The 66,966-nt window shown below is 43.2% G+C and overlaps 2 protein-coding genes and 1 pseudogene across 2 annotated transcripts; 1 reads left to right on the top strand and 2 right to left on the bottom strand.

The window, feature by feature from the left end:
* Positions 1-8,491: 8,491 nt before the first annotated feature.
* LOC122207585 (zinc finger protein 418-like) lies at positions 8,492-27,993 on the bottom strand. Its single transcript, XM_042917616.1, has 3 exons — positions 27,847-27,993; positions 24,853-24,979; positions 8,492-11,922 (listed from the first exon to the last, which is right to left on the bottom strand). The coding sequence occupies exons 1-3, from the start codon at positions 27,877-27,879 to the stop codon at positions 9,119-9,121; spliced, it is 2,964 nt and encodes a 987-aa protein (XP_042773550.1). The 5' UTR covers positions 27,880-27,993; the 3' UTR covers positions 8,492-9,118.
* Positions 27,994-38,041: 10,048 nt separating this feature from the next.
* Positions 38,042-66,323, bottom strand: LOC122207586 (zinc finger protein 256-like). Its single transcript, XM_042917617.1, is given in 4 exon segments — positions 38,042-40,843; positions 40,845-43,069; positions 49,040-49,166; positions 66,093-66,323. Coding segments are annotated over 4 exon segments (2,538 nt in total). The 5' UTR covers positions 66,126-66,323; the 3' UTR covers positions 38,042-40,690.
* Positions 45,532-46,959, top strand: LOC122208763 (annotated as a pseudogene).
* Positions 66,324-66,966: the final 643 nt, after the last annotated feature.

The following is a 66,966-nucleotide window of genomic DNA, read 5'->3' as shown; positions in this document are numbered from 1 at the left end:
GGGACTTCCGGTCTCCTCCCAGTGGTGGCTGCTTTGCTGCTCTAGGGTGTGTTCCGATTCTCCTGCGCCAGGATGGGACCAAGGTGATGGAAGAGAAATGGGCGCGTGGCAGAGAGGCGGGTTCGCAACTCGGCGACGCCGCCCGGGCTGCCCACTCCGGGGCCGGGACAGGGACTGCCGGCCCGGGTGTCTGCTCCGCTCACAGAGTCCGATGGAGGCAGCCGCGCGCAGGGACCCGGCTGAGGTAAACGCGTGGCCCCCGGGCCCTCCCCCTCCCCCCAGACCCTCCAGGCCCGAGCGCGGGGCGCCTGCTCGCGTCCTTGCGGCCCAGGTTCCGGTGTCCGGGCCGGGGAGGCGCTCTTGGGCGGGGGCTCCGTGTATGAGCGCCGGCGTGACGGAGTGCGGGAGCGGGTTACGGGGGGGCCGTCGCGTGAGGAATCGGGGGTGTAGGACCCACCCTCTGCCCTTGGGGAACAGAGGGTGTGCAGCGCAGTCACTGCTGTAGTGGCGGGCTGAGGTGTGGTACCTACGTCCTGAGGGCGCTGAGACCAGTGAAAGATCGTGAACAGGAAGACACAAGTCCAGCCTTCCAAAGCCGCTCAGAGACCCCACTGGCATGTTCTCAGGGTTGTGGTTCCCTGTTAGTCTAAATTCCATTTCCCCAGTCCTTGAGTTTGGAGATCATGGAGAAACCCAAAGCCCAGGGACTGAAATCCATGTCAGGTTTTATATATATATTACCATTTCTTGCAACCAGTGCAAACAGGTGTGGAGCGTACTATGGGAGATGTACCAAGATGTGTAAGTTCTCAGGTAAAACTGAGCTGGGGATGGTCAGGAAACCACTAGCCTTTCTTTTGTGTGCGAACAAAGAGCAGGAGTGCAGAAGTCACAACTGGTATGGCTACCTGAGAAGCTGTGTGTCTGTCTACTCTGGAAGTGGTAAGAGATATGGATCAGAGGATGGGTGGTAAGATATGTTTGGAATATTTAATGCTCTAAGGCTGAGGGCATATTTATGAATTATACTTAGAACAAATGACATTTCTATAGCCGAGAATCCTTTTAAAATCATATGAAATATTAACATGGAAATTCAATAAAGTAAAAAATCAATGGTAATCCTGTAGGAAGCTTTCTCCCATCTAAACATTTAGAGAAAATATCTTAATGAAATATAAATAAAAAATTGAAAAATAAATACTAAGAAATGTGACAAAAGAATTGAAAGAAATTGGGGCGTCTGGGTGGCTCAGTCGGTTGAGCATCCTACAACGGCTCAGGTCATCTCATGGTTCATGACTTAGAGCCCCCTCATTGGGCTCTGTGTTGACAGCTCAGAGCCTGGAGCCTGCTTTGGATTCAGTGTCTCCCTCTCTCTCTGCCCCTCCCTGCCTCACGCTCTATCACTCTCTCCCAAAAATAAACACTAAAAGCTTTTTTTAAAAAAATTGAAAGAAACCTAAAAACTTATGGGAATTGTGAAAAGCAGACCTAAATAAAAATAGATATAAGCCATTTTTGATATAGGAAGATTAGATATTATAAATAAAATTACTAAAAGACAATTCAAACAAAAATGCTAATATTCCTGAGATTATTAAGTAAAATTGGGAGCCCAGAAATAAACCCACACTTATCTGATTAATCTATGACAAAGGAGGCAAGAACGTAGTATGGGGAAAAGACAGTCTCTTCAATCAATGGTATTGAAAATGGACACCTACATGCAAAAGAATGAACCTGAACCACGTTCTTTCACCATACAGAAACATAAACTCAAAATGGATTAAAGACCTAAACAGAGAACAAATCAGGAGACTATAGATGCTGGAGAGGATGTGGAGAAATGGGAACCCTCTTGCACTGTTGGTGGGAATGCAAATTGGTGCAGCCGCTCTGGAAAGCAATGTGGAGGTTCCTCAGAAAATTAAAAATAGACCTACCCTATGACCCAGCAATAGCACTGCTAGGAATTTACCCAAGGGATACAGAAGTACTGATGCATAGGGGCACTTGTACCCCAATGTTTATAGCAGCACTCTCAACAATAGCCAAATTATGGAAAGAGCCTAAATGTCCATCAACTGATGAATGGATAAAGAAATTGTGGTTTATATACACAATGGAATACTATGTGGCAATGAGAAAGAATGAAATATGGCCTTTTGTAGCAACGTGGATGGAACTGGAGAGTGTGATGCTAAGTGAAATCAGCCATACAGAGAAAGACAGATACCATATGGTTTCACTCTTATGTGGATCCTGAGAAACTTAACAGAATCCCATGGGGGAGGGGAAGGAAAAAAAAAAAAAGAGGTTAGAGTGGGAGACAGCCAAAGCATAAGAGACTGTTAAAAACTGAGAACAAACTGAGGGTTGATGGGGGGTGGGAGGGAGGAAAGGGTGGGTGATGGGTATTGAGGAGGGCACCTTTTGGGATGAACACTGCGTGTTGTATGGAAACCAATTTGACAATAAACTTCATATATTGAAAAAAAAAAAAAAAAAAAAAAAAGACCTAAACAGAAGACCTGAAATCATGAAACTACTAAAGGAAAACAGGCAGTAATCTCGTGTACATTGACCTCAGCAATACTTTTCTGAATATGTCTCTGTAGATGAGGAAAACAAAAGCAAAAATAAATAGGACTAAAACTAAAAACCTTTTGCATAGCAAAGGAAACCATCAACAAAAATGCAAAGTCAAGCTACTGAATCAGAAAAGACATTTGCTAATGATATATCCAATAAGGAGTTAATATCCAAAATTTGTAAAGAACTCACATAGCTCAACACCAAAAAGCTCCAAATCAATTAAAAATTTCCAGAAGACCTGAATGGAAAGTTTTCCAAGAAGACATACAGATGGCATGGGGCACCTGGATGGCTCAGTTGGTTAGGCATCTGACTACGGCTCGGGTCATGATCTCACAGTTCGTGTATTCGAGCCTCGCGTTGGGCTCTGTGCTGACAGTGCAGAGCCTAGAGCCTGTTTTGGATTCTGTGTCTCCTCTCTTTCTGCCTTCCCTCCCTTGCTCACACTCTCTCTCTCAAAAATAAATAAACATTAAAAAATTTAAAAAGTAGACATACAGATGACAAACAGACACATGAAAAGATGTTCAATATCACTCATCATCGGGGAAATGCAAATCAAAACCACAATGAGACATCACCTCACACCAGTCAGAATGGCTAGTATCAAAAAGACAAGAAGCAAGTGTTGGTGAAGATATGGAGAAAAGGGAACGCTCCTGCAGTTAATGGGAATGTAAGTCGGTGAAGCTACTCTGGAAAGCAATATGGAGGTTCCTTGAAAATCTGAAAATAGAACGATACAATCCAATAGTTCCACTTCTGGATATTTACCTGAAGAAAACAAAAGCACTAATTCAAAAAGATCTGTGCATCCCTGCATTTACTGCAGCATCATTTACAATAGACAAGATATGGAAGTAACTAAAGTGTCCATTGATAGATGAATGGATAAAGATGTGGTATATATACACAATGGACTATTACTCAGCCATAAAAAAAAATGGAATCTTGCCATTCACGACAGTGTGTATGGATGTAGAGGGCATTATGCCAAGTGAAATAAGTCAAAGAAGGACAACTACCATATGATTTCACTTATGTGTGGGATCTAAAAAACAATACAACAAAGGAGAGAAACTGAATCATGGAAAACTAGTGGTTGCCAGGGAGGAAGGAGAAGAGGGATTTGCAAAATAGTTGAGGGGGATTGATTAGTACAAACTTCTCATTGTAAAATAAGGAAGTCAGAGACATGAAAATACAGCATGGGGAATACAGTCAATAATATTGTAATGACTTCGAATGGTGACAGATGATAACTACACTTATGGTGAGCGTTTCATGATGTATGTGTCAAATCACTATGTTGTACCTCTAATATATTACATGTCAACTATACCTCAATTAAAAAAAAATTTTTTTAATGTATTTTAATGGGTAGTAAATGGGGATACCTGGGTGGCTCAGTTGGCTAAGCGTCTGACTCTTGATTTCAGCTCAGGTCATGATCTCACCTCATGGTTGGTAGCTTCAAGCCCTATGTCAGGCTTCGGGCTGACAGCACAGAACCTGCTTGGGGTGCCCTTCCCCTGCTTTCTCTCTCTCTCAAAATACATAAATAGTAAATGTAACTTTATTGAGAAACCTTACATTTATATCTAGAAACTTATTCTAGAAGGAAAACCAGAATGGGTTAGTGGTACACAGTATACAGCCTGGGAACACCTCTGAACTCTACATACTGGTAAACGTTTAGAGACATACACGTATTAAATTTGATTATCAATTTGTAGAGAAAATAATGAAATAAATATTAAGATGGATTTTGCAAATGAGAAGGAAAAAATATCAGTTTATATCTCAGTTCAAATAGAAAATTAACCTAACCTAACCTAACCTAACCGCCAATCCTAACATGAAAACAAAAAGCCTAAGATTATTTAAAAAATTTTTAAACAAAACTGCACTTGAAATGTTCAAGTCATGGGATGCCTGGGTGGCCAGTCGGTTAAGTGTCTGACTTAAGCTCAGTTCATGGTCTCACCATTGGTGAGTTCAAGTCCCACGTCAGGCCCTGTGCTGACAGCTCAGAGGCTGGAGCCTGCTTTGGATTCTGTATCTCCCTCTGTCTCGGCCCCTCCCCTGCTCACACTCTGTCTCTCTCTCTAAAATAAATAAACATTTAAAAAATTGTTTTAAATGTCCAAGTCGTTACAAAACAAGATCTCAATTTAAAGCCACAAAATATGCTTTTCACTTTTTAAAAATAAAAATATATGCAAAATACAAAAATACAACTAAAAAATTAATCACAAAAATAACACAGAATGTAAAACAGAACTGATATTTTCAGTATTCACACAAGCCATAAAATATTAGGCAAAAATTTAAAACAATTTTTTGTGGAAACTATCCAATATATGGAGATACACACACACACACACACACACACACACACACACACCTACACAAAAATTTCATTTTGATTTCATTTTGATTTAAAAACTTCCCTTTAACCCATTCAGAGCTAAAGTAGACTGAAAATTTTAAATGTTTCAAAAACATCCTAATTGTAGAAAACTTATAGAATACTTAATACTTTATCACTTACACTTTTACCAGCCACATTTCACTGAATTTTTAAAAAATGTATTTGGAAGCTTTTCAGTGCACTCAAATGAATATTCATTAAAATAAGAATGCTTTTTGTTTTTCCAACTATCATCTGTTGTTTACATCATATTAAACAATATAAATTTTAAATAAAACCTGCATTGAATTTTTAGGAAAGAAAAAAAGTGATCCTTAACGAACCCAGAAGGTAACTATGAAAAGAATCTCTGGTGTGGAATAACACACCTTTATAATAGTACTCATCATTTTGCATTTAAGCATCATGAATTTGTTTTAAGAGGGTGTGAGGAGAATTAATTCAGCAGTTAGGGCAAGTAGAGGTCCAGAAGAAGAGCTCTCCCAGTATATATGAAAATGAATCAAAATATTTCTGTGATAATCCACCAATTGACAAGCATGCTCTTGGCTTCAGTTATAAAGTGATTCAGAAGAGAAAATAAACTAGGTCATATATAGATGGATTAGTCAAAGTTCTACAGTAAACATTGATTTATGGGGCACTCTATAGAACAAACAAAACTAGGGTATTACTAATGCAATATAAATGCCAATAAATCAGAGTTAAGCACAGTGAGAGAACTGTGAAAAGGAAAGTTATGGAAATATTCATATTAAAAACTTGATATAAAACATCATATACAAGCTCAAAGTCCTATGGGATTCCAGCATGATTAAGTGCTCAGGGTTTTGTTACGTTTATTGATGCTCCCAGGAGCTCAAGTAAACCCCATCATCGCTTCTATGTCATAGTCAGCAAACAGGCTCAGGGGGCCCTAGCTAGTTGCTCAGATATTCCTAGCTGGGGAATCCACACCAAGACCTTGGTATTGTGCAGACCCTCCTCCCTACAGGTGGGTTTTGGGGACTGATTTGGATCAGGGGCTTCTGGGCTTCTGAGACACCCCATTTCTTTCCAGCACACACGTGGGAGCATAGGCATCTGGTGGTAACTGGGACAGCTACAGGTGCCTGGCTCTAGGATGCCCCCTACAGATGGAGCTATACAGGAATGGACACAGCTCTTCACATCTTCCAAAGGACCAGGGGTGGGGCAGCTCCTAATCCCCATTATACATAAAAGAAAACTGAGGCCCCCAATGGGCGCATTTGCCTGTGGGTCTTTATTATGGCCAGGAATCCAAGAATTAAACATAGGCAGCTTGGACCAGGACCTGGGGAGTGTGATCAATGACCTCTACATCACCACCACTCCACCCTCCACCCCGCCAGGTTTTGGGACTCAAAGTAAAGTCTAACCCAGCCCATCCTGATGTAATGTTATCGCCCACCTGCTCCAGCCCACCAACCAATGGTCACCGATGGTGATAAAGCAGGAAAATGGGTAAACCACTACAAAGAAAGGCTTTATTGTATTCCTCAATGACTGGACTTAAGAATGTGATGGAGAATATGTTAATGCAGAAAAAATTTAAAAGGGTACAGCATAAGTGTCCATCCCATTGTGAATTGTGCACACACACACTTGTTTCACTGTCCTGTTTCTTAAAGGAAATAGTCAAAGCTCAAAGAATAGGAAAAAGATATGTGCAGACATGTTACCAAAGATGTAGATAGCAAATGAACGTTGGAAAAAATGCCCATTGTGAATCCTTACAGAAATGCAATTTAAGCAGAAAGTGAGAGAACACTAAAAACTTATTAAAAGGACTAAAATTAAAATGATTGTCCAAACAGAGGAAATGGAACTCTGAGACACTGCTGGGAAGATGCACAATGTAGAATCAAAAGTAAAACATTTACCTACCCTGTGACCCAGACATTACACTCTAAGTTACTGACAGAAGATCAAGGAAACATACATTCACATAGAGAGCACTAATGTTTATACTAGCCTTATCTTCAGTAGTCAAAATCTAGAAAAAAAGAAAATCCTCGTACACTGATAAATGGATAAACTGGTATATCCAAAAATATTACTCGGCAAAAACGAATAAAACCCACTACTCACATAGCATCATTGAGGAGTCTCAAAGTAATTGTGACACATAAATTCCAAACATAAACTCAATCTGTCTATTGTAGGAGAAACAAATGGTTACCTACAGAGGTGGGAGATGCAAGGATTATAAAACGACCTAAGTAAACATACTGTGACAGATATGGTTATTATCAAGACTATGATGATGGCTTTAGAGGTTCAGAACTATGTCAAAACTTATAAAATTATACTTTAAATATATGCAGGTTAGTACATGTAGGCTGTATCTTGAATAAAGCTCAAGATAGATTGTCCCACTCTTTTTGGAAAACAGGTTTGGCAACCTGTTTGGCACACTGACTCCACCAATCTTCCCCACGCCTATGGGGGTATCACCTCAGTGGCAGCAAATGTGGAGAACAGTGAAGAATATTTCCATACAAGTCAACAGGAATGCTCCACATCCCAGGAATATAGATCCTCCTTTATCTTTTTTTTCTTTTCCTGTCTGTGTGATAACGGCTTTGAGGCAAACATCACAGAATCCACAAAACCTTTTGATTTTAATTTTTATTTTTTTCTCTGACAATTACTTTAGCTACATAAGATAAATGTGCCCGGAGGTCCTGAGATTTGTGTACACACTGATCCTGCAAAGTCATGGTCACAGAAACTTTCCTGGACACATTTTTAGAAGAGGCACGTTCCATCAAGTTGGCTGCAGTTTCCTCCACTCCCTATTAAGCCAGTGTTTTTTATGAATTATGGTTTCCCCAGATGCCTGTGGTCTTACAACCAGTGACCCTGGCCCAATGGATTGTGGACATCAGGGCACATGGCTGTTTGCAGAGCTGTGGAAGAAAACACCTCATCAGTACTGACATCCCCTGTGATAGCTCCTCTGAGTAAGTGAAAAATTCATGCTGCTTTCAAAAGCCTCTGAGGGTCTCACACTTGTCCCCTGCTTGGGGTCATCACTGAGACTCCTAAAACACAAAGCATCCAGACCTCAAATGAAAACGAAAAAGCCCTGCAGTTTTTCAGAGGTTGTGGGGCAGTGATACAGATTTGGTCAAGGCTGGCAAGCTACTTTCTGCCATCATCCTCTCCCTCCTCAGGCATGGACAATTTGAGACTCCTAAAAAGTTCACCCTCTGATGGCTGTTGAGCCCAAATCTGTTTATAAACTACCCCACAGAGTAAGCAGAACATTCAAGATTAAAAAGGATTTAAAAAGTAAGGCCCTGAGGGGCACGTGGGTGGCTCAGTTGGTTCAGCGTCTGACTTTGGCTCAGCTCATGATCTTATGGTTTGTGGATTTGAGCCCCACATAGGGCTCTGTGCTGACAGCTCAGAGCCTGGAACCTGCTCCAGATTCTCTCTCTCTTGGCCCTCTCCCACTCGTGTGTGCTCTCTCTAAAAAATAAACATTAAAAAAAAAAGGGCCTTGATTATTGTTTAAGCCAAAGCAATGTGCAGCAGACCACTCTCAAGTTTGTGACTTGGAAACTGGAAAAACATCTCACAAGTATCACAGGAGACCATCATGTCCCTGAAAAAGGTAGTTATTCTCTGTAAGCTGCCAGCCAAACTCATATTCTCTGGGTCATCAATGATTCAGGTTCAGGCCGAAGGTAGTCAAGGAGATGGGGAAGCTGACCCCTAAGGGCTCAGGTTACTCTTAATTTGCTCCAATTCATGAGAACAAAGGTCAGCCTCCCTGAACACACTGGTGGTGAACTAATGCACACCTTGGGGACCTGCCAGGCGGTAGAGGAGAACAGGCTTTGGGCACAAGATCTAGCTGTGACCTAAATCTGGAAAGAGCCCTGAACAGTATGGAAAGTGCAACATATTTACACAAGCTTAGGGTGTCACTGAAACTTACAAGGGATCTCCCACTGAGCATGTTTAGATGTCTGAGATTCAGTCCAGATAGAGGACTCCTCAAAGCTCCCTCCAGAGTTATTACAGTGGATAGGAAATTGAACATTCTCCGCACACCTAAGGCCTTTCTCTAGTGTGAACTCTCTGATGTTGAGAGAGTGTAGATTTTCGTGTAAAAAATTTCCCACATTCACTGCACTCATAAGGCCTTTCTCCAGTGTGACCTCTCCGGTGTTGACTGAATTGGGAACTGTCCCTGAAGGATTTTCCACATTCGCTGCACTCATAAGGCCTTTCTCCAGTGTGAACTCTCTGATGATAACGTAGCTTGGAGCTAGAGATAAAAGATTTCCCACATTCACTACACCCATAAGGCCTGTCTCCTGCATGAACTCTCTGATGATAACGAAGAGTGGAACTGGAAGTAAAAGACTTCCCACATTCACTGCATTCGTAAGGCCTTTTCCCTGCATGAACTCTCTGATGGTAAGAGAGGGTAGCGCTACTGGTAAAAGACTTCCCACACTCACTGCACACATAAGGTCTTTCTCCTGTGTGAACTCTCTGGTGTCGAATCAGTATGGAGCTGTTGGTAAAAGATTTCCCACATTCACTGCACTGATAAGGCTTTTCTCCTCTATGAACTCTATGATGATAACCAAGGCCAGAGATAGATGTAAAGGATTTCCCACAAGCACTACACTCATAAGACCGTTCACTATTATGAATTCTCTGGTGTATTGACAGGGAAGATTTTTGGCTAAAAGTCTTCCCACATTCACTGCACTCATAAGGCCTTTCTCCCGTGTGAGTTCTCCGGTGTTTATTGAATTGTGATCTATCCTTAAAGGATTTCCCACATTCGCTGCACTCATAAGGTCTTTCTCCACTGTGCACTCTGTGATGATAACGAAGGCTGGCACTAAAGGTAAAAGATTTCCCACATTCACTGCACTTGTAAGGCCTCTCTCCCGTGTGAACTCTCTGATGGTAACGGAGGGTAGAACTGGAGGTAAAAGATTTCCCACATTCACTGCACTCATATGGCCTTTTACCTTCATGAACTCTTTGATGGTAACAAAGTGTGGAGCTACAGGTAAAAGATTTCCCACATTCATTGCACACATACGGTTTTTCTCCTGTGTGAACTCTCTGGTGTTGAATCAGGGTCCACCTATTATTAAAAGATTTCCCACATTCACTACACTTGTAAGGCCTTTCTCCTGTGTGAACTCTCTGATGTAAAATAAGGTTATTTCTTCGGATAAAGGATTTCCCACACTCACTACACTCGTAAGGCCTTTCTCCAGAATGAACTCTATGATGATAATGGAGGTCAGATCTAGAAATAAAAGATTTCCCACATTCGTTACACTCATAAGGCCTTTCTCCAGTGTGAACTCTCTGGTGATAACGGAGGGCAGAGCTAGTAGTAAAAGATCTCCCACATTCACTGCACTCATAAGGCCTCTCTCCAAGGTGACCTCGATGATGATACTGGAGGGTGGAGCTACAGGTAAAAGATTTCCCACATTTATTGCACACATACGGCTTTTCTCCTGTGTGAATTCTCCGGTGTCGAATGAGCGTCCACCTATTGTTAAAAGATTTCCCACATTCACTACACTCATAAGGTCTTTCTCCAGTGTGAACTCTGTGGTGATAACGCAGGCTGGAACTAAAGGTAAAAGATTTCCCACATTCACTACACTCATAAGGTCTTTCACCTGAGTGAACTCTTAGGTGTATAATGAGGTTATTTCTTCGGGTAAAGGACTTGCCACATTCACTGCACTCATAAGGCCTCTCCCCAGTGTGAACCCTGTGATGATAACGGAGAGCAGTACGAGTGATAAAGGATTTCCCACATTCACTGCATTCATAAGGCCTTTCTCCAGAATGAACTCTCTGATGATAACGGAGGTCAGACCTAGAGATAAAAGACTTCCCACATTCACTGCACTCATAGGGCCTTTCCCCTGTGTGAGATCTCTGATGATAACTTAGGGCAGAGATAGAGGTAAAAGATTTTGCACAGTCACCACACTTATAAGGCCTTTCTCCAGTTTGAACTCTACATGGAATCAACACTGAGCTCTGACTAAAAGATTTTGCACATTCACCACACATATAACTGTTTTCTCCACCGTGCCATCGCTGGGGATGAATGAGAACGGATTTGTGGCTTAAGGATTTCCCACATTTGCTGCACTTGTATTGCCTGGATCCGGAGTGAGTCTTTCCATGTTGACTGAGGGTTGAGCTTTGCCGAAGGGATTTTCCACATTCATCAAACTCGTGATGCCTTTTTCCAGTATGCAATCTCTGGTGGATAACAAATGAAGATTTGTACCTGAATGTTTTCCCACATTCACTGCACACAAAACACTGGTCCTGAGAAAGCGTGTGTTTGGGACCGAAGGCTTTCTTGCATTCTCCCCAGGTGTAATGACTTTTTCTGCTCTGTATAGTTGCCCTGCACTGGCTGACTGTGTTTGGCTTTTCTCCAGTATGAATGGCCCCTTGTTGCAGATGCCCCGAGCCAGGCAGGAAGTCTTTCTCAATCTCTCCACAGGTAAAGGGCTTTCCTGAATCATGGAATCCACAGCTCTTCACAAAAGAGGTCCTGTCCACACTGCTTCTGAATGGTTTCTCTCCCGTGTGCTGCTCTGGCTGCTGCTGAAAGTTTACGCCGAAATAAAATCGTTTTGTGCATGCCCCACACCTCAACAGTTTCTGGCTGCTTGGCTTTCCCTGGTGCTCACCCAGGCGGAAAACATCTCTCAAGACCGGACCGCACATGTCACAAGGGTGGGTCTTCCGGGAAGACAGAGCTGCCTTGGGCGTGCTGGCCTGTGACACACCTACAGAAACGCTCTGTTCAAGGGGTGCCTCCGCATCCTCTGCTCCACAGCAGCAACCTGAACGCAAAGAAACTCTCATGAAATACATGGTGACTACAGTGAGGGGTAAGCCCGTCACTCATATGCACCTGTCTCGTGTAGGCACAAGTTTATGGGATGCTTTTCCAGACACAGGAGTTGGAATTCAGTTGTGCATTACTGGGATCCTAAGGTCACAGACTGGTGGATAACCCACCAGGGAAGGAAACAAAGACGGCATATGAGACAAGGAAGAGAGATGAGGACTACAACTCGTTTCTGTGCCAACGGTTTTTGGCAGGACCTTTGCCACTGCTGATGAGATGCTGAGTAGAAGCATGCATCCAAGCCCACTAAAATCCAGCTGCAACAGATTAGCTGCTGTTCCATGTCATTGTAAGGACACGTGAATATCTCATGGCTAATGCTAGAGCACACAGAAAGAACACTGAGAGAAGTGGGTGAGATGAGGAGTCAGAGAGGTGATGATCATCACTGCACTAAAGTCATAGTAGAAACGATGAGAAGAACCAAGAAATTGGCAAAGTGTCAAACCAGAGAAGAAAAAGGTAGTAATGAAGTGCGGCCAGTGGAAATGACATGAAAAGTGGGGGTGAATAAAGACAGGTTTCTGGTGTAATCTGAGCACATCCCTGATGGCACATTCTCTCCAGCCATTCACCAGGACCAGCCCATCCCTTCTCCCGCTGAGTCCACCTTGCCACATCTGGAGTCATGTCCATCCTGTAAGCCCTGTAAGTCCATCTTCTCTGTAAGCCCTGAGCAACTACATGGGACATGGATGATACAAGTCCTAAGGGAAAAACAGGACAAATGAATAGCCAGCCCTGTCCCAGGGCTGTCCACACAAGAGGCCTAGAAAAAAGAGCAAGGTAGATGATGTCAGCATGACAGCAGAGGAAACCAGCCTTTGACCTTAGCAGGCTTAGGAGTCCAATTAAGAGGGGCGGCTGGCTATCAACAATATCCAAATTATGGAAAGAACCCAATGTCCTTCGACTAATGAAAGATGATGTGGCATGTGTACGTATGTACATACGTGTGTACACACACACACACAGAGGAATATTACTCAGTGATCAAAAGGAATGCAATCTTGCCATTTGCAATAATGTGGTTGGAACTAGAGTATATTATGCTAAGTGAAATAAGTCAGAGAAAGACAAATATTCTGTGATTTCATTCATATGTGGAATTTAAGAAACAAAACAGATGAACATAGGGGAAGGGAAGGAAAAATAAATAAGATAAAAACAGAGAGGGAGACAACCATAAGAGACTCTTAAATACAAAGAACAAACTGAGGGTTGCTGGAGGAGAGGTGGGCGAAGGGTGGACTAAATGGGTGATGGGCATTAAGGAGGATGCTTGCTGGGATGAGCACTGAGTGTTATATGTAAGTGATAAATCACTAAATTCTACCCTTGAAACCATTATTACACTACATGTTAACAACCTTGGACTTAAATGAAATTTTTAAAACATTTTTAACAAGAGGGGCACCTGGGTGGCTCAGTTGGTTAAGCATCCGACTCCTGATTTCAGCTCAGGTCATGATCTCACAGTTCATGGGACTGAGCCCCACGTTGGGCTCTGCACTGACAGCGTGGAGCCTGCAGGGGATTCTCTCTCTACCTCTCTCTCTGCCCTTCCCCTTCTTGCTTTCTCTAACACATTAAAAAAATATTAAAAAAGAGTCCAATTAAGACACAACAGCAACACAAGGGAGCACACTAAAAGGATCGATGGGGACACTGGCTTAGTGAAGACACCTGGAGAGACAGAAAATAAGGGTGGGCACTATATGTGTCAGCCAAAGGGGTGATGCCACTGCATTCTGCAGTGGCCTACTCTACAGGGGACCCCAGCAGCCACTGCTGCGAACCTCAACAAGTCCCACTACAGCTGTGGACTATCACAGGTTACACAGCAGAAGTGTCCAGGTGTTTGTAGACATGGACCCCAGATGTCTGCTGTGCAGAAGACCCTGGCAGCTTCTGCACTAACATGACCGACCATGGGGACCTGCCAGGGAATAATAACTGAGCTGCCCCCTCTGCCAAAAAAGGAGCTACTGCTCCACCCCGGGGAGCAGAGCTGGCACTCACATCAAACCCACACACACCCTGGACCCAAGAGATGCAACTGCTCCGTGGTTGCCCATATTCCATAACCTGACTCCATGGCTGTCACCTGAGTGCCCAAGCCTCAAGTACCAAAGCCATGGCCACTGTGGGCTAGCCAGCTCCTCAAAACCCAGAGACACTGTCTAAATGTACCATGCTCCTGTCACAGGTTCCATCAATGCTCAGTGTCCAGCCGCATCTCACATAGCACACTCAACACTGCTGCAGACTATTTGGCATCTGGGACCCTAGAACTGCTAATGCTCTGTGTCAGTTCACACCCTAGAAACCAGACCTGTACCTGCTCCGCAGGTGCCTGCACATCAGACACCAATGCTACCACCACCACGAAGACACCCAAGAGCTGGACTGGGCATCAAGATGGTAACCCCATGGCCAAAATACTTCCTGTGGGAGAAAGTGTTTCTCTACTACTGTGGACACACAGAGCCTTAGCTATTGAGGACTCCTGCAGTCTTTGCTAACATTGATCTCAGATGACAGAGCTGCAGACACTAAGCCTCTTGGCCATCTTGTAGTGGGAACTGCCACACACAGGTAAAGATCTTCCCCACTAAAACCTTTCTGTAAAGTCTAGAAGTGACTACTCCATGAAATGTACAGACATCAATGCAAGGCTACAAGAAACACAAAAAAATCAAGGAAACAGAACACCCCCAAAGGAACACAGTAATTTATCCATCACCCTAACAAAATGCAGATCTATGAACTGTCAAAGAATTCAAAATAATTGTCTTAAGGGAGTTCACTGAGCTACAAGAAAATACAATTTAATGAAATAAGGAAAACAATTACAAAAGATTTTCAACAGACAGATACAAAAATATAAAAAAGAACCAAATTACGGCATACTATATTGTACACCTGAAACAAATATAACACTGTATGTTAACTATACTGGAATTTAAATTTAATAATAAAAAAAGTTATGGTGAAGAACACAATGAATGAAACAAACAAAAAAACACAAAAGAGAATCAGCAGCCAACCTGATCAATCAAAAGAATGAATCTGAAAAGAAAAAAAAAATCTGAAACTGAAGATACTTTTGAAATTATTCAAATTAGAAAAAAGACAACAAAAAAAAATGAATAAGGAAAGTCTGTGTGGATTATACGTCATAAAACAATATTTGCATTATGGTGGTCCTGAAGGAGAAGACAGACAGACAGACAGACAGAAAGGGACAGAAATCTGATTTAAACAGTCACAGATTATAAAATAATGGATGAAAACTTCCCAGATCTGGGGACAGACATGAACATACAGGTATATGATGCTCATAAGTCCCCAAAAAGATTCAAACCAAAGAGGACTTTACCAAGACACATTACAGGGGCACCTGGTTGGCTCAGTCAGAAAAGCATGAGACTCTTGATCTTGGGGTCATGAGTTCAAGACACATGTTGGATACAGAGATTACTTAAAAATAAAATCTTTAAAAAAAAAAAAAAGAAAAAAGAAAAAAAGACGACACATTACAGTGACCCTTAAGAACAACATGGGTTCAAACTGTGCGGATTAATTTACAAGCAGACTTTTTCCAGTAAATACAGTAAAATACTATAAATGTATTTACTCTTCCTTATGATTTTAGCACATTCTTTTCTCTAGCTTACTTTATTGTAAGAATACAGTAGATGTATAATGTACAAAATATGAGTTAATTTATGTTATTAGTAAGGCTTTGGTGAAGAGTAGGCTAACAGTAACCAAGTTCTGGGAGAAGTCAAAAATTATACATGGATTTTTGGCTGCATGGGGGTTAGTGCCCCTAACCCCTGTGTTGTTCAAAGGTCAAATATATGGGGCACCTGGGTGGCTTCGGTTAAGAAGGCTCAGGTCATGATCTCACAGTTTGTGAGTTCAAGTCCCGTATCAGGTGAGCTGGAGCCCTGCTTCAGGTGAGCATGAACCCCAGGTGAGCCCCAATTCTCTCTCCCTCTCTCTCTCTATGCCCCTCGTAGGATTCTCTCTTTCTCTCTGCCCCTTGCTCACTTGTGCCTTCTCGCTCTCAAAAAAAAAAAAAAAAAAAAAGTCAACTATCGAAATATAATGACAGAGAATTTGAAAGCTGTGGGAAGAGAACTTACACAAGGGAACCCCCCCAACCTCCATTAGGGTATGAGTAGTGTTCTTAGCTGTAACACTGAATACTAGGAGAGTGGCATGGTGTGTTCTATAAATGCTGAAACAAAGAAACTGCAAACCAAAAATACTTTACTAGCAAAGTTGTCATTCAGAAATAAAGAAGAACTGGTTTCCCAGACAAACAGAAGCTAAGGGAGTTCATCACCACTTGATGTACCCTACAGAAGATGCTACAACAGTTCTTCAAGCTGAAATGAAAGTATGCTAATTAGTAACATGAAAATAGAGAATACACTGGCAAATGCAATTATATAGTCATAGTCAAAATACAGGAGTCCCTCATCCATTTCACTTTCCATGGTTTCACTTACCCATGGTCAACCATGGTCCAAAAGCAAATGGGGGCACCTAGGTAGTGCAGTCAGTTAAGCGTCTCTTCATCTCGGCTCAGGTCATGATCTCACAGTTTGTGAGTTTAAGCCCTGCATTGGATTCTGTGCTGACAGTACGGAGCCTGCTTGGGATTCTGTCTCTCCCTCTATCTGCCCCTCCCCATTTATGCTCTCTATCTCTCAAAATAAATAAACTTAAAAAAAAAGTTGCAAAAGTAAATGATCCTCCTTCATTATAACAGTTCAGAGGGTCTCTAGTAGCCTAATGCTATGTCACAATGCCTATATCATTCACCTCACTTTATCTCATCATTCTTGATGAGGCATTCTTTTTTTCGTTAAGTTTATTTATTGAGAGAGAGAGAGAGAGAGAGAGCACGCACACATGTGAGTGGGGGGAGGGACAGAAAGAGAATCCCAATCAGGTTCTGTGCTGTCAGTGTGGATCTCAATGTGGGGCACAAACCCACAAACCATGAGATCACAACGTGAATCAAGAGTCAGACGCTCAGACTTGAGCCACCCAGCTGCCCCGAGATTATTTATGTAAGCCTCATGGTAACCACAAAGCAAAAACCTATAGGAGACACAAAAGAGAAAGGAATGGAAGCATAAGACCACGGGAAATCATCAGATCACCAAGGAAGACAGCAAAAGATGAAGAAGAAAGATACTACAAGACTCTGAGACGATAATTAACATGGCAACAGTAGGTCCTAATAGAATTCTCAATCAAAAGACAGAGTGGCTGAACTCAAAACAAAACATGACCCAACTATATGCTGCCAACACTAGAGTAACTTCAGCCTTAAGGACACACAGAAGCTGAAAGTGAAGGAATTGAGAAAGATAGTCCACACAAATAGAAACCAAAACAGAATAGGGGTAGCTATACTTATAGGAGATACAACAGACTTTAAGTTAACAACTGTCAAGAGACAAAGAAGGTTTTACATAATGATAAAGGAATGAAATCCTAAAGAGAATGCACGAATTTTATGTATATATGCATCACACATCAAAGCATCTAAATTAAGTATTAAGCAAATTCGACTAGATCTGAAGACAGAAAAGACAGCAATCAGATTTTAATTATCAATATCCCCCTTTCAACAATAGGCAGATATCCAGACAAAAAATACTAATAAGGATATATCTGAATTGAACATTCTCGTCCAAATGGATGGAAAAGACATATATAGAACATTCCATTTCACTATAGCAGCATACACACTCTCAAGTGACACAGAATATTCTCTAAGATAAATCACATGTCAAACAAGTCTTAACAAATTTCAGAAGACTGAAATTCTGTCAAGTACCTTTTCCTAACAATGGATGAAACTAGAAATCAGTAACATGAGGAAACTTAACAATTCAAATATGTGGACATTAAACAACACATGCCTATCCAATCAATTGGCCAAAGGATAAATCAAAAGCAAAATTAAAAAGTATCTTGAGAAAAACAAAAGTGGAAACAAAATCTATGGAATGTGAGGGGTGCCTGGGTGGCTCAGTCAGTTGAGTGTCCAACTTCGGTTCAGGTCACGATCTCACAGTTCATGAGTTCAAACTCCGCATTGGGCCTGATGCTGTTAGCACAGAGCCTGCTTCTGAACGTCTGTCCCCCTCTGTCTCTGCCCCTACCCCCGCTCACGCTAAGATAAAAATAAACATTGGGGCGCCTGGGTGGCGCAGTCGGTTAAGCGTCCGACTTCAGCCAGGTCACGATCTCGCGGTCCGTGAGTTCGAGCCCCGCGTCAGGCTCTGGGCTGATGGCTCGGAGCCTGGAGCCTGTTTCCGATTCTGTGTCTCCCTCTCTCTCTGCCCCTCCCCCGTTCATGCTCTGTCTCTCTCTGTCCCAAAAATAAATAAAATAAATAAATAAATAAATAAATAAATAAATAAATAAATAAACATTTAAAAGTATCTATATGGAGGGCACCTGGGTGGCTCAGTTGAAGTGTCTTCCTTCGGCGCAGGTCATGATCTCGGGTCATGATCTCGCAGCTTGTGAGTTCAAGCCCCACATTGGGCTCTCTGCTGTCAGCATAGAGCCTGCTTCAGGTGCTCTGTCCCCCTCTGCTACTGCCCCACTCACACTCTCTCTCTTAAAAATAAACAAACATTAATACATACGTACATACATACATACATAAAAATATCTATATAGAATGTGAAAAGTCAGTTCTAAGAAAAAAGTTTAGAGCAATAAATGCTGGCTCTTAAAAAAAGAAAAGAAAAGAAAAGAAAAGATCTCCAAGAAACAACCTAACTTTACACCTTAAGAAACTAGAAAAATAACAAACTAAGACCAAAGTTAGAGAAACAAAGGAAAACACAAAGATCAGACCAAAAATAAAATAGAAACTAGAAAAATAAAAAGATAAACAATACTAAAAGCTGGTTTTCTGAGCAGAAACTTGAAAAACCTTTAGCTGGACTTAGAACAAAGGCAAGACTCAAATAAATTAATGCAGAAATATAAGAGGAGAAATTGCAAGCGAGAGCACAGAAACACAAAGGATCATAAAGCACTACTATGAACTATATACACCAACATATTAGATAACATAGAATAAAGTCCTACAAACATACAACCTACCAACACTGAATTGTAAGACAGAAAATCCAAATGACAAGGAAATTGATTCAGAAATCAAATATCTCCCAACAAAGAAAAGGTCATGACCACAAGATTTCTATCAACATCTTTTTTTTTAATATGAAATTTATTGTCAAATTGGTTTCCATACAACACCCAGTGCTCATCCCAACAGGTGCCCTCCTCAATACCCATCACCCACCCTCCCCTCCCTCCCACCCCCCCATCAACCCTCAGTTAGTTCTCAGTTTTTATTTAAGAGTCTCTTATGTTTTGGCTCCCTCCCTCTCTAACCTTTTTTTTTTCCTTCCCCTCCCACATGGTCTTCTGTTAAGTTTCTCAGGATCCACGTAAGAGTGAAAACATAAGGCATCTGTCTTTCTCTGTATGACTTATTTCACTTAGCATAACACTCCAGTTCCATTCACGTTGCTACAAAAGGCCATATTTCATTCTTTCTCATTGCCATGTAGTTCCATTGTGTATATAGACCACAATTTCTTTATCCATTCATCAGTTGATGGACATTTAGGCTTTTTCCATAATTTGGCTATTGTTGAAAGTGCTGCTATAAACATTGGGGTACAAGTGCCCCTATGCATCAGCACTCCTGTATCCCTTGGGTCAATTCCTAGCAGTGCTATTGCTGGGTCATTGGGTAGATCTATTTTTAATTTTTTGAGGAACCTCCACACTGTTTTCCAGAGTGGCTGTACCAGTTTGCATTCCCACCAACAGTGCAAGAGGGTTCCCGTTTCTCCACATCCTCGTCACCATCTATAGTCTCCTGATTTGTTCATTGTAGCCACTCTGACTGGCATGAGGTGGTACCTGAGTGAAGGATTAAACTCTCAAGTTCTTCCAAAAATTTGAAGAGGAAGGGATCATTTTCAAATTCATTTTAGAAGACTAGAATTAGGACACCAAAGCACCTTACAAGAAAACAAAATTACAGGCCAACATCTCTAATGAACATAGATGTAAAAAAGCTCAACAAAATCCTAGCAAACCAAATTCAACAGTATATGAAAAGAATCATAAACTGTGACCAAGTGATATTTATCCCTGGGATACAAGGGTGGTTCCTCATAAGTAAATTGGTAAATGTGTTCTATCTTACAAAAGAGTGAAGGCCAAAACTCATATGATCACATGAACAGATATTAAAAAAAAAAAAAAAAAAAAAAAAAAAAAAAGCATTTCACAAAATTCAGAATCCTTTTATGATAAAACTCCCCAAAATTAGGTAAAGAAGACATACACCACAATACACAAAGGTCACATATAAGCCCACAGCTAAAAGCACATTCTACAGTGAAAAGGTAAAAACTTTTACTCTATGGTCAGGAATGAGACAAGGATGTCCACTCTCATAACTGCTATTCAAAATTGTACTGAAGTCCTACCTGGAACAATCAGAGATGAAAAAGAAAGGCATCCAAATCAGAAAAGAAGTAAAACTGTTTGTAGATGACATAGATCTTATATAAAGCAAACCACAAAAAATCCACCAAAAAACTGTCAAAATGAATAAATAAACTCAGTAAATTTACAGGATAAGAAATCTACATACAAAAATCAGATATGCCCATTACTAACAATGAAATATCTCAAAAGAAATTAAGAAACCAATTCCATTTACAATAGCATTTAAGAAATAAAATACTTAGGAATACATTTAGCCAAGCAGATGAAAGATATGTACAATGAAAACTGTAAGACATTAATGAGAGAAATTGAAGACACAAATAAATGGAAAGATATCCCATGTTTGTGGACTGAAAGAATCACTATTAAAATATTTCTACTACATAAAGCAACCTAAAATTCACTACACTCTACCAAAATTCCAGTGGCATTTTTTACCAGAAACAGAACCAAAATCCTAAAATTCGAACCACAAATGACGTCAAATAGAGAAATCTTGATCACAAAGATCAAAGTTAGAGGAATCACATTTGTAATTTCAAACTATACCAGAAAACAATAGTAATCAAAATATTATGGTACTGGAATTAAACAAAACAAAACAAAACAAAACATGCAGGGGCCCCTGGGTGGCTCAGTTGGTTAAGCATCTTACTCTTGATTTTAGCTCAGGTCATGATCTCATGGTTCATAAGATCGAGCCCCGAGTCGGGCTCTGTGCTGACAGTGCAGAACCTGCTTGGGATTCTCTCTCCTTCTCTCTGCCTCTCCTCCACATGCTTGCTCTTTCTCTCTCTCTCAAAATAAAATAAACAAGCATTTATAAAAGTGCTACTCCAGGGGTACCTGGGTGGCTCAGTCGGTTAAGCATCCTACTTCGGTTCAGGTCACGATCTCGAGGTTCGTGAGCTCGAGCCCCACATCCAGCTCTATGCTGACAGCTCAGAGCCTGAAGCCTCCTTCAGAGTCTGTGTCTCCCTCTCTCTCTGCCCCTCCCCCACTCACATTATCTCTCTCTCTCTCTCTCAAAAATAAATAAATAAATATATATATATTTTTTAATTAGGATAGGGCGCCTGGGTGGCTCAGTTGGTTAAGCGTCCAACCTCGGCTCAGGTCATGATCTCACGGTCCATAAGTTCAAGCCCAGCGTTGGGCTCTGTGCTGACAGCTCAGAGCCTGGAGCCTATTTCAGATTCTCTGTCTCCCTCTCTCTCTGACCCTCCCCCGTTCATGCTCTGTCTCTCTCTGTCTCAAAAATAAATAAATGTTACATTTTTAATTAGGATAAATTATTTAAAAAAAAAAATGCTACTCCAGCGAACACACAAATGATAAGAACACAGGACAGCCTTACTACGGATACAGAGAAAGTTTTAGTGCTCTGGACAGAAGCTCAAAGCAGTCACAACATTCCCTTAAGACAAAGCCTAATCCAGAGCAAGGCCCTAACTCTCTCCCTTCTATGAAGGCCAGGGGAGGTGAGGAAGCTGCTGAACACAAGTTTGAAGTTAGCAGAGGTTGGCTCGTGACACTGAAGGAAAGAAGCCGTCTCCTAACCGCAAAGGACCAGGTGGGGCAGCAGGTGCCGACGCAGAAGCTGCAGCAAGTGCTCCGGTAGCCCTAGCGGAGATCGGAGATCGTTCGTGAAGGTGGCGACACTGAACCACGGATTTTCCAAATGCAGACCGAGCAGCCTTCGACTGCAAGATGGCCATCTAGCACTTTCATAGCTGGAAAAGTCAAGCTTGGTAGGGCCAAGGGTCACGTATCATTCTGAAAAGCCCAGGGCCCTTAGGAATTCTACCCTGCCCGTGTTATAAATAGAACAGCAAAGTCTGGATGTCAGCACATCTGTTTATAATATGGCTTACTGAATATTTTAAGCCCACTGTTGATACATAGTGCTTTCTTTTAAAATATCACTGCTTAGTGACAAAGCACCTGTGAGCTCTGATGGAGATGTACAATGAGCTAATGTCTCATGCCTGCTAACACAACATCCATTCTGTAGCCTATGGATCAAGGAATAATTGTGATATTCAAGCATTATTTTTAAGAAATACCATCCTGTAAAACCAGACAGAGCTGCCACAGTGATTTTTCTGATGGATCTGGGCAAAGTAAATAGAAACCTTCTGGAAAGGATTCACCATGACTTTGAAGGGTTCAAGACTTCCTTGGAGAAAGTAACTGCAGATGTGGTGGGAATGACAAGAGAACTGGAGGTGGGGCTAGAAGATATGACTGAATTGCTACAAGCTCATGATAAAACTTGAATGGAATGGATGAGGAGTTGCTTTATATGGATGAACAAAGAAAGTAGTTTACTGAGATGGAATCCAAAATTTAGAAAATATAAAAACACTGTATTTAACTATCCTGGAATTAAAATTTTTAAAAATTCAAAACATGGCCACCTGGGTGGCTCAGGTGAGCATCCGACTCTTGATTTCAGCTCATGTCATGATCTCACAGTTCATGGACTCTGCACTGATAGAGCAGAGCCTGCCTGGGATTCTTTCTCTCCCTCTCTCTCTCTCTCTGCCTTCCCCCACACATGCATTCATTCTCTCTCAAAATAAAATAAAATAAAATAAATTCAAACAGGGGCACCTGGGTGGCTCAGTCGGTTTAGCATCTGACTACAGCTCAGGTCATGATCTCACGGTTCGTGGGTTTGAGCCCCATGTCATGCTCTGTGCTGACAGCTCAGAGCCTGAAGCTTGCTTCTGATTCTGTGTCTCCCTCTCTCTCTCTGCCCCTCTCCTGCTCATGCTCTGTCTCTCTGTCTCTCAAGGATAAATAAACATTAAAAATTAAAAAAAAAAAAATCAAAGAGATGAAATCTACTCCTGGTGAAGATGTTAAGACTGTGGAAATGACAACAAAGAATTTAGAATATTACATACGCTTAGCTGATAAAGCAGCAAAAGGGTTTGAGAGGACTGACTCCAGTTCTGAAAGAAGTTCCACTGTGGGTAAAATGCTATTAAACAGTATCGCATGCTATAGAGAAATCACTCATGAACTCTGAAGAGTGAACCAATGCAGCAAGCTTTGTTGTTGTCTTATTTTATGAAACTGCCACAGCCACTCACCTTACAAACCACCCTGGGCAGTCAGCAGCCATGAACATCAAGACAAGACCCTTCACCAACAAAAAGATGACTGGCTGCAATTTCAGATGACAGCAGCGAACTACTTTAAATCAGCTACATTGTTTTTGAGACACCATGCTATGAGAGACTTAATAGACTACAATAATGCAAACATAACTTACGTGCACCAGGAAAACAAAAAATTCATCTGACTTGCTTTATCGTGATGTTTCTACACTGCAGTGGTCTGGAGCCAAACCAACAATACCTCCAAGGTATGCCTATAGAATGCCAGAAGCCAGGGTGTGGAGGAAACGGGGAGATGTTGGTCAAATGGTACAAACGTTCAGTAATAAGATGAAAAGTTCTGAAAATGTAACATACAGCATGGTGACTGCAGTTAATAATGATGCTGTAAACTTGAAATTTACTGAAAGTACTAAAAGTAGATCTTAGGCATTCATACAGAAAAATAATGTAATAATTTTGTAAGAATGGATATTTAATTAACTTCAATTGTGGAAATTATATCACAGTGTATACATATATCAAATCACTACAGTGTACACTTGAATATATATAATTTTGTATCTCCAGAAGGCTGGGGGGAAAAAGAAAATACACCTAAAGTACAAACCTTGCAGGAGTCTGTTGAAAAGTAGCCTGTGATTCAGCTAAGTAGTCTGACAATGTCTGCAAACCCAGCACAAGGAGACAGGAAGACATGTCAGCTAAAAGAAGGGATCAAAACCTGGGAAACAGGGGAGCCTGGCTGGCTCACTTTAGTAGAGCATGCAATTCTTGATCTCAGAATTCTAAGTTCAAGACCCAAGGCTGTAGAGCTTACTTTAAACAAACAAAACCCCTAGGATACAGAAGTGACATGGATCTGTACTCACTGACCCAAACGAAGACAGCAAGCATGATGGAATCCATTACGGTCACTAAAAATCGACTAACTTTGAATCCTTCCCTATGAGGGTTTTAGTATAGCAGGTACTGAGGCTGCAGGGGCGGGGAGAAGAGGGCAGTGCAAACAAACCAGCCCTATGGACATGGCAACTACCCAGAAAGCTGAGAACCCACAGTGCCCATGGTCCACACGTAAGAGAGACTGAGAAGGGATGGGTTGGGGGAGAACAGGACCTAGTTCAGGCCGCTGGGGAGGGGGAGGGCCTTACCCAGTGAGGATATAAGTGCAAAGTTCTCCAGCATCACATCGTGGTACAGGCATCTCTGAGCCTCATCAAGGAGCCTCCACTCCTCCCAGGAGAAGTACACAGCGACATCCTCAAAGGACACACTATCCTGTTACGATGGGGACAGATGAAACCATGAACATTCTGAGATCCCACAATCCATCTCACCATACATCTACCCCACACTCCTCCTCCTCCAGAGCTCCCCGCTCCAAGAATTCCAGGCCTATGTGACACTAGCACCGCCCCTCCCTCCCCCCCCCCCCCCCCATCCTCAGGGTCTCTTTATTCACTGAGTTCAGCCCTCAGCAACATCAGGCAGGGAGACAGAGATGTCATCCAAATTCATCCTGGCCTGTAGGGTCCCAACCATACAATTCCCTACGGCCTCCATTTTGAGACTCCCAAGACACACTGAAATGTGGGCTCATGCTGTACCCTTCAGCGTCCAATACCAGGGCCCTGTGGCCCTGAGCACACACTTCCTCTTGATGTGCACACTGCTCTGCAGACTCTCCTCTCTCACATCTCCAGTCCCTACAGCTGCACTCCCACAAACTCTACTTTGGGCAAAGCCCTGAATTCTGCTTTGAAGTCCTCCTCTGGCCTCTGATCTTTACTTCAGTGTCAGCCGCCCAGAAGCACATATGCACTAGATGGCTATGGCCCACTTCCACTTCTGTGCTGGACTTGCTGTCGTCTCAGTGGTCACAACTCCCCACCTCTCCACTCAACCTTCCTTAAAACCCCAGCCAGGCATGATGACTCTCACAAAGGACTACATTTACCGGATCGTATCCACCAGCAAGACCCGAACACCCCAGACCCCATCAAAGCCCCCCCAAAATTCTGGTGAATCCATACAGTGGTGAATTAGCAGAAGCCCTGCCTTCAGTGTCATCTTGCCTCAATTACTCCTCCGAAGCCATCTTGCAGCCACTTGTGCCATGGAAGCTTCAGCCTCCCTGATCATCCTCTCTCCCACACCATTCACACCATCATTTCTCCCTGTCGCCTGTGTTTCTCATACTTAGGATGTCAACCAGGAGCTAAGCAAGAGAAGCACCTCTCAGCATGCACCCTAGTCTTTCTGACCAGCTAACAGCATTACCACTATAACCTACATTACACACTTCCTAAAGTGTGACCCACAGTCCCATCCTGGTCCGATAGCCACCGCTTTTGAAAGTCTGCCCCAGACCTATGCACCATCAAGACTGAACACCACAAACCCCACCGAAGCTCACCACAAAATTCCCGTGAAACTGCAAGAGTGAGTAAGCAGGAGCCTGGCCTCAGTGTCCTCTTGTCTCAATTACTCCCGTGCCTCCACGGCCTCCACTCCACAGGAGCCTTCATCACCTGCCAGATCATCCTCTCTCCCATGTGTTCCCCACCATCACGTCTCTGCTTCACCCGTGTTTGTGTGCCCAGCAACCCTGATCAGGTGCACAGCAAGAAAATCACTCCTCATCATGCACCTCCCTCTATTTGGCCAGCTAAGGCACTGTCACAATGACCTGCATTCCCCAACCTAAACATAGTCCACAGCTCCTCTCTGGTCTACACAACAGCCACCACTTCTGGATGTCTTCATCCTGCACCTCCTCCCCAAATCTCCAGACCGGCAAATCCAGCTACTCACTTGCTGTCTCACGAGCTGTGCCCTGAAATATCTCCTAACAGGACTCCTAACAGGACCAAACGAAACTCCTGGCAGTCCCAAAGAAAATTAACCTACCGTCAACCTCCCCACCCCAGGTGATGAAACTTCCATCCCTTCAGCTGCTAGGACCAAAATCCCTGGGGTCATCCCTGACTTTTTTCTCTCCCTCACCTACAACATCAAAAAATCTACTTTACCCTTCTTTTAAAAATGGAAGAGTCCAACTTTTCACCTACCCCTATGGCCATTGCTTTGGTTCATCAGCACTCATTTGGATTGCAGCAGCTGCCTCCTCCCGGGCTCCCTGCCTCCTCCCCTACCCCCAAGGTCTGTTATCTTTTCTACAACCGGAAAGAGCCCATTAAGACTTCGGTAAGACCAGCCCCTCCCCCTCTTATCCAAGCCTCTCACTGCCTCCAAAAGAGGTGCCCAAATTCTCAACAGCCACATTACAGGCCTGATCCTTGACCGTCTGCTTTGTTCCCGACAGGGAGAATGGACGCAGGTCGTACCTGTCCAAGCACTTGCACACTCTGATATCTATTTCTGGGATAGCTTCTCACACCTGTTTATAGGTAACCCTTGCCTGCACTCAGGAGCCTCGGCTTGGGGTATCCTCAGGGACCCCACACCCAGCCGTTGGAAAAATAGCAAGGGAAGGGGCTCAAGACACCACAATCCTGGACACCGTACTGGCGATGTCAAGATCAGTGAGGGACTTGTGCGCAGGTGCCATATGAGCTTTCACAACCTTCAGAACTTGTGGTTGAGTGAAGGCAACCAGGGCTGGGCTCTACCAGGTCAGGCCTCCCCTGCATCCCGCCCGGCCCTGGAACCCATGGACCTCGGGATGACCAACCTCGGTGCCTCAGTCCTCCTACCAGCTCTGTGACCTTCGACAAGAACTGCACTCCCGGGGCCTCCTTGTCTTCATCACCCCCTTTCACCTCTCTCTTGAGAAGCTTTCGGAAAGCTATTCACACCCAAACACGGACCGTGTCCCTCTTCGGTTCACGACCCTCCAGCGCCCTCAGAACGGAGGTACCACACCCCAGCTCGCCAGTCCCCCCGTGATCCCGCCGCACACCCTGTGTCCCTGAGGGCAGACCCCACACCCCCGAATCCTCCCCCTCGGCGCCCCCTGCAGCCCGCTCCCGCACCCCAACACGCCGGCGCTAAAACACGGGGCCCCGCCCACGAGCGCCTCCCCGGCCCGGACACCGGACCTGGGCCGCAGGGACGCGAGCAGGTGCCCCGCGCTCGGGCCTCGGGAGTCTGGGTGGGGGAGGGTCCGGGGGCCTCGCGTTTACCTGAGCCCGGTCCCTGCGCGCGGCCGCCGCCATCAGACTCTGTGGGCGGAGCGGGGCCCAGAGCGGCGAAAGAGGAGCAGACACCCACCGCGGGACAGCTCGGGCGGCGGCGTCGCCGAGCCGCGGACCCGCCTCTCCGCCGTGGGGACAACGACTCCTGAGCCTTGACAGTTCCGTCACTTCGGTCCCGCCCCGGCACGCCCGAGAGCAGGAAAATGGCCGCCACAAGGAGGAGGCCGGAAGTCCCGCCCCTACGGGATGAATTCCCGCGGAAACGCTTCCATTGGCTCAATTCCGCGCACGGTCTTCTGGATAATGTAGTTGGCGGATCCCTAGAGGCAGCAGCGAGGGTTTTCTCCATTCTGATCTGAGCATTGGCCAGGCTGCTCTCCAAGGGATGCTGGAAACCTAGAGGGAGAAGGAGTTTGCTCCTTGTGAACTGCGATGAACAGGCATAATTTCATACTCCGTGATTGCCAGCCTCTTCCCAGAAATGAGATGTTCCCAAATCCAGTGATCTAAATGGTCCTATCATTCCATACAAACATTCAGACATAAAATAATCCACGCGTAGCTGAAGGCAGTATGTTACTCCTCTTCAAATGAATGTAGCTGATGTTTTTGTCATCGCTTTGTGAGTTCTATTATGATTGACTAAGAGCAAGGGAAAAAACTTTACACAGGGCCGTGACTGGGAATAAAGAGAGATGTTAGGCCAGAACAAACAGGATCTCTGCCTCTGGTTTCCACAGAATATTTGTTCCTTGCCTGTAGGGTCAGTGATTGTGTCCTGCCCATTTTTAACTATCTAGTATTCTTACTCAGTGTTCTAAGATACACTCAATTCTATTTCGCAAAGTGACATCTACCTCAAACAGAGACCAACCTTAGTGCTATTTTAGTTTGGGTCAGTGGCTACAACTTTAACAGTTGCAGAATGTCTGATGCAGAGTATCTGAACCTCCAGATAAAGGGTGTAATTGACCCCCATGATGTCATGTCCTGACTGGTAAGTGACTATGATTTTCCAGTGCTTGCAGGTACAGTTGTGCATGGGGAACTGAGATTATTTCAGAAGAGCAGTTTGGAAATGCAAATTCAGAAAATTAGTAATAATGTTTTTGTTCTTTTTTTTTTTTTTTTTTAAGGTTCTCTTTTAAGTAATCTCCATATACAACTTGGGGCTCAAACTCACAGCCCTGAGATCAAGAGTCACATGCTCTTCTGACTGAGCCAGCCAGGTGCCCCAGTAATAATGTTTAGAGATATTGCAGTTTAGAGATAGTGTTAGAAATAGCTCTGGGAAAATACCAGGGGATGTTGAAGAAAGTTAAGATGTTAGAGAATTTTTAGCAGAGCTATTTTTCTTGAAAATATTAAGCAATACCACCTTGGAGGGAAGAGTGGAAGTGAACATTTATAGTAGCCAAATTACTAAAAATGGACAAGAAACTGAGGTGTCCTGTTTATTCACAGCTCTACTGCTGTGCACTGAGCAAATACTCAGTTGCAGGCACTTAGGCACTTTTGTAATGTGAATGGAAACATTAGGGGATGCATGGGTGGCTCAGTTGGTTAAGCATCAGACTCTTGATTTTGGCTTAGGTCATGATCTCACCATTTGCAAGTTCAAGCCTCACATTGGGCTCTCTGCTGTTAGTGCAGAGCCCTCTTCAGATCTTCTGTCCCCCACTCTCTCTCTGCCCTTCCCCCAGTTGCTTGCTCTCTCTCTGTCTCAAAAATAAACATTTTTTAAAAGGTTAAAAAAAAGAAACGTTAGAACACTGGAAAGACAAATACTCATGCAATTTACATTCTTCAAAGAACACAGGTAGGTAGCAATCCCTATCAAAATAATACCAGCATTCTTCACAGAGCTATAACAAGCAATCCTAAAATTGGTATGGAACCAGAAAACACCCCGAATAGCCAAAGCAATCTTGAAAAAGAAAACCAAAGCTGGAGGCATCATAATCCCAGACTTCAAGATGTATTACAAAGCTGTAATAATCAAGACAGTATGGTACTGGCACAAGAACAGACACTCAGATCAATGGAACAGAATAGAGAACCCAGAAATGGACCCACAAACGTATGGCTAACTAATCTTTGACAAAGCAGGAAAGAATATCCAATGGAATAAAGACAGTCTCTTCAGCAAGTGGTGCTGAGAAAACTGGACAGTGACATGCAGAAAAATGAACCTGGACCACTTTCTTACACCATATACAACGATAAACTCAAAATGGATAAAAACCTAAATGTAAGACAGGAAGCCATCAAAATCCTTGAGGAGAAAGCAGGCAAAATCCTCTTTGACCTTGGCTGCAGCAACTTTTTACTCAACATGTCTCCAGAAGCAAGGAAAACAAAAGCAAAAATGAACTACTGAGACCTCATCAATATAAACAGCTTCTGCACAGCAAAGGAAACAATCAGCAAAACTAAAAGGCAACCGACAGAATGGAAGAAAATATGTGCAAACGACATATCAGATAAAGGGTTAGTATCCAAAATCTATAAAGAACTTATCAAACTCAACACCCAAAAAACAAATAACCCAGTGAAGAAATGGGCAAAAGACATGAATAGACACTTCTCCAAAGAAGACATCCAGGTGACTGACAGGTACATTAAAAAATGCTCAACATCACTCATCATCAGGGGAATACAAATCAAAACCACAATGAGATACCACCTCCCACCTGTCAGAATGGCTAACATTAACAACTCAAGCAACAACAGTGCATAAGAGACTAGAATGTGGATTCATTTCTGCTTGCTTGTTGATCCTTATATTCCTTTATGCTGGCCTCAAATTTGTCCAGCCCATGCTGGCAGACATTCACAAGCCCTGTCAAGCCTCTCTGAAGCGGCTCAACAGCTGGAAGAGCACCTCAAGTCTGAATGCATAAATTAATTTTGCTCTCTGAAGGATGGGTTTCTCATGAACCCCACTTCAAATTTCAGCATTTTGTATCATAAGCAACGCTGATTATTTATGCAGCCTGATTAAACCCTCACAAACACATCATCTGGCCTAAGAAAAGTTCTGAACATTTTGGTCTTTGCGGTGTCCTCAGATACCTGGCATGAAAACCCTTCACCTACTTTCTGGGCTTCTTTTCTTGCCCCTGTCTCCATCATACATTTTTCCACAGAGGCAATGGTCTTTCTTCAGTTTTTTAAATTCCACATGCATCTCTCCAACTTAGAGTACTTCTGGCTTTCCTTCTCTCTGATTAAAACATTTGCCCCCACTATGCTTTGTAAATTTAAATATATCTATATATAGGTGTCTGCATAAATTTCAAATCAGAAGTGTTTTTCTACCCTAAACTCCTAAATCCTGAACTTTCTGTGAAAGGATCTCAATTTAAAATGGAACCAGAAAATATGAAATGGAGACTCTCGCACACAGACTCTCAGAAGAGTGGAACTTAAGAACTGAGAGACTGGGGCTCCTGGGGGGGTGCAGTCAGTTAAGTATCTGAAACTTGATCTCATCTCAGGTTGTGATCTCATGATTCATGAGTTCAATCCCCACATCAGGCTCTGTACTGATGGTGAGGAGCCTGCTTGGGATTCTGTGTTTCCTTCTCTCTGCCTGTACACCACTTGTGCTTTCTCTCTCTCTCTCCCTCAAAATAAATAAATAAACATTAAAATATTAAACAAACAAACAAACCCAGGGCTCCTGGGTAACTCAGTCAGTTAAGCATCTGACTTGGGCTCAGGTCATGATCTCACGGTTCGCAAGTTCAAGCCCCACATCAGGCTCCGTGCTGACAGCTCAGAGCCTGGAGCCTGCTTTGGATTCTGTATCTCCTCTCTCTGCCCTTCCCCTGCTCATGCTCATGCTCTGTCTCTCTCTTTCTCTCTCTCAAAAACAAATAAACATTCAAAAAAATTATTAAAAAAACAAAAAACTGAGAGACTGATTTGCTGTAAACATTTGATTTACAGAAGACTTGTCACCTGACCAATGAACATCCCCCAAGAATCTCTCCATCCTCAAGACAATGAACTTCCTGCTTGGACTTGGGCTTGACTCCTCTATCTTTGCACTGCAAGCCCTAAATACAGCCTGCTTGAAACCCCCATTGGACTTGCCTGTATCTTTCTACATTATATGTGCTGAATTGCAATTTCTCTGTCATTCCTAAATAAAATAAATTTCTGGTAATTCAAGCTTGTTCCAGTTTACCTCCCTATTTAAGGTGACAATTCCCTATATTATACTATCATAAAATTTCCTGAATATCTCTAGTGATTAACAGTATTCAATTTTAGAAAATTCTTTAAAAATAATCAATAACGTTCCTGTTTTCCATACACTATAAGCAATCCAAAGCAGAGTTATCATTGTTACTCAATTTGAATCAAAATGTCCTGGAAGATTAAATGGTATACAATGAGAGCCTACAAATACATAAAGTTGACTAAATAAATGATCGGATGTTTTAGAGAGGACTTCTAGCCCAGAAACTGCATTTGAAACATTTGGGGTTTTTCCCAGTGGGCAAAACAAAACAGAGACCTGGGTTTCACTGCCAAAGAGCCTGAAGGGATGACTGTCAGGGACCCTGAAGACACCCATGCAGAGGCATTCATCAGAGGTGTGGCTTCATAATCCCATAATCGGGTATGTGAAAATATAAAATAGAAGGCGGAGTAAAAGGAAACATTCACCAGAACAAGAATTGTGCTGAGGGCTCTAGCCTCGTGGGAAGGTCTGGGGGAAAGGCTGTTGCTGTGAATTCGACGGCCTTGCTTCCTGTGCCTGTGTAGGTCAAAGATCATGGAGCCACATGGCCAACCATGAGGTTAGGACACATAACATTAACGAAGAACAACATGAATGTGTGTACTGGGATGGTCCATCTTTCTGGAATGTCTGAAAGACAGTATCTATGAATATTTTTCTGCAGTTGTTTTTCCTCTTTCTTGGTCCAGTCTACTTATAGCAGGAGAGGAATTTAGCAGGAGTTACAGGGCCCACCAGAGGAAAGAGCAGAGTCCAAGGCACTTTGGAGACATCATTCCTTAGCTCCACCCATCTCAGAACACTGGGGCAAAGCTTGCTGACCTGGAAGCCACTTGAAAGGATGTAGTGCTGAGACAGATCCTTCTGCCCCTCTGTGAAAATAAAGGACAAGTTTATGTCCAATGTCACCTAGAAAATATTTCCTTCCAACGCTGCCCTTGTCTGAAGGAACTCTTTAGAGAGAAGCCCCAAGGAGTTGGCAAAGACAAGTTGTTTAACCATATCTCTTAACAGATATTCTCCCCATCAGTACTATTCAGTCTCTTTGAGTCTCTTTTTAAAATATCTCTTTAAATGTTGTACACGTTAAAACAATTATAGTTTCACTCTCCCATCCAGTACATTTCTTGTTTCTACCTGTTAGTTCATAATTTGGGAAGCTTCCTGGGTATCATCTGATACCCTTGTACACAGAAGACAGAGGCAGACCGCTCCAGATTGCTAGGTGGCAGAATTAAGCAAGGAAACTTATGTGTGAGGCTTACCTTGGGTGACTGCAAGATAAACGGATCTCTGCATCTGCCCGCCGGAATCTTAAAATGTATATAGAAGACTTCACTGGGTTCAGCTGCATATACCATCCGGATGGTATCAACAACACTTAGTATCGCAAGGCTGTGTCCTCAGGCAGCTTCTAGTGCAGGGAAGGCAAGCAGAGTGGACATTCCCAGGATAGGGGAGGGGTTTGGAGCCTCTGACTGCCCAGGCCCATCTCTTCACTCAACCAATGGTGACTTCTTGATGACTTCCTCTAATACTACCATTTCTCATTCACATCTGAAATAATATATATCTGTCCCTGGTTCCTGATGCAAACCTTCTAAACCATTATAATTTTCTGGTGATAGTCACCTTTTCACCTCTCTGGCAAAACTGAGGCTTAACAGTGAATGCAGATGTATCACCTGGTGTAAAGCCCTCTACTTCTGCATCTTTGTAATTTTCAAAGGATTGAACAAATGAGTTATGTAATGAGGGAAATCCAAAATTACATTAATGCCTCGAAAGGGGCTCACAGCGAGATGGAACACAGGTAGGTGAGAAGGACATGTGACAACATGGGCTTGCGACTGGTATCTGAAGTGGGGGAGGGGCAGCAGTCTTGTAGGACTGAGCCCTCAACCTGTGGGATCCCCGCTATCTCCAGGTAGATAGCGCCAGAACCAATTTCAATTGTAGGACACCCAGATGGTGTCAGAGACTTGCTTGGTGTGCACCCCCCACGCATACCCCCCAGTACCACTGACACTGGACAAGAGTGCAGAACCTTCAGGCAGTAAGCACAGAACATTGAGTTCTAAGGTGTAAAAGAATTAAGTTGAACCCACGGCTACACTGGAAACTTGGCTACCAGGAAATTCTTCTTTCTAAAAAGCGTGTTGTTTATTTTTTTTTCTCACTCTTGAGAACTCTGAGGAAAATTACACTTAGAGGGAAGGAAATAATCAAGTGAGAATAGAAATACATGGAAAAGTGGAAGGAAAGCTATATAGCCTTGTGCTGTTTCATTGTTTCAAAAACGTTCACTCAACATCTTATCTGGTTCAGAGACTGGTCTAGATATGTTACACATCAGTAAAGAAAAAAATGTGTCCTACCGTAGCCTGCATTCAAAATTATTGAGGGGAGTGACCAATAAGTAGTGAAGAGACTATTCTATATTATACTAAATTATAAGGTGGCAGGTGCTGTGGAAATATGAAATAAGAGCATTACCAAGTAATGGCAAGGATGTGGATTCAGGAGGATTTCGATAGGAAATAGAGGGGTCAGGGTTGTTCTCATAGGGAGATATTTGACCACACAATTAAAGGAGGGAAAGGAGAGGTTTGGATACTTGGGGAAGATGTTCCATGGAGAAGAAATAGCCAGTACAATGTCCCAGGACCAGGAGCTTGCCTGGAGTATAAGACAATTGATGTGATTGTTGTTTGAATTGGTTGGTAAATTTTAGTAAGCCAGACAGAAATCTCCCTACTGTGTGCACATTTCCGTAAGTACATCTACATATCTCTACTACAGACCCCCTGGTTTCCAATCTTCTTCACTCTTCCTTCTTCACCAGGGCAGATCACTGGCTACTACCTGGAATCTACATATATTACCGGCTTGGGATAATAATTGTTCCACACAAAGTGGATGGCCAGACCAAAGCATAGGTAAAATGTTTCTTCTTCATTATCTTTCAGGGACACCTTGAATATGGCTGTGATGCAGGTACCATTGATTTTACTTGCAACCATAAACCAAAATGAGCCGAGCAGAACCCAAGCTCAAGCCCTTAACACCCAGTACAGCCATTATAGTGAGCTATTGCCATGTTGGTGGGTTCTCATGAAGCCCAGTTGTGTTCTCTAGATCTGATTTGGCTCAATCCTGACTGCACATTTCTACCTTCTAATTAAAAACACCAGAGTCCTTTGACTTTATAATTTGGTTGGTCCAAGAGAACTCTCCTCATAGTGGGTTGTTCTGGATGCACAGATATTTAATACACCCTATTCACTGTTGAGTTCTTATTTGGAGACAATGACTCAACAGGAATGGTGTCAAAATGATGTAGAAGTCTGTACTACAGACACATAGGCTTCCTCCAGAGCCCTGGGGGACTGTCTTGTGATTCTCTGGCTTGGACTCTTACTCAAACTCCACACTGCATGTTTCCTACCAGGTGGTCTGCTCAATTTTGTGGCCCAGTGGACAGGACTGCTCCCACCACAGCCCAGATCTGCTGCACAGCTCTTTCCCACAGGACCCTGTCCATGGCCTCCATATCCTCTGGCATAGGACAAGTGTTTCTAGTTGAGGAAATGTTGCTTCTTAAAGACAAAGAAGCCTACCAGGTGCCGTGCTCCACATTTTTGTAAGGAGATCCAAGAGACAAAGAATGGCTAACACTAAAAAGATCGATTACAGCAAGGGTTGGTGAGCATCTAAAGAAACTGAAATTCATAGGCTACTGTTTGGCAGGAAGCTAGGCATGCGCAACACGAGGACGGACCTTAGATGTCCTGATGGAGAGCCCCAACCGAAGGCCACCTGGGGGGAGGGGGAGCTTTGTCTCCCTTGGAGTGTACTTTAGTAACACTTTGCTCAGCTTTACGTTCATTTTGCTGTCCTGTAATTTTTTCCTGTGGCAGAGAGAACTGAGGCTTCTTTCCTTTTCCATCAAATTCTCAGTAATACTAGTGGTGGAGATGTAGAACCCTGTAACCAAGATGGAAAGCAGTTTGGCCATTCCCCCTCTCCCCTCCCCCCTTCCTCCCCTTCTTGTGAACTCCTTTTGGTCAGTCACCAGATCTTAAAAATTGTAGCAAAAATGAAAGCTAATACCGGTTTGGTACTTTGGCAGCCATTATCTCCTCTTTCTCATAATGGCCACGTAAGGTAGGCGGGGCATAGGTTATAACCTCCACCGGGCAGATGAGAGGCTATCACACAGCAGGAAGCAGCAGGGCAGGGAGGGCCTGGGGCTTCTGCCACCTGATTCTATCCCTGTTCCACTACCCCTTGCAGTCTCCCTTGTGCTCTTCTGATTTCCCAAACCCTCTCTAAGGCAAGCGATGGCCAATATTTGTCGATTTTATAACCTCCAACTTTACCCCCTGGCTGTCATCCTGCTGCCGTAGTGGCCTGGTGTTCGCCTGCTGGTACAACTTTGTTCTCCATGTCCCATGTCGGTGTTACAGGCTCCGAGAAGCAAGAGGATAACCGATGGCGGACCCTCAGAAGCAGCTGACGGCAGGCCTTCATTACGCCAGGTGTGTGTGTCAAGGTCACACAGCTAGGGAGACAGAGGCTGCATTGGGACCTGGCTCTTTCCAGAGCTCAGTGTTTCCTCCTATGGGAAAAGCAGAGATGCAGCAAGGGAGAGAGATGATGCTTGGGGAGGTGAGCCCTTACCTAGCAAGACCAGGAGTCCAAAGGTCTCCAGCATCACCTCCAGGTACTAGATTCTCTGGGCTGTGCCCAGCCCACCAGAGTGAAGGTCATAAACACCTGAAAGTCAAACTAAGGCATCATATTGACCTTTGGGTTGGTGAGTGGGATCAGAGCTTATCACTCCATTGCTGATAAAGATAGAGAGACCCAACCGTGAATCACCAAGGTGTCTTAAGGTTTGAGCTCTGTGCTGGGCTCAAGGAGGAGGCTAATGCAGTCGTGTACATAATGCTACTGTGACTGAGAGAAAAGCCCTCCCTGGGGAAGGCCACTGGAGATGAAAATGGCCTCCCCATGAGGACAGTGGGGGCAGAGGACAAGTGGGAAAACAGTCATGACCATTCCAAGGAGAACAGCAGCAGCAACAGCACCTCCTTGGTCCTTGCTATGCGCCTGCCCTGGGCTGAGGGCTTCATGAACTGTGGTACAGGGGTTACACACACCCAGGGCTGGAGCTAGTTGTTCAGGTTTGAATCCAGTCTCTCAAATCCGACACTTGTCTGTTATATGACCTTGAGGAACCAACTCCATCTTTCCAACCCTGGACTTCTCTGGACATACAAAAATCATTCTCACCTCCTCAGGTTGCCATAATTAGAGATGCTCACAATGCAAGCCCGCGAGTCCTGACACTGATAAATGCTCAGGGTGCGAGTCTTAGTAATTCTCACAGGGGCCAAGGTAAGCACCACCACTGCCTCCCTGTCAGTCAGGGAGCTGAGACTCCGGGAGCAATAACGAGTTGCCCAGATTCCCAAGTGAAGCCCCGCTTCCCCTGCAGGCAGGTTAGCAGGTACTGGAAGGCCCCATTTCTTTCTCAAACACACCAAAGGATAGAGGGCTGTTGGGGCACTGGGGAAACATTGCCCGGCCCAGGGGTGCCACTGCAGACAGAAGTTGGAGTTGCTCAGGCCTAGATAGGCCACAGGTGCCATTGCACAGCAAATGACCTCCAAACGCTCAGGAGCAGCCTACACCTTACACGCCTTTTACACAAGAGGAACCTGAGGCCCACAGAAGATGGGAATGTGTCCTGGGGATCTGGGATTCAAACCCAGGGCTTAGGGATCCTGATCAGTGCCTTATATCCTCTCTGTTGGGCTTTAGGACTCAAAAAACATCTTCTCCATCCTGAGTCCACCTGGTGCTCCGAGAGTCCTGCTCCAACCTACCAACCTCCATAATGACAGACCAGGAAAATGGGTGGACACTACAAAGCAAGGCTTTATTGTATTATTAAATGTCTGGACTTTAGAAAGTGAAGGAGAATATATTAGTGTAGATTAAAAGTGTTTATGTGTGTCCATTATGCATAGCGTTAAAAAACTGAAAACAATGAGAACATATACTTTCAGTATTAAAAATAATTATCCCACAAAGTAAAAGTCACAAAATGAAATTCCAACATACATCTGTTGTTTCACATCCTTTTGTAAAAGGAAAATAACCAAAGTTCATAGAATAGGCAGAAGATATGAACAGTTTAGCAAAAATATAGATAGCAAATACACATCAGAAAAAAATGCTCATCATGACTCCTCAGGAAAATGCAGTTAAAACACTGAGACTGCACTATAAACTTATAAAAAGGATTAAAATTAAGAATGACCAAACCAAACAATTCACTAGGATGTGGAGGAAATGGAACTCTCATACACTGCTGGTAAGAGTACAAAAAGGTATACCATTTACATCACAATATGCTAAATTCTTTACGTTAAACATTTACCCTACGACTCAGACTTTCCACTCTGAGTTACAGACAAAAAATAAGTGAAACACATATCCATATAAATAATTACACATGAATGTTTATACCAACTTTATTTTCCATATGCAAAAATTAGAAATACCCAAATGCCTGTAAACAAATTAATGGGTAAACTAAGAGTGGTATAACTCAAAAGAATATTTCTCAGCCAAATTAAAAAAAAAAAAAAAGATCACCTACTTATATATCATTGATGCATCTACAATTATTTATGCAACACAAAAGTAGGAAAAAAGGGGGGGGGGGGCACCTGGGTGGCTCAGCTGGTTAAGCATACAACTTGATTTTGGCTCAGGTCATGACCTCATGGTTCATGAGTTCAAGCCCTACATCATGCTCTGCGCTGCCAGGGCAGCGCCTGCGTGAGTTTCTCTCCCTCCCTTGCTCTCTTTCAAAATAAATAAAATTTTAAAAACTTAAAAAAAAAAAAAAAACTTTGATTCCCACTATATAAATCATAGAAAATAGAGGTTTTTTTTTTTTTTTAATGGAAAGTAAATCAATGGTTACTTGGAGTGCTGTGAAGGCAGATAAAGGACATGAGGTAAATATACAATGAACGATATGATCACTATAAGACCACGATGTTTTCTGAGGTTTGTAAGTAGGTCAAAACTTACTAGACTACATTTCCAATATGTACAGTTTATTACATGTAATTATACCTTAATAAACCTTTCTTAAATAATTCAAGATAAAAAATCTGTTTGTCCAACTCTTTTTGGAAAATAGGTTTTGCAACCCTACATTCAACACACATTCTCACCCCGCAGAGGCTAGTTTTGCTGTGAAAGCAAATATAGTGATCAACGAAGGACTCTCCACGAGTCAAGAGGACTGCTGGCTGGGTCACAAGAGCCGCATCCCCGGACTACAGATCCCCCTTTTCTCGATCTGTTTTCCTGCCTGTGCAGCAGTGGTCTTGAGATGAACATCACTAAGAGGCTACAGGAATCCACAAAACCTTTCAATTATTTCCAATGGCAACGATGTAAGCTACACCAGATCCATCCACCCGGAGGTCCATGGACTTGCGCACACCCCAGCTCTGCACAGCCTCTGCTGCAGGAGTATATGTGGGCACACTTTTAGAAGAGGCACATTCTGTCTAGTTGGCTGCAGTCTCCTCCACTCCCTGTTAAGTCAGCGTTTCTATAGCAGTTCTGGTCTCCCCTGAACCTTATGGCCTTACAGTCAATGACAAAACACAGGATATCAGGACACATGGCTGGCTCTTTGCAGGACCTGGGAAAGAGGTGTCCCTCAACAGTGCTGACATCCCCTGTGCTATCCCCTGTGAACGATGGAAAAAAAAAAATATCATGCTGCTCGCAGAAGCACCTGAGGTTCTCACACCTGCCCCTCCTCAGGGTGATCTCTATGCAGTGTTTCCTAGGTCACGGGCAGTGCAAATTTGGCAAAAACTGGTAAGCTCATTTCTGCCACCATACTGTCCCCTTGAGGCACAGAAATTTGAGACCCTCCCCAATGAAAGCTGTTCACCCCTTCATGTCTGTAGATCGCAAAATGTTTATAAACCACCACACATGGTAGATAAAACACACAAGATTGAAAAGGACTTAAACATGGACTTTGTTACTGCACAAACCAAAGCAACAGGGGCTAGCAGTTCTTGAGTGTTTTGGAAGCTGGAAAAATTAATCACAAATGTCTCTGGAGACCATGTCCCTGCAAATGCTCATCCTTCTCTGCAAGCTGCCAGCTGAACTGATTTGATGTTCTCTAGGACAACATTGGCCAGGTCTATGCCAATTAGTCAAAAGAAGGAAATGTGGGTCCCCCAGAGACTCAGGTTACTCCTAATTTCCTCCAGCAATGAGAACAGAGGTCAGCTTCCCTGAGCACAGTGGGGTGATGACTGATGCATGATGTAGAGACTTGCCAGGGGAGGAGTAAATAGCTTTGGCCACAGACTGGCAGTGAAATGTATCTGGAGAAAGCCCTCAGCAGTTTAGAAACTGCAACATAGCCACACTCGCTTCAGCCACATAGCTGAAACTTATGAGAAACCTCTCTACTACTGGCATTTAGATGCAGTAGATTGAATTCAGGCAAATGGTGCCTTACAAAGAGTTGCCTCTGGCATCATTACACCGAACAAGGAACTGTATGCTTCTTACCCATCTAAGGCCTTTCTCCGGTGTGAACCCTCTGGTGCTGAGAAAGGTTTGATTTTCGGCTAAAAGATTTCCCACATTCATTGCAGTCATAAGGCCTCTCTCCTGTGTGAACTCTCTGATGATAATGGAGGGTAGAACGAGAGGTAAAAGATTTCCCACATTCACTGCACTCAAAAGGCCTTTCTCCTGTGTGAACTCTCCGGTGAATAATGAGGTGAATTCTTTGGGTAAAGGATTTTCCACATTCACTGCACTCATGAGGCCTTTCTCCTGTGTGAACCCTGCGATGTCGAATCAGTATGGAGCTATTGGTAAAAGATTTCCCACATTCACTACACTCATAAGGCCTTTCTCCAGTGTGAACTCTCTGATGATAACCAAGGGCAGAGACGGAAGTAAAAGATTTCCCACATTCACTGCACTCGTAAGGCCTTTCTCCAGTGTGGACTCTCCGATGTTTAGAGAGATAGGAGTTCTGACTAAAGGATCTCCCACAGTCACTACATTCGTAAGGCTTTTCTCCAGTGTGAACTCTCTGGTGTTGATTCAATTGGGAACTATCCCTAAAAGATTTCCCACATTCGCTGCAGTCAAAAGGCCTTTCTCCTGTGTGAACTCTTTGATGACAACGGAGAGCAGAGGCAGAGGTAAAAGACTTCTCACATTCTTTGCACTCGTAAGGCCTTTCTCCAATGTGAACTTTTTGATGATAACGGAGGGCAGAGCCAGAGGTAAAGGATTTTCCACATTCCTTGCACTCGTAAGGCCTTTCTCCTGTGTGAACTCTCTGGTGTATATTGAGGTGATTTCTTTGGGTAAAGGATTTCCCACATTCATTGCACTCGTAAGGCCTTTCTCCCGTGTGAACTCTACGGTGTCGAATAAGTATCGGTCCATTGGTAAAAGATTTCCCACATTCACTACACTCATAAGGTTTTTCTCCAGTGTGAACTCTCTGATGATAACAGAGGGCAGAGCCAGAGGTAAAGGATTTTCCACATTCACTACATTCATAAGGCCTTTCTCCTGTGTGAACTCTCTGGTGTTGAGAGAGGTAAGATTTGTGGCTAAATGATTTCCCACATTCACTGCATTCGTAAGGCCTTTCTCCTGTGTGAACTCTTCGGTGTATAATGAGGTGATTTATTTGGGTAAAAGATTTCCCACAATCATTACACTCATATGGCCTTTCTCCTGTGTGAATTCTCTGATGGTAACGGAGGCCAGAGCTAGAGGTAAAAGACTTTCCACATTCACTACATTTATAAGGTTTTTCTCCAGTATGAATTCTCTGATGATAACGGAGGGCAGAGCTAGAAGTAAAAGATTTCCCACATTCACTACATTCATAAGGCCTTTCTCCTGTGTGTACTCTCCAGTGTTCAATGAGATCTGATTTTCGTCGAAACGATTTCTCACATTCAGTGCACTCATAACTCATTTCTCCAGTGTGAATTGTACGTTGTCGAATAATGATGGAGCTCTGACTAACAGATTGAGCACAGCCACGACACACGTAACAATTTTCTCCAGTGTGACTTCTCTGAGGATAAGGGAGGACAAATTTTTGGCTAAAAGATTTCCCACATTTGCTGCACTTGTACTGCCTTGGTCCAGTATGAATTCTTCGATGTTGACTGAGGGTTGAGCTTCCCGCAAATGATTTACCACAGTCACTACACACATGAAGCTTGTCACCAGTGTGGATTCTCTGGTGAATAGCAAGTGAAGATCTGTACCTGAATGTTTTCCCACATTCAGGGCACACAAAACACTGTCTTCCAGTGTGGATACCCTGGTCTTGAACAAGTGTGTGTTTGGGACCAAAGGCTTTACTGCATTCTTCCCAAGTGTAATGACTTTCTTTGCTTTGAAAAGTCATCCCACACTTGGTGATTCTATTCTCTCCAGTATGAGCTGCCTGTTGTTGGAGATGTTCTGAGGTGGTCAGGAAGTCCTTCTCAACCTCCTTATAGGTAAAGGGCTTTTCTGAATCATGGAAATTGCTGCTCTTCACAAATGGGGCCCTGTCCACACTGCTTCTGAAGGATTTTTCTCTCATGTGCTGCTTCTCATGCTCTTGAAGGTTTGCACTGCAATAGATTTGTTTCACACATGCCCCATACTTGAATAGTTTCTGGCTACTTGGCTTCTCCTGGTGCTCAGCCAAGTGGAAAACGTCTCTCAAGACCGGACCACACATCTCACAGGGATGGGTCTTCCGGGAAGACAGAGCTGCCTTGGGCACGCTGGCCTGTGACACACCTACAGAAATGCTCTGTTCAAGGGGTGCCTCCGCATCTTCTGCCCCACAGCAGCAACCTGAACGCAAAGAAACACTAGTGAAATACACGCTGACTTTATTAGAAGAGGGCAACCCAATTACAAATATGCAAATAAAAACCAAAAAAGCACAAGGTCTGGTATAATGATAAAGTAGTTAATTTATCAAGAGGATAGAACAATTAATTACAAGTATATAGGTGCCCAATATCCAAGCACTTAAATATATTAAGCAAATACAGATCAGAAGGCAGAAATAGACAGCAATGCTATAATAGTAGGGGACTTCAATATCCTATTATCAACAATCAACAGACTATGCAGACAGAAAATCAGTAAGGAAATGTTGGATTTGAACTGCACTTGATACCAAAGAGACCTAACAGACGTACACAGAAGATGCCATCCAACTGCAGCAATAAACTGTACATTCTTCTTTTTTTTTAATTTTAAATGTTTTTTTTTTTTATTTATTTATTTTTAAGACAGAGACAGACACAGCATGAGTGGGGATGGGGCAGAGAGAGAGGGAGACACAGAATCAGAAGCAGGCTCCAGGCTCTGAGCTGTCAGCACAGAGCCTGATGTGGGGCTTGAACTCACGAACCATGAGATCATGACCTGAGCCGAAGTTGGACACTCAACCGACTGAGCCACCCGGGCGCCCCAACTGTACAATCTTGTTAAGTACACATGGAACATGTCTAGGACTCTCTCACATGTAGATCACAAAAAAATTCTTAACACTTAAGAAGACTGAAAACATACCAGGGATCTTTTTCAACTATGTGGTATGAAACTAGAAATCATTAATAGAAGGAAAGCTGGAAAATATCACAAATATGTGGAACTTAAACAACATTATCCTGAACAATGGGTCAAAGAAGAAATCAAGAACTATATTCAAACAAATGAAAATAGAAACACAATACATTAAAACTTATGGAATGTAAGAAAATCAGTTATAAGAAGGAATAAAAATTATAGTAGAAATAATTGAAACAGAAACTAGAAAAATAGAAAGACCAATGAAACTAACAGTTGGGTTTTTGAGATGATAAACAATTTGACAAACCATTAGTTAGACTAAGAAAAATGTGAGAAGACACAAAACCAGAAATGAAAGTGGAAACATCACAAGTGATACTGCAGGAATATAATCAAACAAAAGAGACTACTGTGAACAATTACATGACAACAAATTGGCTAACCTAGAAGAAACAGATAAATTCACAGAAACATACAACCTGACAATACTAAATACTGAAGAAATAGAAAATCTGAACAGACTCATAACTGGTAAGGAGAGTCAATCAGTAATAAAAAATCTTCCAACAGGGGACATGGGTGGCTCAGTCAGTTAATCTTCTGACTCTTAATTTTGGCTCAGGTCATGATCTCACGGTTCGTGGGCTCAAGCCCTGCATCGGACTCTGTGTTGACAGCACAGAGCCTGTTTAGGATTCTCGGTCTCCCTCTCTGCCACTCTCCCGCTTGCTCTCTCTCAAAAATAAATAAACATTAAAAAAAAAATCTCCCAGGGGTGCCTGGGTGATCAGTCAGTTAAGCTTCCGACTCTTGATTTTGGATTAGGTCATGATCTCACACTTCATGAGTTCAAGCCCCACACTGGGTTCTGCACTGGCAGCACACAGCCTGCTTGGGATTCTCTCTCTCCCCCTTTCTCTGCCCCTCCCCTGCTCATGCTCTCTTTCTGTGTGTCTCAAAATAAATAAATAAACTTAAAAAAAAAAAAAAATCTCCTAACAAAGAAAAGCCCAGAACCAGACAGAATCACTGGAAATTCCACTACATATGTAAAGAATCAACGCCATCCTTCTTAAAGTCTTCCAAAAAACTGAAGGAACATTTCTAAAATCATTTTATGAGGCCAGTATTACCTCAAAGGTAGTACAAGAGAATAAAAGTACAGGCCAATATCCCCAATGAACACGAATGCAAAACTCTTCAAAAAAAGAAAAAAAAAATACTTGCAAACCAAATCCAAATCCAAAAGCACATTACAAGGATCATACACTACAATCAATCAGGATTTATCCCTGGGATCCAAGGATAGTTCAATATGTGCATATCAATAAATGCAATACACCACCTTAATGGAATACGAGTTTAAAAGGTAAAAATCATATAATCACATCAATAGATGTAGTAAGTTTATTTATTTTGAGAGAGTGTGAGTGGGGGAGAAGGAGGGAGGGAGGGAGGGAGGGAGGGAGAGAGGGAGAGAGGGAGAGAGGGAGAGAGGGAGAAGGAGAATGAATCCCAAGTAGGCTCTGCACTGTCTGTGCAGAGCCTGATGCAAGGTCCAATCCCACAAACCATGAGATCACGACCTGAGCAGAAACCAAGAGATGGACATTCAACTGACTGAGCCACCCAGGTGCCCCACCTTCACTTTTATTCAACCTAGAACTAGAAGTTCTAGCCCCAAGTAATTAAAGAAAAAAAATAAAAGGCATCCAAATCGGAATGAAAGTAAAATGGTCTGTTTGCAGGTGATACAACCTAACATACAGAAAATCAAAGAATACACCAAAGCACTGTTAGAAGCAATTAATGAATTCAGTAAGGTTGTAGAACTAAAAAAAAAATCAACATACAAAACTAAATTGTATTTATATACACCAATAATAAACTACCTGGGTTAAAAAACGGAGAAAACAATCCCACTTAGAATAGCATCAAAAAGAAAACAATATTCAAAATAAATTTAACATAGAAGGTGAAAGATCTGTATCTTGAAAATTATAAGAAATTGATGAAAAAAATTGAAGACACAAATGGAAAAACATCCTGTGTTCTCAGACTGGAAGAATTAATAGTTAAAATGTCCATTTTACCACAGCAATCTACCCAAAGCAATCTACAGATTTAATGCAATCCATAACAAAATCCAATAACATTTTTCACAGAAATAGAAAAAACAATTGTAAAATTCATATGGAACCACAGAAAACTCCAAATAGCCAAAGCAATCTTGAGAAAAAAGAGCAAAGCTGGAGACATCACACTTCTTGATTTCAAAATATTCCAAAGCTATAGTAATTATAACAGTATGGTACTAGCATAAAAACAGACCAATGAAACAGAATAGAGAGCCCAGAGATAAACCTTTGCACACATGGGTCAACTAATCTTTGATAAAGACACCAAGTATGCATAATGAGGAAAGGACAGTCTCTTCAATAAATAGATATCCACATGGAAAAAGAAAAAAGACCTCCACCTTGGGTCTTAAAATAAGATGGGAGGCATGGGGAGACTTTGGCCAAGCCTGCTAGCTGGTTTGAGAAGCCAGACTAGCTGTCGGTGAATGTGGACATTGCGGGCTTTTGTCCACTCCCCAACCCAAGTTCTCCATATGTAATTTGGGTGCCAGCAGCACTGTGATGAGGCCAAGGCTGTGGATATTCCCTACATGGATATTGAGGCACTGAAGAAACTCAACAAGAATAAAAAAATCAGTCAAGAAGCTGGCCAAGAACTATGATGCCTTTTTGCTTTCAGAATCTCTGATCAAGCAGATTCCACAAATCCTGGGCCCAGGCCTGAGTAAGGCTGATAAGTTCCCTTCCTTGCTGACCCATAATGAGAACACGTGGCCTATGTGGATGAAGTTCACAATCAAATTCCAGATGAAGAAAATGCTGTGTCGGACAGTAGCCACTGGCCATGTGAAGATGACAGATGAGGACCTTGTGGACAACATCTATTTAGCTGTCAATTTCCTGTTGTCAGTGCTCAAGAAGAATTGGCAGAACACCTGGGTTTTCCATGTTAAGAGCACCATGGGCAAGCCCCAGTGCCTATCTATACTAAGGCACAGCTTAATAAACCCTAAGGCTACCAAATACAACAACAACAACAAAAACACTGGACCTGTATTTTACACCACTCACAAAAATTAACTTGAATTGGGTTTTTTTAAAAACTTAAAACATAAGACCTAAAATTATAGAAGTTTTAGAAGAAAACATACAGAAAAAGCTCCTTGACATTTGTGTTGCCAATGATTTTTTGGATAGGACACCAACAGCAAAGGCAACAAAAGCAAAAATAAATAAGTGGAACTGTATCAAACCAAAAACTTCTTCATAGCAATGGAAATAATCAACAAAATGAAAAGACAACCTAAGAAATAAGAGAAAATATCTGCCAAGAGATTAATATCCAGAATATATAAAGAACTCATAAAACTCAACAACAAAACCCAAATAACCCAATTAAAAAGGAGCAAAGGACCTGAATAAACATCTATCCAAAGACATATAAATGGCCCACAGGTACATGAAAAGGTGCTCAACATCACTAACATCAGAAAAATGCAAATCTTAGTTACAATGAAAAATCACCTCACACCTATTAGGATAGCTTTTATCAAAATGCAAGAGAGAACAAGTGTTGGTAAGGAATGTGAAAAAAAGGAAATCATCACAGTTGGTAAGATAAATTGGTACACACATCGGTACAGAATGGAAGAGCTTTCAAAAATTAAAAATAGCAGCACCAGGGGCGCCTGGGTGGCTCAGTCCGTTAAGTGTCCAACTTTGGCTAGGTCATGATCTCAAGGTTCATGGGTACGAGCTCTGCATCCGGGCACAGAGCCTGGAGCCTGCTTCAGATTCTGTGTCTCCCTCTCTCTTTGCCCCTCCCTTGCTAGCACACACTCTCTCAAAAATAAATAAAAACGTTAAAAAAAAATTACAAAAAAAATAGCAGTGCCTGTTTCAGTCAGAAGAGCATGAGATTCTTGATCTCAGGGTTGTGAGTTCAAGCCTCACTTTGGGTATAGAGATTACTTTAAAAAATAAAACCTTAAAAAAACTGAGCATCTCAAAGAGGTATTTGTACTCCTGTATTTATTGCAGCACTGTTCACAACAGCCAAGGTATGAGAACAAGGTAAGTATCTATGGATGAATGGATAAATAAACCCTGGTGTATATATATACAATGGAGTATTGTTCAGCCATAAAAAAGGAAATCATGCATTTATGACAACATGAATAAACTTGGAGAGCATAATGCAAAGTGAAATAAGTCAGACAGAGAAAGACAAATACTATATGGTATCACTTCTATGTGGAATCAAAAAAAGAAAGGAAGGAAGGAAGGAAGGAAGGGAGGGAGGGAGGAAGGAAGGAAGGAAGGAAGGAAACAAAGAGTAGAATGCCAGGGGCTGGAGGCTATGGGAAACAGGGAGATGTTGGTCTGTTACAAACTCATCAAGTTCTGTGAATCTAATATGCACCGTGGTGATTATCACTAATAATGCTGTGTTGTACACTTGAATTTGCTAAGAGAATAGATCTTAAGGGTTCTTATACTCACAAAAAATATGTAAAGTGATGATATGAAATCAATTGTAGTAACCATTTCATAATATACATGAATATCAAGGTCATAACACTATACATTATAAATATAGGTATATACAAAATTATTGGTCAATGATACTTCAATAAAGCTGGCAAACAAGAAAAAGAAAAAAGAAGTCTGAACACTATAAATAGAACCGGGATGGTCTTGAAAGACAGTCCATGGTCCATGTAAATAATGGTCATGATAATGCCTGCAATTCCAGCACAGGCAAGCACAATGAAATCTCAGATTAAATAAGCAAACAAAACCAAGGACACAGAAGAGCCATGGACCTAGAGAGATGAACTGGCCAGGGAGAGGACAAACAAGATGCCATCCATTAGCCTTACTGCACAACTACTGAAATCAAATCCTTCTTGTAAAAGTTCAGTAGGGACAGTGCTGGGACTGTGGGGAGAGAAGAGGGCAGTGCAAAAACACAGCCCTACCTAGGACAGCAACTATCCAGGAAACGGGGATAGCCAGCTGTACCTATGATCTATATGTTGAAAAGGACAGAGAAGACCCCGGGGGCAAGAGGGACAAGGAAAAAAAAAAAAAAAAAGGAAAAGAGGGTTATGGATGGTGAAGTGCAAAACCTAGTCCACATCACTGGGGAGGGTCTTACCCAGTGAGGATATAAGTGCAAAGGTCTCCAGCATCACATCATGGTACAAGCGTTTCTGAGCCTCATCAAGGAGCTTCCACTCCTCCTGGGAGAAGTACACGGCGACATCCTCAAAGGTCACACCACCCTGTCAAGAACAGGACAGATGAAACCATGAACATTCTTTCTCTGAGAACCCACAATCCACCTCCTACACATCTACTCCACATCCATCCTCCTCCAGAACTCCCCACCCTAGAGGAGGTCCCGGGCCCCAGCGCCACTGACAGCAGTTCTCAGAAACAACACGCAGCAGTGCACATGATGTCAAGGAAGCTCTGGGACTGGCCCTCAGGGCCCCATCCCTCTTACCAAGCATTTCTCCTACATCTCACAGATCATACATACAAGATACGGCCACTTGGGCTCATGCTTCACCCCAAGGTCCCCAATTCCAGGGCCGGAGGGCTCTCAGCTCATACTTACTCTTAATGTGTACATCATTCAGTAGACCCCTCTCACATCTACGGATCCCTCAAATGCACTCCCAAGCTCTACCATCTCCCTGCCCCACACCACAGGCATCTCCCTGGACTCACCCACGTACTGGGCACACCGCATCCAGTGTGCTTGAAAGTTTCAAACATGATCTGGTATAACCCCTGTCCTTTGATGGGATCCCAATGACAAAGAAACCCCAAGTGCTGCTTTGAAGGCCTGCCCATCTCTCTGCCTGGGATCTCTGCTTCAGTAGTAGTTACCCAGAACCACAAGTGAATCTCATGACCCTCTTCTACTTCTGTGCTGCCCTTGCTGTCCCCATAGCAGCAGCAACCCTCCTTTCTCCACTTAACTTTCATTAGAAGTGCATCAAGGGGCACCTGAGTGGCTCAGTCTCTCTCTCTTTTTTTTTTTAAATTTTTTTAAACGTTTATTTATTTTTGAGACAGAGCATGAACGGGGGAGGGTCAGAGAGAGGGAGACACAGAATCTGAAACAGGCTCCAGGCGCGGGGCTTGAACTCAGGGACCGCGAGATCATGACCTGAGCCGAAGTCAGACGCTTAACCGACTGAGCCACCCAGGCGCCCGAGTGGCTCAGTCTCTTAAGCGTCCGACTTTTGATTTCAGCTCATATCTCACAGTCATGAGATTGACCCCCATATCGGGCTCTGCGCTGACATTTCAGAGCCTGCTTGCCATTCTCTCTCTCTGCCCCTGCCCTGCTTGTGCTCTCTCCCAAAATAAATAAACCGGGGGGGGGGGGGGGGGGAAGTGCATCAAAACCCCACTGGTCTCCATGCCAGGCACAGTGACCCTCACAAATGAACAGATTTGCCCCAGACCTTATCCACCAGGAAGACTAAAACACCACAGATGCCATAAAACCTCACCACAATTCTGATGAATCTGCACGGTAGCGAATAAACAGGCCTCACTGTCATCCTGACTCAACGACTAGTTCTGCCTCTGCAGCCGTCTCCCGTCCACTCCTCCCAGGGAAGTCTTGGCCACCTGCCAGATCGTCTTCTCTCCCACACTGTTCCCGCTATCACACTTCTCCTTCAGCAGGCACCCTCTTCTTTCCAGCCCACCAACAGCACTGCCACCACGCTACCACCACCTGCCTCTCACCGCTCCTATATGCGATCCAAAGCTCCACCTGGTCCACACAATAGCCAGAACTCTTGGATGTCTCCATCCTGGATCTCTCCCAGATTCCAGACCTGAGTGTCCAGTGGCCCATTTGACGCTTTCACTCAGTTCTCTGAAACTCCTCACACTCTTAACAGGGCCGAAAAACTTAAGACATTCACAGTGAAAATGAGCCCACCGCCAACGTCCCCATCCCAGTTGATGGAGCTTCCGTAGCTTCAGCTGCTAGGACCAAACCCTCCCCCCTCTGCTAGCCCAGAACTCTCCCTGGCGCTAGAGTCCTCACATGAAGGGGCAACCCCTCCAGCCCGCCAGTGCCCCCGCCGCACACCCTCTGTTCCCCGAAGGCAGAGGGCGGACCCCACACCCCCCCGCCCCGATTCCTCCCCCTCGGCGCCCCCTGCAGCCCGGCACCAGCCGACCCCTCCCCGCTCCCGCAACCCCTCAGGCCGGCGCTCAGACACTGGGCCCCCGCCCACGAGCGCCTCCCGGGCCCGGACACCGGGACCGGGGCCGCAGGGACGCAAGCAAGCGCCCCGCGCTCGGGCCTGAGGGTCGGGGGTGGGGGCAGGGAGAGGAGGGTCCGGGTGCCGCGCGTTTACCTCAGCCGTGTCCCTGCGCGCGGCCGCCGCCATCGGACTCTGTGGGCGGAGCGGACACCCGGGCGGGCGGTGCCTGTCCCGGCCCCGGCGCGGGGCAGCACGGGCGGCGTCGCCGAGCCGTGAACCCCGGTCGGCGCGCCGCGTACGGCGCCTCCTCCCGCTCTTTCTCGGTCAGTCATCCACAGTCCCAACCCGGAGCTCCGGAATCCGTGTGAAAGAACGTGCCAAAAGGACCAGGATGACGGGCCCGGAAGTCCCGCCCCGAGACGACGCGAACGCACGGAAATGGCCCCTCATTGGCTCCTGACTGCGGCCGCCCAGCGCAGGATCTTCTGGGAAATGTAGTAGTAGCACAGGGTCCGCAGTGTCTACCAGCAGGTGGGCCACACGGCACGCAGGCAAGGCTAGTGACGCTTCAGAGTCAGTGGGGAGAAGGGGTTTTTGCTCATTGTTAAACGTGGCTTAGAGACATTATTTCGACTCTATAAAGCTCAGCCTGTTCCCTGAGGATAAAAATATTATTTTAAACGGGCTCCATGCCCAACGTGGGGCTTGAACTCACGACCCTGGGATCGAGAGTGGGATGCTCTACCAAATGAGCCATCCAGGTGCCAGAGATGCCATTTGGATTGAGGATTTGGGCGCATCTCAAATAATATTAATTTTAGGAGCGCCCGGCTGAGCTTCTGGCTGGCTCAGTGGGTTAAGCGGCCCACTCTTGATTTCAGCTCAGGTCATGGTCTCAGGGTGGTGAAATCGAGCCCCACTCCTGGGTCCGCAGTATGTATGGAGCCTACTTGAGATTCTCTCTCTGCCCCTCCCTGGCTCGTTCACATGTGCTCACTTGCTCTCAATAAAGAAGCAAATTTTTAAAATGGCATCTGATTCCACACATCATTAAAACATAAAAGAGTTCACACATAGCTGGAAACATTACGGTATTGTTCCTCAAATGTATATGGCCTGAAGCATTACTCCGTTTTGTGTGTGTGTTTGTCAGGAAGAAGAAAAAAGACTCCACACAGGGCCATCACAGAAAAGCAAGAAAAGGCATATTACACCACCCTGACACAGGTGGACAAAGAGGAATTGTTTCTGGCTCCCACAGAAAACTTCTCCCTTACCTGTATCATAAGTGATTTTGAGAAGTGGAAGCAAAAATCAACAGAAGTGGAAGTAAAATTGTAAAAGCTCTATACTAAACCCTCTATATTTTGTAAAAGCTAATTTATAATTGTGTAGCCTTACTTTTAAAAAAAAAATTTTAAGTAATCTGTACACCCAAGGTGGGGCTGGAACCACAGCCTCATGAGATCAAGAGTCACATGCTCCACTGACTGAGCCAGCCAGGGCAGGTGTAGCCTTTTTAGAATTGTGACAATTGTGTCCCCTAACTGTATCTTTTTGGATGTCCAGCTTATTTATTTTTTTGGTGAGAAGAACACATTAAATGACAATTGTGGTAGCCTACTAGGACTGTCATAACAAAAGAGTATGGACTGAAGCAGCTTGAACAGAAATTTATTTTCTCACCGCTCTGGATGCTGGAAGTTGAAGATGAAGGTTTCTCCTAAGGCCTCTCTCCTTGGCTTGTGGATGGCCATCTTGCTGTGCCCTCACAGGGCCTTTTCCTCTCTGTGACCATACTCCTGGTGTCTATTCTTATAAAGAAATCAGTCCTAATGAAGTAGTGCCCCATCCTTATGATGTCATTTTACCTTAATTGCCTCTATGAATGCTCTTTCTCCAAATACACATTCTGGCTTAGGATTTCAAATATTAATATTACATTAATAAACGTTTTAGTGGTAATGAAAGGTAAATGGCTTACTAACGATATGTAATAAAGAGAAAAAGAGCAACTTTTTGAAAGTATCATCCAGGTGCCAATGGCTCACAATAATTACTAAAATTGACTTTTATAAAAACAATTTCCAAAAGCTTCATACTGTAAATGCACTTATAAGAACTATTTAAAACAAAAACCTTTCAATTAAAACAAATATTAAAAGGTGCTAAAATGTAAAGTTTAATACATTTATTTGGATACTTAAAATGTTATCATTAACAATACTATTGATCCCATCTGATTAATCCCTCACAAACCCATTATTTCCCTTACCCAAAGTTCTAATCATTCTTACAGTTCAGGTATCCTCTGATACCTCGTAGAAAAAGCCTCACCCACTTTCTATGCTGCTTTTCTCGCCACAGTCCCCATCATACATTGTACTAAACACCCATTGATCTTCCTTCAGTCTTTTGAATTCCATGTGCCTTTCCATCTCAGAGTATTCCCAGGTCTTTTTTTCTCCAATTGAAACACCCCCTCCCCTGCCACTATGCTTTGTTAATTAGAATCTTTTAAATGTCAGCATAAATTTCTAATCAGAAGTGGTTTTATACTCTCAACTCCTATATTCTGAACATTCCCACTGTTAGATCATAAAATTACCTGAGTCTCTAGTGAACAACATCATACAATTTTAGAAAATTACTTTTGAATGAGTGGCATTCATGTTTTCCACAATATAAGCAATATAGAACAGAGTTATGATCTTTGTTATTCACCTTTGAGTCAAAGTTTCTCAGATTAAATGACATAAAATCTGAGCCTACAAACATGTAAAGTTTATTTAAAGAAATGGTGAGATGTCCTAGAGAGAACTTAGAGCCCAGAAACTACACTTGGAACATATGTTTTTCTTGCCGAGCCGGCAAAGTATAACTGAGAGACCTGGGTGTCACTACCAATGAGCACAAAGGGATGAATGTCAGGGAGCCTGAAGAAATCAGTGTAGAGCTATTCATCAGACCATGGTGGAGGTTCATATTCCGAAAGATAAAAGAGAACAAAAGGTGACAAACGTATTCACCAGGATGAGAATGGTGAATGTGGCTTTTGTCTCACCAGGATAAGAATGCTGCTTACGAGAAAGTCTAGGGGAAAGGCGGTTCCTGTGACTGTATTGGATTCTCCACTTGTGTCTGCGCCAAAGTCCCTTGGACCCACTTGGTAGACCATGAGGTGAGAACATACAATGTGAATGACGAACAACATGAATTCATGTACTGGGACTATATATCTTTCTGGAATGCCTGCATAACAGTTTCCATGAATTATTTTTTTTTCTGGAGTTGTTTTTCCTTTTTATTGCTCCCGTCTATTCATGGCAACAAGAAAGGAATTTAGCAGGAGTTACAGGGCCCACCAGAGGAAAGAGCAGAGTCCAAGGCACTTTGGAGACATCATTCTTAGCTCCACCCACCTCAGAATCCTGGGGCAAAGTGTATTGGCCTAGAAGTCACTTGAGAGAATGTAGTGCTGAGACAGATCCTTCTGCCCCTCTGTGAAAATAAAGGATAAGTTTATGTCCAACGTCACCTAGAAAATATTTCCTTCCAAAGCCACCACTGTCTGAAGGTACTCTTTAGAGAGAAGCTGTAAGGAGTTGGCAAAGACAAGTTGTTTAAATCTCTTAAAATAACTATGTTGGGGGTGCCTGGCTGACTCAGTTAGAAGATCATGTAACTCTTGATCTTTGGGTTGTGAATTTGAGTTCCATGTTCGGTGTAGAGATTACTTAAATAAAAACTTAAAATAACTTTGTTGGACACCTTAAAACAATTATACTTCACTCTTCCATCCAGTACATTTCCTGCTTCTACCATTTCTCACTCACACCCTTTACAACTCAACTTTTTAAGAGTGTTTTTTGGGGCACCTGGGTGGCTCAGTCGGTTAAGCATCAGACTTTGGCTCAGGTCATGATCTCACAGCTCATGAGTTGGAGCCCGAGGTCGGGCTGTGTGCTGACAGCTCAGAGCCTGAAGCCTGCTTCAGATTCTGTGTCTCCCCCTCTCTCTCTGCCTCTCTCCTGCTCATGCTCTGTCTCTCTCTGTCTCTCAAAAATAAATAAAAGAATTAAAAAGTTAAAAAAATTTAAAAAAACTATTTGAGAGAAACAGCCAGCCTATAACATATCTAAAATGCCTGGAAAACACCAGGTAAAAACGACAGGCAAGACAAGGTCTAATCATTGAGAGAAGACAGCTAAGATGGAAGATGTGTTTACTGGGATGTGTTTTTGGTCAACCCAAGTGTTTCACCTAAAAATATATTACTTTAAATTTCTGTTATTTGTGCATCATTGCAGCCTGCTAGAAGATGAAAATAAAGAAGTAGGAAAGATTTCACATTCTTAAAAATGAACAGGGACAAGGTAGGTATACTTTTATTCACTGCCTCAATAGGTACATGTTAAGCATGCAATGTGTGTCACACCTTATTCTTGTATATGAGAAGTAAGAGGAAGAAAATGTCTGGCAAAGAACCTGCCTCTATTAAGCCAATGTTACCATCAGGAAAGATAAACTTCAAACAAAACAAATAGCTAAAATATGCAATATATTTTCAGATGAGAAGGGCACAGTCAGGGATTCCACAGACAGAGGAAATTCTGTCTCTAGACTGGCTTCAGACTAGCGCTGAACATCCACTATTCCCTGGATCTCCAGTTTAGATCTAAGATCTAAGATCTTAGACTTTCCAGCCTCCACATTTTTGTGAACCAGTTTCTTTAAAATCTCTCTCCTTTCTCTCTCGTGTCTCCATTAAGCCAATATTACCGAGGAAAAAACGAATATGACGTTTCTCTCTCCCTCTCTCTCTCTCTCTCTCTCTCTCTCGGTTCTGTTGCTCTGGAGAGCCTGATGAATGAATAGTCTTTGAAAACTTTCTGTGATCAGTTACAAAACTGCACACCCCGTGTACTTTATTACTGGTCCTGGGGAGCTGGGTGCACATTATTTCATCTGTATTTTATGTCTATAGCAAATTTCTGGGATCAGCACAAAGAAAGTGTTACTGAACCCAAGTTTGGCTGGCAGTCGCCTGAAAGATCATTACTCAAGAGACCAGTTTTAATTGGAAAGGAATTTGAGCTTTATATACAAGGCTGGCAACCTGGGGAGAAGAGGAGTCTTGTTCAAACGCCAACTCTGAGGTTTCTACCTGGCCCAGGGGTTGGTAAAGGGGTTTAAGACAGCTACTCAGCAAAGGGAGTGCCGTGACCTGCAACATTTCTTGGTCACGGGCAAACTCGATGGTGCCAGTTATAGATGTTGTCTCGGTGCTTGGTAGTTGTGCGGCAGGGTCCTGGTTATGTGCTGTGCAGGAGGACTCTGTTCTTTCTGCAAAGGAGGGCAAGGTCTACAGATACAAAAAGGGAGGTGAGGAAAAACATTTCTGTGACCTAAAAAAAAAAAAAAAAAAAAGTTTTTCTACAAAAAAAAGAGAAAAGAAAAGAAAAGAAAATTGCTAGGCTAATCAGAAAGCCGAGGTGGCTTCAAACAGATCTGCTGGCCTCTGTGGCCTGGGAAAGTTCTAGTTCCTCACACCTCAAGACAGGTGGCCTGCAAATCTCAAAGAGAGTATAAATGAGCTGTTATAGATCAAGGACCTCAGGTCAGCAAGTAAGGAGCGTGTCAACTAGAAGCAAGTTAACCTTTAAAACCAGCCAGAGTGCTGTCACAAGTGTGTTCTCACTTAGAATAAACACCTCATTGGATAAGAGAAAGAACAAGTGAAAGATCACCGAGTGCAGAGGCCAGGAATCACAAAGGTGTATGACGGTGTCAAGGCCCAAGTGTTTCTCTGGCACTTATATGGCCCCTGGATATCAGCACCTGCTCCAGATCTGCAAGGATTTCTACTGCCCCACTCATCCTCTGAGCAGTGACAACTTGGTCTGATCTGACCTCTAGAATTTAAGCCACAGAGCTGTGAGGTGGGGAGTCTCCTGTTACTTCTCCTAAAAATAAGATGTGCCAATTTAGTCCCTAAGTGTCCTTCTACAGAAACTATGTGATAAAAGACAGGACACAGGCTTGATTTTTTTCACAAATGACTATAGTTCTTAGTAGGAGTGAGACAGGTAACCACAACTGGTCCAGGACTCAAAGATCTTTTGTGATCTCTTTATGTACCCAAATCTTGTGGTTCTGACTCCCACTTACATGTTACATCTGATTATTATTTAAATTCATTTCATACTTTTTCTTTATTACAATTCCTCTATAATTTTCTATTATTTGTATTTATTGATTAATTTCACGCGCACGTGCGCGCACACACACTTTGTTCTAGTTTATTACTGTTTTCCTTACTATTTTTTCAATATGTATACAACCTTTTTGTTTAGAAAATTTTGAGATTTATGTGCATACACATACAATACCTAGTATTTCCTCTTTCTCCTATTTGACACCCTATCTCCTATAACGCAAGAGTTAAGTTCTGTCATCAATTGTTGTGCATCCCTCCAGAAATACTTATTTGTTAGCATATATTCGCGGTAACTAACCTGTAGTTTACCAAACATCTGATGGTCCCTGAAGTCTAATTCCAATTAATAATTTACTGTTATTTAATAACTTATGGACTATTAATGTAAACAAGTAAAATATTATTATGGATTTGAAGTAAGTGATGCTGTGATGAATCCTAATTTGAATTCTCTGGGAGAATCTCCAATTTGGATGGTTTAGGTGTCATTAACTTAATGTAGCTAATAAAACTGTTTTTTTTTAACATAAACGTGAACAGATACTTCACCAAAGAAGACAGATGGATGGCAAGCGAGCATATGAAAAGATGCTCAACATCATTTTATTATTAGAAATTGCAAAATAAAACAATGAGATATAACTAAATATCTAATAGAAATGGCCAAAATCCAGAACACTGATGACAACAAATGCTCACAAGAATACAGAGCAATAGAAACTCTCATTCATTACTGGTAGGGATGCAAACTGGTACAGCCACTTTGGAAGATGGTTTGGTGGTTTCTTACAGAACTAATCACACTCTTATCATACAATCTGGCATTGTGCCCCTTGGTATTTACCCAAAGCAGTTGAAAATGTATGTCCACATAAAAACCTGAAGATAGACATTTTTAGCTGTTTTATCCATAACTGCCCAAACTAGGAAGCAACCAAGGTGTCCTTCAATAGGTGAATGGATAAATTATGTCCTATACAGACAATGGGATATTATTCAGCACTAAAAAGAAGTTATCAAGGGGCACCTGGATGGCTCAATTGGATAACATCAGATTTTTGACTTCGGCCCAGGTCATGATCTCATGGTTCGTGAGATTGGGCCCCACATTGGGCTCTGCGCTGACAGTGCGGAGTCTACTTGGGATTCTCGAACCTCCATCTCTCTCTGCCCCTCCCTTGCTCATGCACATGTGCTCTCTTGCACTCTCTCTCAAAATAAATATATTTTTTAAATTATTTAAAAAAAGAAGTTATCAAGTCATGAAAAGGCATATTACTAAGTGGAAGAAACCAATCTGAAAAGGGTACATACTGTAGGATTGCAAGTATATGACATTCTGGAAAAGGTCGAACTATGGAGACAGTAAAAATCCACAGAATGCACAACACTAAGTGTGAACCCTAATGTTAACTGTGGACTTTGAGTGTCAGCGCAGATTCATAGATTGTGAACAAACATATCACTCTGACGCAGGATGTTGATAGCAGGAAGTGTGTGCTTTTGTGTGGGAAGGCGTATACGGGATACCTCTGTAGCTTCCACTAATTTTGCTGTGAACTTAAAACTGCCCTAAAATCATACAGTCTAATTTAAAAAATAATAATCTGGGGCGCCTGGGTGGCTCAGTCGGTTAAGCGTCCGACTTCAGCTCAGGTCACGATCTCACAGTCCGGGAGTTCGAGCCCCGTGTTGGGCTCTGGGCTGATGGCTCAGAGCCTGGAGCCTGCTTCAGATTCTGTGTCTCCCTCTCTCTCTGCCCCTCCCCTGTTCATGCTCTGTCTCTCTCTGTCTCAAAAATAAATAAAACGTTAAAAAAATTTTTTTAAAAAATAATAATCTGGATTTGATGACCTGCTTAACAAGTAAAAAACTGATCATAAATACAAAATAACAGCTAACTTAGTGGGGTCTTCTCTTCTCCAGTATGCAAGCTCTACCCACATGGCTGACCTTACTCCTTTCACTGACCTCTCCTCCCAACGTAGAAAGCATATAAATTATTGATTCTTGCTTAGGAAAAATGATGAGAAACAGAGTAACAGAAAGAGACTTCAATGTAATACTCTCAAAATTGAAGGCTAAATAATGCAATATAAGGATGAATGGTGCCCTAGAAAATAATGATTTTAGCAAATAGAGGAAAAATATTTTTATCTGTATTTAATTATTGAAATAATGACATTTTAACAATAACTTTAAATTTTCAGACATCGGGGCGCCTGGGTGGCTCAGTCGGTTAAGCGGCCGACTTCAGCTCAGGTCACGATCTCGCGGTCCGTGAGTTCGAGCCCCGCGTCGGGCTCTGGGCTGATGGCTCAGAGCCCGGAGCCTGCTTCCGATTCTGTGTCTCCCTCTCTCTCTGCCCCTCCCCCGTTCATGCTCTGTCTCTCTCTGTCTCAAAAATAAATAAAACGTTAAAAAAAAAATTTCAGACATCTACAAAAGAGAAAGGTTAATAAAATGAACCATGTGAACCCATAACAGTTTCACGGAACCTACCCACTGCCAAACTCATTTCACTTATAAACCCACCCAACTTCCCTCCAAAGCCAATTCATGTTAAGGATAATTTAAGAAGCCATATAATTGTGCCTCTAAACACTTATGTGAATATTTATAAAAGAATGTTTTTTATAAAAGAATATTTCATTTAACATAAAGTATTTTTATTACATGTAAATTAAATAATAGTTGCTTAAAATCATCAATTACCAAGTCAGTATTCAATTGTGATGTGTTGATTAAATATTTAGAGTTGTTTGTTGGAATCAGCACTCAAATATTTTTCTGACCATTCTATCATATTTATACGTTCTCTAGATTTTATTATATTCTACAGATATCCTATCCCTTTTATCTTAACATATTACATTTTATGAAAGCGTTCATATATCTTATAGAATTTCACATATATTAATTTGGCTTACTGCTTACTCATAATGTATTTTAATATAATCTTCGATGCCCCATTGTTCCTTTAAACAGTCACTTAAAATCAATGGGTGGGATCAAAATTAGATTTGGTACTTGGGTAGAATTATTCATATGGGGCCATTGCCATTGCTACTTTTCTCTATATGACATTCCAAAAAACATACTATCTCCTTATCTCTATTTTCATCAAGTCAGTATCAATATATTCAGTAAGTTCTTACTTAGGAGCCAATCAGCTCCTAATGACACTCAAGAGAAACAAACAAACAAAATTTTTCTTCCATTCTTAGAAAAATACAGCTACCTGCACAAAATATTATGACACCTTCTTCCTCTTCTTTTTCACCTAACAGTATGTTCCAGAGCTGTAGCAGTTGGGAGAACTTCCTCCAAAGCTAATGCTCCATCTTGGTATCTGTCATGATTTATTCAATCTTCCATCGACAGACATCAAATTAGTTTCAATCTTTGGTAGTATTAAAAAACCCTCCAAAAATTAAATTTGTATGTGTGAAAGACCTGATGTTAATGTTTATGTTATATTGAGTTGGAAAAGTCGGTTACGTGAAAAATGACTTCTGAGTGTAAAGATAATAAGCCTTATTTATTTATCAAACTCACAACGCTGAGATCAAGAGTCACATGCTCCACCAACTTCCAGATGCCCCAATCCAATTTTATTTTAAAGTTTACATATTTCTCTGATTCAAGGAAAATCAAACCGCCCAAGTCCTCTAAATTGATAAAATGGTTTCTACTAAAATTTGGATATTATCTTCCTCAACCATACTGAATGTGGGATCCTTATATTATCTTTATAATTTTACTTTTCTCACAGCACAGGTGTTATTGACAGACTTGAATTTCAACCAACTTATCTTTAAACTCAATAAAGCTTCCCTCTAATGAGATTTCTCTGCCAATGACAGCTTTTGGAAGGAAATGTTTTCTGGAATGATGTTGGATATTACCTTGTCTTTATTTTCACACAAGGGGCAGGTTTTTCTCAGCATTGCCTGCTTTCTGAGTGGCTTTCAGAACCTTAAGCTTTGCCATAATACTTTGCAGTGGATGGAGCTTAGAACGATGTCTCCAAAGTGTCACTGGTTTCTTCTCCTGCAGCCTGCATCTGCATTAAGTAACTTTACTGCTATGAAAGTAAATGGCCCCAAAATAAATAAAAACTACTAAAAAAATATATAGTAGTATTCATTGGAAATTCTAGAAATATCACCTCACTGCATGTATGCATGTTGCCATCCACTGACATTGTGTGCTCTGGCCTCATCTACCAAGTGGCTCCATGTCCTTGTCCTGATCGGGTACAAGCAACAAGCCCACCATGTTCACAGCCACGGCTTTTCCCCCAGACCTTCCTGTGAAACCAAACCCCAAACTCTATTCTCATCTCAGTGAGACAAGAGCCATGTCTCATCCTAATGAATATGTCAGTCGCCTTTTACTGTCTTCTACTTCATCTTTTTGAATAACCCTGATTATGAACCTACAACATAGTCTGATGAACACCTCTACACTGGTCTCCTCAGCCTCCCCAACATTCAACCCTTCATGCTTTCTGACAGTGACATGTGGGTGTCTCAGTCCTGCTTTACTTGCTGGGCAAGAAAAACAAATGTTCCAAGTATAGTCTCTAGGCTTTAAGTTCCCTCTAGAACATCTCATTATTTATCTAATCAACTTTATATATTTGTAAGCTCACATTTCATGTCATTTAGTCTTCCAGGATATTTTTATTCAAAATTCAGTAACAGTGATAGTAAGTCTGCTTCATCTTGCTTATAGTGTAGACAACTATAAGCTACATCTTCAAAGGTCACACTGCCCTGCATGATGACAGAGAAAACTACATTCTACTTCTGAGAAGCCACAATACTTTCCCCCGCACATCTCCCTATGACCATCCATCTCCCAAGCTTCCCAACTTAGAGGAGAAATCAGGCCCTGGTACCACTGGTGTTATTGTCTCCTCATGGTCCCATTGGCCACTGGGTTCAACCACCAGCAATAAAAGACAGGCAGAAAAATATATATCTGAGTTGTGGGCCTGGCACACAGGGATCCACAACCTCCTGACAAGCAATTCCCCTGGTATGGTCATTGTCATGTAATTAGCAATGCAGGGCCCTGGGATCATCTGACATGTTCCCTCTCCAAACCCACATCTTTCTTTAGGCTGCACATCCCTTAGTGCCCGTAACCCACAGTCAAATTACTGCGGCTGCCACCGCCTCACTGTCCCACTCCAAAGACAGCTCCCTGACCTGCCCAGAAGTTACCTATATTTAAACTGCTTCCTCCTCACCCCACCCTCAGATTATGGTGATGGCTGAACACATAACACCTAAGACTGGACAGATGTGACTGACAGCGGTTTATCACAAATTCACCCCTCTGAGAACAGGATAGTACTCACCATAAAGGCCCACATGGGGGCTGCATTCTGGAAAAAAGTGAGAAAATAGGGGCTGTGAGATGCTATCCTTGTAGGATGAAAAGGTTGGGAGCCCTCTGAATCCCATAGGCTGTGACTGGCTTGTGTGAATAAGTCTGTGGGCCGGGAGGGGACTGAAACCTGCTACAAAGAGATGAGCAGGAACCGTGCCCTGTTCCCTTTATGAAAAGGGTTGTTAGTCTAGGAGATATTATCCCATGAAGCAATGTGGGAAGGAGAATTTGCACTCAGGCCATCTGAAAGCACTAGGTACCTCCCCACGTCAAGGAAGCATATCATACAGGGTTTAGGCCTTATGCCACAATTTGGCACACAGCACCCACAATTCAAGTGGCAAATTCAAACAGGATCCTGTAAGACCACTAACCTCATACGGTCCCAACAGCAGTGTTATTCCAAATCATTTTATGGCTCTGATCATCCTGTGGCTCTGATCCTTGCCTGACTTAGACACACAGAACCATGGGCAGATCTCACATATCCATAGGCCCATCCTATTTCCTTGATGCACTTGCTATCACCTCAGCAAATAAAAATTTTCTCTGTCCCCCTAACCTTCAAGACCAACTCCATTGATTGCCCACCCCAGGCCTAGTGATTCTCACAGGTGACCCTATTTTCCCTGACCAGGCTGAATGAAACACATCAGGCCCCACCAAAGTCCTCACAAAATCTTGCTAAGTCTAAAAAGTGGCTGATAAATACCAGTTCTGGCCTGGGCGTCATCTTTTGTCCCCTACCTCTCGTCTCTGCATCCACTGCAAATCCACTCTTCCCTTGGAAGCTCTGGCCATCTACAGACTATTCTGTCTGATACACCAAACCTCATGTCTACTTACCTGCATCTGTGCAGCCCGAAACCATCACCCAGGTATCCAAGCAAGAGACCCAGTCCTGGCCCTCACCCTCTACACCTGGCCCCCAAATAGTTTTGCCACCACAACCTCAAGTTTGCCTAAATACGACCCACCGCTCAGTCCTCTTCGTCCCCACTGTAGTTTCCACATTTTGGATGTTTCTAACCTGAATCCCTCCCCAGATTTCCCGACCTGTAAGCTGTTCCTTTGATGCCTCCAGTCACTGATTTTTGAAACACCTCAGACTCTTCACATGGTCAAAACAAAGCTCCTGATATCCTCGGTGAATACCAACTTGCTCATCTGAATGTGCCACCAGCTAGATCCCAAGACCTGACCTTTACTTCTCACCTGCTTGTATCCACCGACCTTTGTCCCACATTTTTCTTAGGCTCTTCTTTCCAGCTCATCTCCTAACTCAGGCCAAAGACCCAAGAGGCAGAGCATCCCATGATGGAAACCAAAACTACCCCTCAAGCTATCACGACTGCCTGGAGGAAGAGCTCTTGCGGCCCAGACCAGTTGGAGCTTAACCCCTAACTCACGCCAGCACAGATGGATCATGGAGTGACCAAGAGTTACCTTTAACTCACTACAATGTTGAAAATCACGCCCAGAGGTGGAGGCTTAACTGCAAACAAAACACCCAATGTATGAAGAAGCATGTTCTGTCAACTGCACCTGCGTGCCCAATTCCTTGTATTTCCCCACCCCTACATGCTTACACGTCACTCCTTTTCCGCCCTGGGTCCTTTAAAATTCCCTATTTTTCGGAGAGCCAGTCTAACACCTTTGTTGTGACTGTGTTTCCATTCAGTTACAGCTGTTGCTCCAATAAAGTTTTGTCTGTATTTTTAAATCGTGGGTCCAGGTTCATTTCTACTCTCACTGGGTCCAAGGACTGGAGTTCGGTAACACATTGATGCAGCTTCCATTCCTACAGCTGCTAAGACCAAAATCGTTGAGGTCATCACTGATTAGCTCTTTCATTTTCTCGCTGTCCACATCAGAAAGTCTAGTTGCCCCTTTTAAAAACACACAGGGGCACCTGGGTGGTCCAGTCGGTTAAGTGTCTGACTTCAGCTCAGGTCATGATCTCGCGGCTTGTGGGTTCGAGCCCTATGTCAGGCTCTGTGCTGACAGCTCAGAGCCTGGAGCCTACTTCAGATTCTGTGTGTGTGTCTCTCTCTCCGCCCCTCCCCCGCCTAGGCTCTGTCTCTCTCTGTCTCTCAAAAATAAATACAAAAAAAATATTTTTTTAATAAATAAATACAAAATAAAAAATAAATAAGGACACACAGGGCACTTGGGTGGCTCAGTCCGTTAAGTGACCAACTTTGGCTCACCAACCATGATCTCATGGTTCATGAATTCAAGCCCTGTATTGGGCTCTGTGCTGACAGCTCAGAGTCTGGAACCTGCTTCAGATTCTGTGTCTCCCTCTCTCTCTGCCCCTCTCCTGCTCGTGCTCTGCCTCTCTCTCTCTTTCAAAAATAAAACATTAATAAAAAAATTTTTTTAACACACAGCCAGAATACAACCATCTCCTAAGCAACAACCCTGGTCCATTACCCCTCACCTGGACTATAGCAGTAGCCACCACAATGATTGTCCTTCTTGCTCCCTCAAGCTCATAGTCTGTTTTCCACTCTGAAGCCAGATGACGTCTTCTAAGACCTTGGTAACATCACCTCCTTCCTGTGATCGAAACCCCTCGTTACTTCTAGAACACACACCCAGAAGCTCAGGCAGTCACTCTTGTCATGACACCTATCCACTTGCTATTTATTCCTACTTGAAAGAAACGGAGACCTGTGGTTTTGAACATTCCTGACTTTAGTTTTACCTCTAGGCACTTGCACATCTTGGTACCCAGTCCTGGGTTAACCTTCCACACCTGCTTAAAACGGTCGCCATTAAAGGGAACATCCACATATAACCCCTGACATGGACTTAGGACCTCAGCCAGCTGACCTCAGGCTGGCTTCTATTTTTTGTGCCTGAGTACTCAGTTTTGCCTTTTACCAGGTGTGACCTTGAACAAAGACTCAACCTCCCAGGGCCACAAGGTCTTCACCACCCCTCACCCCTCACCCCTTACGGAGATCGTGCCCCTCCTTTGGCCAAAACTTGGCGTCTAGTGTCTAGAGTCCTTGGCGTCTAGAGTCCTCACGTGAAAGGACAACCCTCCAGCCCGCCAGTCCCCCCGTGACTCCGCGGCACTTATGTTCCCCGAGGGCAGAAGGAGGACCCCACACTCCCGAATCCTCCCCCTCAGGTCCCCCTGCAGCCCTGCACCAGCCGGCCCCTTCCTTGCAGCCCACTCCCACACCCCGTCACGCCAGCGCTCAGACACTGGGCCCCCGCCCACGAGCACCTCCCCGGGGCCGGACACTGGGGCCCGGGCTGCAGAGACCCGAGCAGGTGCCCCGCGCTCTGGCCTGGAGGGGCGGAGGCGGGGGGCCCGGGGGCCGCGCGTTTACCTCAGCCGGGTCTCTGGGCGCGGCCACCGCCATCGGACTGTGGGCGGAGTGAAGTGATGACAGCTGAGTGAACACGACGGTCAGGGGCACAGAAGTCTCCAGGCCGGTCTCGCTGGCGACGAGGTCTCCGCCCCCAGACTCGCCTCCGTACGGCGGGACAAAGCCTCCTTTCTCGCCGCGGCCCGGCCCTCCGGAACGTCTCACAAGGCGAAGACACCTGCCGACAGCCAAAACGATGGCCACAGACTGGACACAGGAAGCCCCGCCCCAACCCTTTGTGCTCAAACGGAAACACCTCTTTTCTAAGCCTTCATTGGCTCAGCGATGCCGTCTTTAACGCTGGGCGTTCTGGGAAATTTAGTTCCCACAGATTCCCAAGGCCTAGGAAAAAGGGTTCTCCACCTGACTCCAGGAGAAAAGGCCAAGATTTACTGAGAGGGCCTCTGGGAAATGGAAGGCCCTTGTTCAAGGGTAGAGGTTCGGCGGTCCTTCTTTAAGAAGGCCATGTGCGGATATCTGGAGACTAATCACCCAGGTGTCCAAGCCATGAATTAGAATAACAAATCTTTACCAAGAGGCTATGGGCTGCGATGCAAATTTGCCCAACACTGAGGTGCCATTTCCTCCCATACTGTTCTCTTAGAGGCACACAGAGTTCGGGAATCGACAAAAATTGTAATGCTTGCAAAGCCCAAATCTATTATAAACCACTGCATAGTAGCTAGAAACCCCAAATTTAGAGAGTATTTTAAAAATAAGGTCTTTCTTATGGTACAAACCAAAGCAATATGTGATAGGCAGTCCCCAAGTTGGAGACTTGGGAGTGGGAAAAATTAATTGCAAGTATCACGTGAGACAAACGTACCTGAAAAAG

The sequence above is a fragment of the Panthera leo genome, chromosome E2, assembly GCF_018350215.1.
Source record: "Panthera leo isolate Ple1 chromosome E2, P.leo_Ple1_pat1.1, whole genome shotgun sequence".
NCBI lineage: Eukaryota > Metazoa > Chordata > Mammalia > Carnivora > Felidae > Panthera > Panthera leo.
The sequence above is the reverse complement of the archived record's forward strand: the minus strand, read 5'-3'. Positions and strand labels throughout refer to the sequence as shown.

Excerpts from the sequence above, each read along its gene's own strand:
- LOC122207585 (XM_042917616.1), bottom strand. The coding sequence starts at position 27,879 with ATGGCGGCGGCCGCGCGCAGGGACCGGGCTCAG. Across the intron at positions 24,980-27,846 it reads CGCGCAGGGACCGGGCTCAG|GATAGTGTGTCCTTTGAGGA; the intron begins GTAAACGCGAGG and ends CCATCGTAACAG. Across the intron at positions 11,923-24,852 it reads TGCACTTATATCCTCACTGG|GTTGCTGCTGTGGAGCAGAG; the intron begins GTAAGGCCCTCC and ends CTTTGCGTTCAG.